The 53103-nt window shown below is 45.0% G+C and overlaps 1 protein-coding gene across 1 annotated transcript; it reads right to left on the bottom strand.

Moving 5' to 3' along the window:
- Window positions 1-4671: 4671 nt before the first annotated feature.
- Window positions 4672-33030, bottom strand: CNGA3 (cyclic nucleotide gated channel subunit alpha 3). The gene is made up of 7 exons (XM_016142999.2): window positions 32819-33030; window positions 25184-25314; window positions 18566-18676; window positions 16272-16454; window positions 10007-10111; window positions 8586-8692; window positions 4672-7022 (listed from the first exon to the last, which is right to left on the bottom strand). Exons 2-7 carry the CDS (start codon window positions 25282-25284, stop codon window positions 5623-5625), a joined length of 2007 nt encoding a protein of 668 aa, XP_015998485.2. The 5' UTR covers window positions 25285-25314; window positions 32819-33030; the 3' UTR covers window positions 4672-5622.
- Window positions 33031-53103: the final 20073 nt, after the last annotated feature.

Below are 53103 nucleotides of genomic sequence, written 5' to 3'. Positions count from 1 at the left end.
GCCCCAGCACCTCTATCCACGGAGTGGGTGAGGATTCAGAAGGCCAAAAGCTCTAGGGCAATGCAGGCAACAGCATCTTTTCACTCTTCAAATTGAACTTAATTTCATACCACTTCAGTTTCCAGCACTGAGCTAGCCCCTCAGGACTAAGGAGGACTAAGGTACAAACAGGTCCAGAAATGCATTGGAATGTGGGGTCCTGAGTCTCAGTGTGGAATGGCTCTAGGCTCTTATCAAGTGTGGAGGAAACAGTAAAGGTGGCAGAGGGACACAGAGGATGTCTTCTCTCTCCATGGCTGTTGGGGATATGCTGGTGCGTACTTCTGAATTCAGGGAACAAACTGAGAAAGTTGGTAACTCAGCCGGGGAACTGAAGACAAATGCAAATCCCCAGATTGCAGTAAAAGTAGGATGATACATTCATTTAAGACTGTATAAACTGCTCCTGGGTACACTGAAAAATGGACCTCTGCACAGATGTCAATGTTTCCTCTGGTTAATGGGGAAGAAAAAGGGAGTCATTCTTTGTAGCCCCCTTATTTGTTACTGCCAAAACAAAAATCAATCCTGCAAAAGGAATTGCTGAAAATGTTGTTTGCAAAGTTGTCTAAAATTGGGGTTGTTTGTTTTTTGTTTGTTTGTTTTTTCAGAGAATCGATGTTACAAATGGGGACAAAGTGTCCAGAGAGCCTGTAGATTTCTATTTAACTGATATTATAACAATGTTTCTATTAGAAAATAAAATCAGAATTCTATCAGGCTAGCAAAAATCTTTCTTTTTGCTTTCCTCCTCCCCGTCCCCACCCTGCCCATCACCCATTTGTCAGAAAGATAGGCACCCGCAGACTGGTAATGGCTGGGGTGCCGTTAGAGGTGTGTTAGGAGGACACAGAGCAAAGCTTGGCTTGGGCAGGGTCAAGGGGATAAGGAGGGGGGCCAGACAAGCTATGGGGGCTCCCTCCTTTCTTCTCACACTCCCCTGAACCTGTGGATTTGCCTTTTGCCTCCCCTCAAAGTGAGCCTTGATCCAAGGGTGAGTAATTTTTCTAAATAATGAGCTTTTAGTTGAAAATGGTTTAACTTTTAAATATATTTGATCTGAATTATTGAGTGGCTTATAGAAAACAAAAGTAAATTACAAGGACAGAACTCTGTATTCTACAATATATGTCTAATCTAAAATACAGTATGAATAGAACTTTCTGCCAAAAAAGAATTTTTAAAAAGCCAAATTAATTTCTAAAATTAGAATAAATTTCAGCACCTCCTAAGGGGCACTGGGAAGTTAGTAGAAAGGGTGCTGGCTTGTCAAGGTGACTGCGGGTGCTAAGGGCATTGGAGGAGAGGGGCAGATCCCAATATCCCCAGTATGCTGCTTCTAATACAAAGAAGACCTGCCCTACCCCAGACAACTGCAAAACCCATGCCAGTGATAAGAGCCAAACACTTACAGTTCCTGCATCCTCACCGAATCAATTTTAATTGCCAGGACATTAGTCAAGGGACAAGTGGCCACCAGAGTTACAAAACATAAGGGTCACAGTCCTTATCCCTCCTCCCGGTTGGATCAGAGGAGGGCAGAGCTAGAGGAGCCCTGGAAACTGGCTGACCCCATGCCCCCCTGTTCTTGTCCTAGGGGCAGAGATGCAGGAGCAATGATATCACCCTGCTGGCAGCAACACTAACCCACACAGTGGCCCCAGAGCCCTGAACCCAGTGCCCTTTGCCAACGAAACATTGAGAAACATAGTGGAGTTGCGCCGTTGGCTCATTTTAACTTCTGCAAATGCAACTGTCTAAGTTTGGGGCAGAATGGGAGGGAGGGAAGCAATCTGACAGGCTGCCCCTCCTTCCCTGCTGAAGGGAACCAGGATGCCAAGGGCATCTGAGTGTGGGAGGCTCACCACACTGACATTCAACATGGGGCGACTCTATTAGAACAAGACCCTCTCCTGCCAGGACCAGGCAAACTTTTTTTTTAGTTCATGGATTTTTTTAGCACTCAATATGAATAATTATAACAAATTTAAAGCCATTTTTAAAAAATTGTGTGAACCAAATTATCAAAGATAAAATAGAAACTTTGAACCATTAGGAACCCAAACTCACTAAGATGTATTGATTTGTTATGAAATAGGTACACATGCTTTCATGGAAATGAAATTCTTTGACTGTTTTAATGTCATGTGTCCCATTATTGCTTTCCTATAGAAATGATCACAGCATTTGCCAGTTTTTCTTGAAAATCTTGAGAAGCTTCATTCTCCAGAGGCAGTTGATATTGGCTAACTAGTTTTGTATTTACATATATATGAAAGCACTCAGAAATGAATCATTGCTACAAGCATGCCGTGACACTCTAGTGGGGGTCAAAAACTGGCTTGATTAAAAACCTGTGTCTCCATAGTTACGTGAGAGGGAAAGACACACAGCAGCCCTATCTGGACAAGACTCTCTACCGTCCCCTGTGGAAGGACTGTCACACTGGGTTGACTCTATTAGAAGAAGACCATTTCCTGCCATCTGCTGGAGAATGGACATAATAAATACTAACACTGATGGTAACGAATGCAGGGTGTTTTTGGAAGGGACCCTTTGGGGCAGAGCAACCATATGTGACAGCCTTAGACATAGTTACTAACAACAACAACAACAAAAGCCAATTCTTTCCTTTGGTTCCCAGCCAAAGAATGAGCAGTCTGCTCCACTGGCTCCACTACACCCCACAGACCATTCTGGGCTGGAAGTAGAGGCAATGCAGAGAGTTCTTGGGGCAATTCTGAATAGTTAATTTTCTCCTTACCCAACCTTTATGTAAGGGGCAACCCTGTCTCTCTGGCATTTTTAGTCAGCAGAAAATAGAACTGACATGGACAACTCACAGAAAATAAAATTCAAATGACTGATAAACAAATGGGAGAAATAGTAAAATCACCTTTGAAAAAATAAATACAAATGAAACAACACCGTCAGTCAAGTTCTCACTTTTCTAGAACTATCTACAAGAAAAACAGAAAAGAAGTTGGGAGGGAAGAAGGGACTTTCCTATCTGCCTACTGTCCTAACTATGTTGTTCAAGCAACAGCAGGTCATCCTGGCAAGGACAGTTAGTCCCATACTACTTTGGGGGATTTTAGGGAGGACTCCCAGGACCGATCTCACCATGCAATGCTTCTCTTCAGATTATGTCTGAAGTCTCGTCTTTGCCAAACTCTTCTGAGTTCCTAAATTACCAGTAACAGCCAGCAAGAGCCATTCCTCAGAGGTCTGAGGTCCAGCTCTGAGGGGGTCCTCCAAGCACCGTTACCCTTTGTCTCTCCAGCTCAAGGGGCAGTAGCTGCTCCCTACAGTTCCTCTCTCCAGACAACCTCAGTGCCCCCTTCTACACTTCCAGCCCTCCACTGCCTATGTGCTTAATTCCCTCTAACATATTATATATTTTCCCTAATTTGTTCTTCTGATATTTAGACTATTTTTTTCTATTAAAAATCATGCTGACATGAACATTGGTATCTGGCTCTTGGTTCACAGAGGTGATAACTATCCTATAACGTGGAGCCAGAAGGAGGGTTGCTAGGTAACAGGTATGAACATCTTCATATTTATTAGTTGAAATCCCTTTCTGCAATTTAGAAAAGCATTCTTTGTCTGCCTGACTTTCCAGAGCTCACATTCTAACCCACAACCCAGACTCCTTGGGCATAAGAAGTGGAGAAAGCTGGGGATATGTTTACCCAGGGTTCCCCAGCTTCCTGTCTGTTCATGGCTCCTCAAACTGTGTGAACAAATGGTGCCGGAAAATTTAACATCTCACCCAGGATGCCTTCTCTCTGACAAACGTTGCAGCTTTGGTGGCATGCTCTTAAGCCTACTCCTGGCTGTGTATGCCCCCTCACACGGAGTGTGTGCTGTCCTCTGCTCACCAGCACCTGTTCCTTCTGCAGAAGCCAGACCATTGCCCTAAAACCATGCTCGAGGACGGCATCTTCCCTTGTGACGAAATATGAAGTGAGAGTCATTCCGCATTTTTAAATCCAGGTCTTTATTTTTCCCGTACAAGTATGAATGTAGGCATAACTAATAGTTAAGGCTTTTAAAATATATGCATTTTGAAACTACATTGCTAGTTACGTTTTGCTGATATGAGCTCGGATCACACTTCTCTTTAATAGACATTTTACATTCACTTTTAAAAAGTTAAAATGGTCAAATGAGCCATAATAAAAACCAGAAGAGGCCCATAAAAATCCAAAATACATACTTGGAAATCCAGCACCTTTTGCATGATCTATATCCACGCCGAGTTATATAGCATGTTATATCATAACACTAGACGACTAGGCTTTGAAGTGGTCAAAGCAAAATGGGGCATTTTGTCTGAAGAGAAAGAGAAGCAGAAAAAGGAAGAGGGAAGAAAGGAAAGAAGGGAGGAAGGGAGGGAGAAAAAGAGAGATTTAAGAGAAAAAAGAGAATCAAACCCTCCAATATGGCTTGTCTGCAACAGGAGGAGGGGAACTTACAATGCTTATCTAAACAGAGAATGGATCATTGAGGTTGTAATTCGCAATCATAGAACCCAAATATATAAATATCTTATAAAATATTAATGGAATTCTATTTACTGAATTTTTTCAAAAGCCAGATTCCACACTCCACATGCTTATTGTTGGCTAAGAGCTTTGCCTCTGGTGCAATTCCAAGAGGGAGTGAGGCTGAGTCTCCTGGATAAAGAGGCAGTTAGCAAAGATGTGGCCTAAGTGTCACATCATCTCAAAGTCCCTATTGTCAGCTTTGTTTGGCTGAGGACTTCACTCCTACCTCCAACCTGAAAGGCCCTCTTCTGAACAAGACTGTCCCCCTCCAGTCAGAAGAGGCTGGCCCAGAGCCCCCAGTCAAGCACAAGTGGGCTGTCTCTGAGTTCTTTTGAGAATTAGAAGGGAGGTCTCCTATACCGAGATGCTTTTTCCACGGAACAGAGTCCTATGTCACAGGGGCTGGATGGCAGGGTGACAAGATTTGTGCTGCACACTCGAAGTGACTTCAAATGGGGTGACCTTGCTTTATCCTGTGCTTGTCACAGCAACCAATAAAGGCTCAGGTTTCTAGGGTCCCAAAGAGCCTGTGAAGAGAGACTAGGTTCAGAAATCTGCCCCAAACTGCTTGTGTGAGGCTGCTTCGAGCTTGTTACCACATTGTACTTTTTTAGCCTCTGTGACATCTCCCTTAGCAGTTGGTGGCGGGAGTGAGGGAATGGGTGGGGGACTAAGTAACATTCCACTTACAGTGAAAAGTTCAGAAGTTTAAAAATTCCTTATGGATAAAAAAATAAGGGTTCTGTGCCTAGTCTTTCATAGCTTGCACCAGGGACACCTTGCACATTACAAAGTCCTGCCCTATATAGTGTTTCGTGGAAATCTCGTAATAACCCGCCACTCACTGGGGGCTGATATAGCAAGTCTCATTTTCTAGATGAGGAAACCAGGCTCTCTCTTGAGGCTACACAGCTTGCAAAGGGCAAGGGCAGCTGGAATGCCACCCCGCCAAGTCCCTTGCCATGTAGCCACGGTCACAGCATCACAGTGGCAGCTGGCTCTGGGAAGCAGGGGACAGACCTCTGCATTTTCACTGTTGTTTGGTCTCTGATTCTGGGGCGTCCCCATCAGGTAGAGGGCTGCTCCCACCGACCTTCACCTGGCTTTCCAGGTGGCTGAGACGCTGCTTCACCTTCATCTGGGTGGCATTGTACTCGGCTAGGAGCCGTGAGAACCTGGTCTGCAGGGCGTCCAGGGAGAACTCCAGGTACTCTACCTTCTCCTCGAGGTCCTTGGGGTCTGGTCCGGCCTTGGCCAGGTCCTCATCAATCAGGTTGTCCTTCATAAGAATCTGCCTCCCCTTCTCCTCCAGGGCCTTTTTGGCATCAGGGTATTCAGTGAGTGCCTCCATTAGGTCATCCTTGGAAAGACAAAACAGGTCTGAGTAGCCAAGGCTCCGGATACTGGCTGTCCGACGGTTCCCTGACTTGCTGCCCTTGATGTTCAGGATGCTGATCTCCCCAAAGTAGCTCCCATCGCTGAGCACCACGAACTGAGTGACCCCGTCATCGGCTACCACGGCCAGCTTGCCCTCCTTAATGATGTACATCTCCCTCCCGATGTCCCCCTTCTTGCAGATGTAGTCCCCAGGGCTGAACACCGCAGGCCGCAGCTTCAGCACGAGCTCCACCAGCAGCCCTGCCTCACAGTCCTGGAAGATGCGGACCTTCTTCAGGGTGTCCAGGTGCACGTTGATGGCAATTTCGGCCTTCAGCTTGTCTGGGAGGCTCTTGAGCACTTCCTTCTCATCCACCGTCTTCTTGTTGGCCCATAGGTAGTCAAACCACCGGATGACCCGTGTCTCCAAATCCTTGGTCACCTTGCGGAACTGCATGTACTGCTTGATGGAGTCAATCTTGGCCTGGAACTCAGCCCGTGAGGCGTTCATGTTCGAGATCATGGAGCCCACATTCCCCACGATGGTGGCAAAAATCAAGACACCCACCAGGAAGTCTACGACCACAAAGAGGTACTCCCCATCTCTCACAGGAGGAGGCGTTTCACCAATAGTGGTCAGGGTCAAGGTGGACCAGTAGAGGCTATAAATGTACTTCCTGGAGAGGCGCCCATACTCTGGGTTTGAGATGTTTGGGTACACCCAGGAATCTGTCCCAAAACCGATGAACTTGGAAATGGCGAAGTAGATGCAGGCATTCCAGTGGATGATGACGAGGATGTACAAGACCAGGTTCCCAATCCTGAACACATTGGGATAATTGGTCCTTGTCTCTGTGCGGTCGAAGAACTCAAAGAGCCGGGTCAACTTCAGTAGGCGGTTGAACCTCAGTTCTGGGTAGTTTACACCCAGCTTCAAATAAGCCAGGTCTGTGGGGACCAAGGCCAACATGTCCAGCTTGAAGTACAAGGTCTTCATGTAATGCTGCCACAGTCTCTTGCCATCCCTCACCATCAAGCCTTGCTCGAGGAAGCCTAAAGAAGAGGACGGAAGTCACCTGTACATCAAAGGGGTTGCTCATTTTTGACCATGACCCACAGCAAGATATTCCTCAACATGATGACAGAAGACACAGTTATATACATATGATAGAAACTGCTTCCAAAACCATGCTTACCGATTATTACTGAAAATGCACTCTGATATTTTCTAGTCTATGATGTTCGAACCTATTTTATTCAGTTAAAAAATACAGAAAAATTAGGTACATTTAAATATAGGTTGGGAATTAGACAATAGCAAAGAATGATTGTTAAATCTTAAAAGACAGGTGGAAATCATGCTTTAAAAAATAGGCCTTTTAAAGTTAGACATATATGCTAAAGAAGTTATTGTCTGAGATTTGCTTCAGAATACTCCAGCCAAGAAAAGGGGGTGGGGATGGGGAATGAATCAAAATTAGTGAATTGTTGGTAACTGTTGCAGCAGATGGATGAGGGCATGGGTGAGGGCATGTGGGGATTCATAACACCACTCACTCTGAATTTGTATATGTTTAAAAATACTTATAAAAAATTTAAGAGCACAGGCCATGGCCTACCCAATTGATTCATCAGTCACTCTTGGGGCATGACCTGCCTAGCAAAGCAGTAATTCTCCTTCCTGGCTACTGTTGAAAATATATGGAGCCTCTAGTCGTGTAGGTGAGGTCCTGTAGGTTAAGATGCTATGCACCGATGTGGAAGCAGGTGGGGTATCAGTCTGGCCTGCTGGGTAGTAACCATGGACTTTGAACCAGACACTCAACATCTCTGGGCCTGTTTCTAGATCAGCCACATGAAGAGAGTCGTGACTGCACTAGTGTCTCGTACAGCAGCTCCCCTGAGGAAACAAGACACACTGAAACACTCTGCACACCACCAAGCCAGCCTCACCAAGGCTTGTTCCTGTGAGCCGGTGTTGTTTGTATTCATAACAATGGTGTGTTTTTTAGTTCAAGGGACATGCAGGGCCTCCACTAGCTTATGACACGCCTTCGTGCAAATTAGAAAAGGGTGCACCAAGGATACATGGCTCAGAGTCTATGGCGGGGATGGTGTGGGGGTTAGCCCTCACTTGCAACCAGAGGCCACTGAAGGAAGGCCCTTTCAGGTTTTACTTCTCCGTATTTAAGGTCCTCTAAAACCACTGAGCAGCACATCCTGGTCCTCTGGCTGTCCAAGGATGACTGAGCTATCTCCCACTTCCTACAGTGTTGAGGGCAGGGCCTGGAGTGCTCTGAGGTGATGGCTTGGCTTTCTTCGACCGCACGGAGACAAGGACCAATTACCCCAATGTGTTCACGAACAAAGCCCAGAGCAACAGCTCAACTTGCACAAGATCACATGGTTGGGATAGCAGGGACCAGAACCCAGGCATCCCAAGCCCAGGGGTCACTGTAGAGGGAGCTCAAGGCGGCATCATCCCCTCACGCTGAAGTTCCTCAGAACTGCCTGGCCTCTGGTGGTCAGAGGGAGGTGATGTCCACCCTAATGGCCTGTGGTCCCCAGACACCCCTGGCCTGGCCCAGAGGGTTCCTGGGCCCAGGGCGCACGCACCTGTCCGGGCTCGCACCAACATATCCAAGCCATAGAGGACATCCGCCGAGTAGTCCAGGACCAGCCACAGCATCAGGTGTTCAGATTGCAGCTCATCAAAACAGGCCCTAAACCAGCAACAAGGAGCAAGTGTCCGGGGCAGAGTCCCAGGCAGGCACCAGCTCAGGGCTGCAGACACTGGACTGGGTCATTGGTAGCAGCCCTGCCACAGGGTTTGCACCCCAGCATCACCAGACCAGGCCCTGCGGAGGATACTAGGCTCTGAGAAGGCTTTCTGTCCCAAGGTCACAGAGCTCCTAACAAGAGCTGGCATTGATCCCAAAGACTGAGTCCTGTTGCTTCTAAACAGGAAGCTCTGAGCCCCAGAAGGGGCGGTTTCTCTCGGCTTCACTGCCAGAGTCAATTGAAAGGGTGGAGGACTTGCTCTCTCTGGGTCAAAGGCCAACAAAAAGATTAGAATTTCTGAGAGATTAACAACTGAAGAAGCCAGTAAAATTTTCTACTTTCTAGATCTTTTTATGCTCACTATTTCTCATACGGTCAATACCTCCAAATATCTTTCCTAGACCCCATAGAGCAACAGCTCGCCCCCCTGCACCTGCCTTAGGTCGTGCCTTTGCCTCTGTCCTGCAGCTTGCTCATGTCCTCCATTAGAAGAGCAGCTGGTCTCCCCCGAAGCCCTGGAACTCCCAGCTCACACTTGAGAGCAGAGTGTGTCTCCGCACCCAGTTGGCGGCGTAATCAGGTAGCTCCAAACCCACCAGGAGCACAGGACTCAACCTGCCTCCTTGCTTCAGTCTGACCCAAAAAGTCCCAGAGCCCCCATTACCCCATGCCTCCCACCTGCTCTCAGCAGAGTGGCAGACCACCCTGGATCCTTGTCCCACAGGCCTGCTAGGAAAAGCCCCTTACCCTTTGCTTACTCACTTCTTAGTCTGTCCTGAAGTTTGCTTAGAAAAGCCCAAAGCCTCTTATGCACTCCAGAAGAGCAACAGCTGTGTCCCCAGGTGCCTGCACAGGAACTTCCCAGAGCCCACTGGTCACTCTCAGAAATGCAGCCTCTTGTCCCTGCATCTTGCCCTATACTTTGTTCAGAAATACCTTTCCAACCCTCACCTGCCCCATTAGAGGACAAACAACAGACCAACATCCCTTTCCTGCAGACTTTCTGCTTGCCCACAGGGAGCAGCCACTCACCTGCATCTGTCCTGCAACTTGCTCAGGAAGGACACAGCCCCCGCTTGTTCCCGCCAGTGCTTCAGAGCACCCTGATTATGCCTTCTAGAACCACCTTGTGGATGGTGAAACTGAGGCACACGAAGCTGGATGGTGGCCACGAGGGGACCAGAGGCCAGGCCTCTGAGACTCAGAGCTCTGTCACAGGGCCTGGCTGCCCTCATGTGCTCCCTGCCCTCTCCTACCTGCAGACCAGCAGACACCAGTTGTAGAAGACAGGCAGGGCGATGACAGTCAGCCAGTGGTAGTATGCGTTGCTGGCAGGGTCTACCACAATGGTGTCCTTCTTTCTGGAAACAGACGCGTATGAACACAGTGCAGTGCATCAGAAGACCACAGCTTTGGAGGGTCTCAGAGACCTGGCCTAGTTTAGGGGGACCCCAGGGCAATTATAAGCAGAAGCTTAAGAGGGAGCTGTCCCAGACAGCATCTTCTCAGTCTTGGGGGGCACATGGGTGGCACTGCATGGGAAGATAGTCTTGGAGGCAGGGCAGACTCTAGGGGTCCTTCCAGCTCAGCTCAGATCCCCAGGGAGCCAAGGTGGACTATAAAATTATGGTGGCCACATTCCCATGTGCCTGAGTTATCCTCCTTGGCCTCAGGACACTGGGAATGAAAATGCAGCACAGTGATGTCTCCAAGGGCTGCAAAGGGAGTGTCAGAACCATCCGGGGGAGCCTTGTGAAAATGCAGATCCCTAGGCCCACCCAGACCCCCTCCAGGGCTGGGGCCTGGCAATGTGCATTCACATGTTGCCCATTGGTTCTGAGGCAGCTCTCCTCGGAACTGAATCTGGGAGTCTGGGGCAGTCCCTTGGGGACATACCCTGCTTGCGCATGTCATTTGCACAGACATTCTAAAGGATCATCTCTAAATAGCTAGACCCTGCCTTTCCATCAGAAACACCAAAACCACGAACTTGGGCGCCACCTGGACAATGTGGGCCAGATCTGAGTGAAGAGATGGTTTAGGGTGCTTTCTGTTTTTATGTTCAGGTTTTCTGAGGATCAGAGCTTACAGGCAGTATTGAGAATTCTTTTTCTTTGGGTTCATGTGTCTCTACCCCACCCTGAACACCTCATGGACTGCAGAGCTGTCTCTATGCCCCCAAGGAGACCAGGAGGCTTCCCCCTGTGGGGTCCGAGCTAGGAAGCACTCTCGCTGCAGAACGGGCCCTCGCAGGACCTCAGAAGCCTGGCCCTGCCTGTGACCAAGTCCTTCCTGAGCCCTCAGCAGCCCCTGCTCCAGAGCTGCACTGAGGCCCACCGCATCACTCTCAGACTCAGGTCCCAGCCCAGGAAGGTTGGCCTGTTACCAGCAGACCCTGTGGAGGCGGCTGCTCCCAGTACTCACTCCTCTTGCTTGGGGCAGTTTTCCTTTCCCTCTTCTTCCTTTTTCTCTTTTTCCTCCTTTTTCGCCTGGTCACTGGGTGATATGGGGTGATATTTAGCAGTTTTCATATACTACAGACACTATCACATGGGGAGGGAAGGCTGGAGTGACAAGGAAGAGAGGGCACGGGGTAGAAAGTGAGTATTTATAGCATATTGGGGTGAGATGAGGTTTAATTATTTTATTATTGTTGTTATTATTTGTTCCTGAAGCGTGAGGTGAACCACCCAAAGAAGCGTCTGTAGTGGACAGTGTTTCAGCCTTGCACTGAGCAATTTATGACCCATTTTTACGAGCTCCTAGCAAAGCACGAATGGCTGAGACTGCAGACATTTTGCGGCAACTGGCAATAAACCCAAACCCACACGCGTAGGGTGGAAAAGTCACTGAGACTCTTGGATGTGGGTGTAGCATGCAGGTTGTTCTCAAAACCTATCACCACACCAAATGAACACCTGGCTGTGATGAGAAAGCGAGGATGGGGAGAGAAGGCGGGAAGGAGGGAAGCAAACTCCACATGGGTGAAAGCAGGTTTGCCATGTCGTGCCTCATCTTTGAGTAGTCTGCAGTCTAGGGGTGGAAGAGCTCCCTTTCAGCTTTACTCAGCTTTACTCTGGGCTGTCATCTCTGGGGGTGTATGTTCATGGATGTTTTCCTGGGTTTGGAAAGTTTTTGACAATGCATATACACATAAATTGAGTAAGAATAAACACTTATTAAACTTGTTACATGAAAAGAGCAAGGACAGTAATCCATCCTCTGACTCCTTGAGTCTACTATAATCTGTCTCCTGGTCTGACACTAACATCTTAACTTCAAGGCACCAGCAGAGGGCGCTGGTCACAAACGTATTGTCACACTTAGCCTGGCTGGGAGTTCAATTGCACGGTGCTCAGGTTTTCTTCTGTGGGATCTGTGACCCCTGGTACACCTAGGTCTTGACCTATCCTCTGGCTACCAACTTGCTAAGGGCCTTGGAAAGACCCAGCACCATTCAGCTGTATCCCCAAATCCACCCAGCACTGCCTCCAAAAGACCTACACAGAGCTATAAAACAATACTGCTTTCTGACTGGGAAGAATTTGATCAGGGAGATTCAGGACACAAGACTAAGCGGAAATGCCAGAAGTACAGAGGAAAGATGGGAGTGGGTGTCCATAAGAATTATTTCTGTATCTGTGTCCCATCTTGGGAGTCTCCAATTTTGTCTCGGTCGCTGGCTGCAGTGTGGACCCATGATATAAGCCCATCTGAAAAGGTTTATGGAAGCCCAATGCAGCCGACACTGTTCATCTCCACCTTCACGCACATCCCATTCCCAGGACAGAAGACCCCAGGACCTCTTTCCATGATTCCCAGGGCCCCAAGCCTCTCCCTGATTGTGGGACTCAATATCAGGATTGGCTTTCAACCAAGTACATATTGCAATTGTGAATGTTTTACAAATGAAATAATTGCATTTTTCTTGACTGCTGGTATAATGATGGTTTTTCCCTAACGTCTGAGACACCCTCCCCTACATACTCCCACTGTATTCCATGAAGAAGGTGGGAGAATGGTGCACACACACCAACACACATTTATGATCAAACACACGCACGCACACACTCCATCCCTGAGCTCTTGGACAATACTTGCCAGAATCACATATCACACTAATCTGCCGGCTCAGCATCTGGTGACAGAAAGTAATTCCAGCAGGCCACTGTTTCCAGAGGCTGTGCCCTAGAAATATTGAAATTCTCTGTTTCTACTTCCCCAATTCCACCTTCTAAATTAGCCCAAATCTACCTTTAAGACAAGGGCACTTCTCTAGCATACAGGTACGTGAAGTTATAGAATGGAAAACGTATTCTTATCCCAAAGGAGAATGTCCTTGGCTCTGTTAAGCTACTTCAGATTTATGCTGTCAAACATATGGCAATATAAGATGAGAGCACTTAAAATGTTAACCCCGTTCAACTCTTTTGTTTTATAGATTAAAAAAAAAAATGAGACAATAAGATAAAATGACCAGCCTCAAGGAGTCAGACAGACCAGGTTCCCTCCCCATTTGTCCATAGGGATGGAACTCCAATGAAAGGAACAGGATTCTAGAAGGGTCTAGTGGTGTTTGGAGAGGATGGGAAGTAGGAGCACTCAAGGGGAAAGGCAGAGCTGGGGCGTCTGCAGGGAGCACAAGTACTCACTATTCCTCTGAGCTGTTGCAGGTGTTGCCGTTCTCCCTGGCCAGAGGCCAGCCACTGCAGGAGGCAGAAACGATGCAGCATGGGAACCTAAGCTCAGCTCCCATTCCTGGGGACTACTTGCCCCCCAGGTGGCTATTCTAGTATCTGAATCTCATCTGCCTGGGCCTTGCCACACAGCTTGAAGGACAGACAGTGTTGCTCTTTGTCAGGAGCTAAGGTGTCTTGTGACAGGTTTGCTATGGTCAAAGCCTTAGGGAAAGAGGTGAACGCTTGGCTAAATGGAGATTTCTGAATAAATGGGGAGTAACTATGTGCATCTGGCTCAGATTCCGCTCAATTTCAGTCAGTTTAGCCATGTGCCAGGTGGCATGAGGGGCACAGACCCAGACCCGATGTGACACCTGCCCTTCAGGTGCTCTCAGGTGAAGCAGTCAAGCACCTTCTGCACCAGATGGACGGACACATCAGCAGTGGTGACAACTTGCTACCCTTGTCTACACGAGCCTGGCTCGCAAAGGTGCCTACCCTAGAAAATCTAGCCACAGCAGCCGCTTCCAATTTGCAAACAAACGAAGACCAAGACAGTAGGCAGAACTGTCCAAGGGTTTAATCTCTCCTCCCCCGTCCCCTGCCCTCTCATTCATCTTAAAACTTCTGAGCCTGCCACTCCTGATCTCTGTGAGAACCTGGTAGGGGGCAGAGCTGGTTTTGTACCCAACTGGATGTTTACTTAAATTTGAATTGCTCAGCACCTCATGGTGAACCAGTGGCCATCTCCAAGTGGCCAAGTGCCAGGACATGGCTGGTGTAAGGAAGCCAGCTTGGCCTCACAGAGCTCGAGGGTGGCTTGCCTGTCCATGGTCACTGCAGACACTCACAGGAGACCTGGAGACCAAAGCCAGGGGTCAGTGATGCTCTAACCTGACCCGCAGGGCACCTCTTCTACGATGCTGACCATCTAGCCAAATGCCATCCCAGAACTTCTGCCCACCCTACCAAACCTCCCACTCCTCACCCAGGGCGCTGCTCTAACTGCTTATTGGGAATTGGCTCCAACCATCGGAAAATCCCCCAAGGAAGCAAAACTCCCCCGTGAGACTGTACTGGAGGGAAAGCTTAGCTGCATGGGGCACAGTGGCCCGTGCTCACCACACCTCTGTGCTGGTAATGCCACAGAGCTCAGACCCATCTCTGCATACTCTCTGCTTTGCCAACGGGACTTTACCTCAAAAACACAGTCTCTCTTCCAGGAAGCCTCCCTGATTGATTGGCTGCCATCCTAGAGCATTGACATTATCTCCCCACCCTGAACCTTCCCAAGAGTGACCAGGCCTCTGTGGTACAGTTGGGCCTGGCCGTGATGGGGTCCTAGCTCAATCCTCTGCTCATCTGGTGACACTGGGAAATGGACAAGGAGCCTCATGTTCACATCTAAGGCTGTGGAGAAAGTAATTTGATCAGTTAAGCTAAGAAGTCTTTGCTTGCCCAAAAGGAACTGAACCAGTCTGGCCAGTTTGCTAGCAAACCTCTTTTTCCTCCCTCTTTCCTTCTCTGTCTCCTCTTCCCCCACCTTCTCCCTCCCCTTGACTACTACCTCTGTCTTTCCGGCTCAGCGGCAAATAGCAGGCAGGCCTTGCAGGCAGGGTCTGGATTGCCTGTCCCTGGGGACCTGGGATGTCCCTGCATGTGTGCTGCCTGTATTCAAGCCCTCCACGGTCCCCACCCCACAGCCCAGGGAGCCCAGGGGTTTGCACCCACGCTCATGGGAAGATGTGAGCCCCAGCATGCACTCCAGGGGGCCCCCACATCCAAGTCAGCAATCCTCACAGGTCTCCCCAGCAATAAGGTCTCCTACAGTGGTCTAACAAGAAATCACCTCAAACTCACAGATTTTATCTTAAACATGAGTGTACATTTTGCAATCTACTGCACATCTGTAGTAAAAATACTCCCCCTACCCACATACACAAACATGAGAGTAAAACAAAAGCTTCAGGAAGATCCAGCTTCATGATCTCCACCTGCCCCTTGGGGCCTAGGGACCCTCTGCTACTCAGTGACCACTGAGTTAACTGGTGGTGGCCCAGTGGTCTCTCTGCCGACCACAGGCTGGGAAGCTGTCTCAAGGACAAGAAAGGAGGGAGGCAAGGCTGCATGGGGTGTGGGGTAGGGAAGCCAGTCCAGCACCTGCAGGTCTGTCCACACAGCTGTGCCACATAGCCCCTGCCACACACTCCCAGCTGGGCAGTGTGTCCGGAGAGAGGCCCAGATTCCTTGCTCCTCAGACCCTTTTACTGAAGAGCAAACATCTGCCCAGCCCTAGCCCCGCCTCCTGCCCCACCCCTCAGGGTTCCTAAACAGATCCCGGACACCGGTGGCTCCCCTCAAAAATTCTGACCCCCTTGCAGACCTTCTTCACAGAAGAATGTGTGCACACCTATGCACAACCCTCTGGGCACCATATGGGTTCTCTTCGAGGCTTGCGCTGTAAGAACCCCTGTTTTTGTCCAGGTGGGTCACAGTGCAGCCCAAGGCCAGGGCCCTCTGATAGAAAGAGGTGAGTGAGACAAGCAACCTCATGGGTATTTCTGACAGCACCAATTCCAGGAGACACTGGCGGAGCTCTGGAAAGGATTGGGGCAGGGGTCGCCTGAGGCTGGGGACTCTGGTTAAAGAATTTCTCTCCTGCAGGGCTTCTTGGACTCTGGGGTGGGTGATGGGGGACACTTAGAGCACGTGGAGCTCCCCCAGGACCAACACCTTCAAGGAGAAGGAGCAAGCGCTGCCTCCCGCCCGCCCGCCCGCCCTCCTGCCCTCCTGCCAGACACCCCTGTCTGGTGCAGGCAGCTGCCTCTCTTTGGCTTCATACCTCCTCCCTCTGTCTGGCTCTTGGCCGCTCACGTCGCACTGGGCATTGCTTCCTCTGCTGGACACCTCCTTGAGCTCAGCTCCTTGGAAACGCTCCAGGAAAGAGTCGGGTCTCCGTCTCCGGTCCTGAGAGTGTAAGTGCCTGGTGGCCCACACGCGAAGCGAGACAATGTGGCTCCACAACCTGGAAGGGGACAGACCTGCAGCAGCGCACAGAGGAGGGAGAGGAGTGCCCGTCCCCTCCGGCCTGGCTCAGGTTGCACCTCACCATCCCAGGGACTTTATTCCTGTCTCCTCTTCCCGCTACACCGCTACACCGGGGACAGAGCTTCCTCTGAAAGGGACCGTTGTCTTCGGTATGGCTCTGTCTTTCTACAGCCTCAACCCTACAGAAAAGCATGAGCCTTCAAACAGGCACCGGCAAGCTCACCATCGTTTTTGCCCTGCGTGGAGCTCTGTGTTAGGACTGGTAAGCAGAGGAACAATAAAAAACACTTTCCAGATGGTGAAAAATTTAGAGCAAGGTTTAAAGGAACAAGCCCCTAGATATAATTTAGAGTCTTGCCCTAACCTTTGTCTGATTGATGGTTCTTATACTCTCCTTTTCTCCCTAGGCTTGCACGTCAATTCTGTTGTAACTTGACCTGACCTTTCTCCTGAGGCCTCCACAGGGGCCTCAAGCACCAAGATAGGCAGTCCCCATCCCCAGAGCTGGCTTTAGCTCCAGTTTTCCAGGGGAAACCTTCTAGCCTCCTGCTGCCCCATCTCTGCTGGAGGGAACCAGGAAGAGAGGCTCCGCTCTGCATCTCAATGTCTGGTTTGCCCGATCTGTCATCTACAGTGCATGCCACTGTACCCCCCAAAATCAGTTCTGAGCAATTTGGAATGAAGTCATGAATTGTCATATACTTGACTTTAATTGCATGCTTGTGACCTTAGCCCAAGGGAATGGATTGAAGCAAGAAAGCATCTCAGGAACAGATGCTTACAGCTGCTGCTGCAGGGTCCTTCGAGGTGCCCACCAGCCCCACATGTGTGCTCCGGATACTTCCCCTTCCTCATCCTCCCTCTACTGAGAAGGCTGAATTGGGGCCATATCTCGCCCTCCAGCCTCAGCCGTGGCTGACCCACAGCAAGTCATTCAAGCCTCTGAACTGAAGAGCCACTTCAAGATAGGATAGAGTATTTCAACCCGATATTACACAGCAAAGGTCATATTCAGCCTATGCCTGCTAATGTATGAGCAGAGAGAGAGAGAGAAACAGAACAGACATGCAGAAAAAAGCACCAAGACCTTCTGAAACTCCATAAGAAAATGAGAGAAAGAAGGCACTGTTTCCCCTGTTTGACCCACAAGCCCTGGCTTGTTTCCTGAGGTGGCCTGAATCTCACCTGCCACCAGCGCCCTGTTCCAGCCCTGCCCCACACCTTTTAATTAGAGCTGGTTTGGAGGTGTTCTTTTCCTTGTATTCAATGAGCCTTAAGACAGTACTTAATTAACAAGACAAAGACACTGTAAGTCACTTAAATATCTGGCAGCAGAGCCTGAGTGATGTGAATAATGGCAGCAGCATCCTCCCCAATGAAAATGAGGAATAAATAAAATTTTTGCAATCAACCTAAGCAAAACTGTAGAACACAGGACTATAAAATAACTATGGCATTGTTTTTTTTAAAAAAAAAAGAAAAAAAGCTTTGGTGGAAGAAGATGATGAGACCAGATTTTTGGACCTCTGTTTTGAGCCCGCTACTATGGGGCTGGAGTGGTTAGATGCATTTCTATGTGAGACCTGAAAGGGTACAACTCCCTCCAGGTGGCATGGCTAGCCCGAGTGCAGCTGTCATCAGAAGGGAGACAGAGCCTGGTTAATCTCGGAAATGCTTTCACAAGGACAGACATGCACTGGCGATTACTTCGAAAGCACCACTGCTGTGTGTATGCCATGGTGGCCCGCTCAATGGTCTCCCATGGCTGGCTGGGATTTTTTCTGAACGTTTTTCTGAAACTTCCCTGGTTGGCTTTTTTCCTGAATTCTTTCATAATTGGGCAAGTCCTTCAATATCACTTTTTATTAAAGCAATGTCAGATAGGGGCAGTTTTTCTTAGACTTTTCTGAGCTCGGAACACCTGGCCCAAGAGGAAATTACCCACCGATGGATTTCTGACTGCTCTGTTCCTGTCTCTTCTCCAAATTGTCAGCACACCCCCACCCGCTGCTTCTTTCTGAGGTATATCTACTTTCTTTCTGCCTCAATTTCTCCCTTCCCAGGTGAGGGCTGAGACCAATCATTTACCTGGCAGGCCCCAGGCCGGTGAAGGAGCCTCGCCCAGATCCAGCCCGTCCACTGGTCTCCATGGCGATCCCTTGCTGCAGTTCTGATGTCTCTTCACATGGCAAGTGGGTCCTAGGAAATCCAATATGCAGCAGGCTAAATTGATTTCAAGCTCATCCACCTCCTGGACGTACTCAGGAATGAGATGGCCAGATGCCCTGCTTAATGAGGACAGCTGGCGTCACAAGTCCTCAACCCAGGGGCTCCCCACTTCAGGTAACTCCATGCAGATCTTGGCTCTTAGGATAAATGCGGCCTATCCTTTATAGCAAGACAGACCAAGGAGAGAAACTCAAGTCCAGCTGCCGCCATGGGCTTGGTGAGGGGGAGTGAGCCAGCCGCAAAGGGGCACCGTCAGAGCACTGGGAGGGAGAGGTTCTAGTGCCACCATCTTAAGCCATAGCAGCTGCTTCCACACTATGCCCCTGGAACAAGGATTTTAGTTCAAACTCACCTCTGCCTACCGAAATCCCATCTTCTAAGGCTAGACCAAGTAGCACCTCCTTCAGGAAGCCCTCCCTAGCCTCCTCTCCCACATCTGCAGTGCTTTCAAGTGATAATCCACACCCATTGTGCCCTTTTCACCAGGCCCTACTCTCTATCCCCTGTAATGCGAGAGTAACTGGGGCAGTGAGCTCACTGGGTAATTAAGGGGGAAGTGCGCACATTCCCAGGCCAGGTGCCCACAATACAGTAGGAGCACCAGTCACGTCAGCAGAGCCTGGTGTTCGTGGAGTTGCCTAGAATAAGACCCATGTGTCTGAGAATATTTTCTTTTCAAACCTCCTGGTGCTGAAGTCTGATCAGCTTGATTTAAAAGCCATCCAGGCCTGGGCCTCTCGGGATCTGAACTTTATTCTCCAAGTCTTAAAGAGCCAGGCAAAACAAATTAATTCTATCACATGACCTGTTCCAACCTAATCAGCCTTCTTAATAAGGTGGTAGCACAGCTGAAGAGGAGGCAGAATTCCTGTCTGGGGCAAGGCTCTCTTTCTGCCCAGTGAGTGAGGGGAGGGCACTCCTGCAGCTCAGCCACCAGTGTGCTGCCTCCTTCTGACAGCATCTTCGCTGTCTCCAGGCCATCTTTGCACAGCCCAGACTGCTAGCAGTTCCCCTCCCTCAGCTTCCCCATGTCAGGCTGCTGGAACCACACAGTCAGGCAACTCCACCTCCCCCATGGCTGCCTTCTGAGATGGGTCTGTTCTCATACCTTGCTGTTTTTCTAGGCTAAACCCTAGCCCACCCAGCCATTCCTCATCAGTTCGAGTCCCCAGGCTCTCCCGGGAGCAGGTTCCTGTGATCTCACCTGCCTGGGCAAGGATATTGAGACCATTTTGTTGTTCTTGGAGCCCAAGCCAGGGCTCTTTGTGGGTTCACTTGCATGTATGTGGTGCCCCCATCACCGACTGCCACCAGCCAAACCCTACAACATAGGCTGCTGCTAACACCAGAAGGCCCTGTCTTGTGCATATACAATTTATTTTTTGGAGGTAAGTGTTAGACCTTCCCAATTATCTGAGTCACTTAATGTTTTAAGGGATCCTTGGTATGCAGTGGCATCATATTAGCCTTTCCTCCTAACTCCATCTCATTCACAAATGCAATACAAAAATCACATACCATTTATGGACTGCTTACATTTTATCATTTAATCTATATAACAACTCTGTAATAGGTAAAATTAAGATTCAGAGACATTAAGTAACTTCCCCAAGGGCTACACAGCCAAGTGGCGAAGCTGAGATTTGAATGTCATTCAATCCCACTTCAAAACCTACTCTCATCCACTCCATGAAGCTGCCCTCTACATTTTCATATATGATACCGATTAAAGCAAAAGTTGAAAAGGATATGGCTGAGGACTGAGCCCTGTGGCATGCCACTAGAGACATGATTCTGGTTCCCTGACTGTACTGTATGGGTGTAGCTCTTTATTTCCTGTCAGGCCCTGCCACAGTTAGAAAGCTTCCATTCCTTTGCCCTCCTTATATTTGCTGTACTACAAAGGTGAAATCCACATTCCAAGGCATCTAGGTCAGTTACAGAAGGAAGAGGCAGGGGTCAAGCAAATCTGTCCCTCTAGCTCCTGGATCCTAGCAGCTGGCATGTTGTGGGAGAAGGTTGACAGGCGGAGGGAGGGCGAGTGGCAGCAATTGACAGCCAGGCTGGAGCTCTGTCATGGCCAGAAGATCTGGAGGCAATCCCAAGGACAGAGGGATTTTTCCTCACCAGTAGCTCCTCAGGGAGCTCTAGGCACCAAGCAGTCAGCGCAGCATTTCTGCCAGGTCTGGTTTCTGTTAATTACGTGGGGGCCCATCCTGAGACCAGATTCGGTTGCGTTTATAGCAAAGGAGTCAATGCCTATGACAGTAGTGTTCGTGGGCTGGTGAAGGGAGCAGAATCCTCCCCAATTTCAAAGCAGGCCTGCTGCTGGCAGCAGTGGGAATGGACCTGTGGGACTGGCAGCAGTGGGAATGGACCTGTGTCACCCACCTGAGGGGAGGCAGCAAAGTGAGGAGCCTGGGTCAAAGCCCTAACCCCCAGCACCCATTCCAGGTGTTCTGTGGGCTGGTCACTCGCTCTCCCTGAGTTTGTTTCCTGGTCTTCAAAAAGGAAAGGAAAGAAAAATCAGTGATTCTATATTGACTTAAGTATTGTTCATACACTCAAGACCAGAAGGGCACATTCAGCCGTGAAGAAGTGGGGTGCCTTGTATGACCTAAGTGCAGGGGACCCGAGGGGGCCTTTCTTCCCCAAGCATCTTCCCATTTGGTTCCTGATGCTTGAATTTCTACCACAATGTCTTCTAGTCTAGAGTCTCCACTTTGTTAAATGCTGGGGTATTAACCAGTAAACCCACCTAGTTACTCCTCAGAAGAACTGATCCTACCACCAGATGGGAGGGGGATGGGATGAGAGGGGAGAAGCCAAGTGTCTGAGGTGACATTTTTGAGTCCCCAAGGACACACAGGAAAGGGAGAAATATTTGGAGCTTCCCAGGGAAATACGGTGGCAGGAAAGGCAGGGAGCTGAGCATCTCCTGCCTGGAGGGGCCTGGGGCAGGGGCTTGTGGGGACCTCAGTCTCTCCCAAGCAAACAGATCATGTCAGGACAGAGTCTCGTCAGAGTGGGAACTGGTAATTAACTTTGCCCTCTGTAGGGCACCTGGTGCCGTTTCTGGTGACTTCGGAGACGTGAGAACGTCCCCAAATGGCCTTCTAGAACCAGAATGGAGAACACAGTGGCTCATGTCTTTCCTCCTCTCCCCAAGCCCTGAGGAACTTGAATGACTGGCATATGCTGCCACCAGCATATGCTGCCATCGGCATATGACCAGAGTGCTAAAGTCAGTGAATTCTTGCCTCCCATCCTGGGAAGCAGCTGGAAATGGCTTTCTTTGGCGATAACTTCTTTGGTCTCTGCTCAGGAGGCAGCACAGAGAAAGCTTCCTTTCCACAGGGGAAAAAACCCCACTGCCCCAAAACACACCTAACATCGCTATAGCAGGAGATAGGGCTGGGACTGGAGGTGCCCTTGTGCCTAGCTGCACTTTTCTGTAGTACCTTCTGGAGTCTTTCCCTATTGCTTTATCTTCTAAAATGTGCCAAACAGCTCTTAAATAATTGCGTCAACAAAACAGGTTTACACAGAAAAAAAATTCAAGACTTTTTATTTCTGGTATTTTCAGGGCCTAAATTTAATTTTTTTGGTTAAAATAAAATGTTTTCAGTTTTCCTTATGACTCTTCACCAGGAAAATGACCCCAATGGTTTAAAAAGAGAAACAGAAATCTGGGTCTCCACTTTGGTGAAAGACCTGGGGACAGTGTTAGGGGGTGGGGACATAATGTCTCCTCCCTCTTGGGGGCACTCAGCAGAGGACCACCTGACACACAGGTTTCCAGCATAGTTTCTTGATGTCATTGATGAGAAAGAGTAATTAATATTTAAGGACACACATTCACAATTATTTTTCCCAAATCTTTCTAAAAGGATTTGAATTTCAAGGCAAAGCTCTTTGGTTTGTTCAAATACCATTTCCTCCTCTAAAACAGAGATTTAAAACTTTAAAATGTCTTTCTGTATGTGTCAGAGTCCTTTGTTCAAATAAATCTTCCAGGGGAAACTAGATGCTGGGCTGTGCTGGAAAGTGGGGGAGGGGCCTGGATGCTGCTGCTCCAGCCCCAGCCTGAACACGGTTCTCAATCCTTGGTGATGCCAGGGAATTCATTCTGGAAACTTTGTCTGTTAACACACTCCTGCCTCCTTGAGATAAAGTATCTCTCTCTCTCATGAAAGAAGCATCGTTTTGCTCTCCTCTTTTGAAATCTATGTAGAGTTTCCATGGGATTCTGCATTAATCTGTCAACAACCTTTTCCCATGGGAGCTGTTGGGCCAGGCCCCAAGGGGAGCTCAGCAAGACTTGGCTAGTGATCAGGCTGAAAAAGCAAGACTTGGACACAGGCAGGAGAGGGCCAGCTCCAGGTGCTGGAATGGCAGGGCTCTCAGGTCTGAGGTGGAGAAGGCTTCCAGCAGAGACACCAGAGGCAGCACGTTAGAGTGGAGGGCTCTTCTCCAAGGCCGACAGTGACTACAGGAGCACTCACTGAAGACAGGGATGGAACCCAGAGCTGCAGCCTGTCTGAACCCCACAGCCTCTCACTGTGCGGGGCTTGCGCAGTTGAACACCTTTTCAGAGCTGGCCTGTTACAGAGCCATCATTCAGGTAAGCAGTCTGACCCTGAGCCTGTGCTGTTAGCCGCCATGCTAGGCAGGGGGTAGGGACACAGGGGAGTTGGGAGGGCACTTCCTCACCCATAAAAGTGGCAAATAGCATTGATTCAGAGCCCCAACCACGTGGCTGACTGGTCTTCTGAGAGGATAAATGACCCCAGCTGAGCCGCAGTGTCCCTTAGATGCCAGAGCCCCATTACTGGGTATGAGTGTGGCCCGATGAGCTGGCCATTCAGTTTGCAAAGGCTCGTCTTCCAGGAGACCTTGTGAGCCCTCTTGGACAGCCTGAGGTTAGGCCCGTAGGCCACTGGCTGAGGAAGAGCCAGGACAAGTCAGGCAGAGTCGGACTACTATGGGGCCTGTTCTCTCTTAAGAATCTCACTGGAAGGAGGCAGACTGAATCCCCGCTGTTGCCATCTCAGCCCCAGGGAGTCTGCAAGCTCTGTGAGATGCTCTGCTTGTGCCCCATTGAAGTAAAAGGGAGCATTGGGGGATGAGTTCCATTTCGCTTCAAACCTCCCTGATTTCTACAGTTTCTATCTTTATTCCATTGGGCCCATGATCCCAGGAGCCTGATGCTGCCCAGGGACCCTGACTTTTTTTTTCTGTTAAATAAGGAGCAATGCCTTAATCCAAAGGAATAAGCCCCCAGTGGTGGGACACAGGTGTTGACAGTAGGCCAGTTGGGATGAAGCAGCTTGAGGATGGTGGGGATTTCTGATGCCCCTGGGTCACATCGAATTTCCTGGGCCCCAGCACCATGTTAAAACGGTTGGACAGAATAAATCTCTGCTGGGATGTTTTGAGGTTTTCCTCCCTTTGTCTAGACCCCGGAAAGTGGGATCTAAAGGCTACATAAGTTTTCAATAATAGAGACTCAATCTCTTTGCAAATTGTTGTCTATCACTTATTAACAGAATTTGCTAAGGAACTGGAATCAAGAATCCAGATAGAGAAGAAACAACAGTGCTTCTGAAAGAGGAAGCGATTTATGTCCGTAAGTGGATACAGGCAAGTGATGGATGGCGGCCCAGTGCCAGGGAATGAGGGACTGTCAGTGCATTATTTGGCCATCAAGTAATAGGCAGTCGTCATGAGATTGAGACGTTTTCAATGTTATGTATTTAAGACAATAAAACAAGCATTGGAAATTAAGTTTCTCATGGTTCCACTCAATCAACACATTGGAAACTTAAGAAATAAAAATGTCAGTCTACTTGCCCCACGTGGGTAGTCTCCTAATTCCTCACCAGGTGCTTGAAAAAGAATGCTGCTCCCTTTTTCAGTTGAAGAAACTGAGGCATGAAGAGGCTAAGTGAATTTTCCCAAGTCTACTAGTAAGTCAGGGACAGAGCTAGGTGTCGAACTCCAGACCCTAGGTTTTCCTTATGGCTGCCTGTGTTGGGGTGTCATAAATGGGCTAATGGTTTCGCCAGCAAGTCATGGACCCTCCAACAGGCCTGTGACCATAGTGTGAATCCTGACTTGCCCTGGACATGAAAACAGGGCCTCTGATTTGTGAGCACCCCCCCCAACAGAGTCCCACATGTCTAAGGTATACATGAGGAAGTGTGCCAGCTTGGAGAAGTTTCTACAGTAGAACTTTAAAATCTAGAAGTTATGTAACTTTTTGAGCCTCATTTTCCCACATCTAAAATGAGTCTAAAAACTATGAAAATGTGGGCTGTGAGGATTCGGTGAGATGAAAAAGGTAAAAGGATCTCAGCAAACATCCCTCACCCTCCAACCTGTGGCTGGCCACAGGTGAAAGTGTTCTTTCCCCTGCAGTCTAGATCAGCTATGGGAATAACTGTTTCCAGGCATAAAATTAAAAGCCCATCTTACCTGCTGAGGCCATTTTCAATGTGACCTAGCTCTCCGTCTGTGGTCCTCACCGCAGGGTGGGTCGTGTTGGGGTGGGAATACTGTGTAATAACCTTGGCCATTTTGCATCACATTCGGCTCCAGGATGGCTGCTGAAACATGAACACGGAGCAGACAGCATCAGGACTAGGGGGTTAACTGCAGGCCCAGCTCCTCATGTATGAGGCTGCTTCCCCAGGTAAGCCCTCCTCCACTTTCCCTCACAGTTCCTGCCTCACTGTGTTTCGGTTGGGCATCTCTGGGTTCTCCTAACCCACCTGAAGCATAAACACAGTCTTTCACTCCTCTGCACATGCTGCCGCACCGGAGAGCTGCTCAAAGTGCCCATCCAGCAGACGAACAAATTACTGGCCAAGTTGGTGTCTGGTATAAGAAAGCTGAAACCCTCATGATTCTCTGGGGTGATACTATGTACCACCTAACTCCGGTTTTCTCATTTACTTTTTATACTATTGCTTGTGTTTTAGTAGCTCCCACAAATCCTGTTTTAAAATAAAGCATTAAAAAACAAACAATACCTGTCATCCACAAAACCTTTATGATGTGATGTTAAATACATTTTATCTCATTTAATCCTCACAATAACCTGCTTGTATATTTATGATTTTTTATCCCCATGTAAAGATGACTAAACTGAGACTCGAAGATGTTTAAGCAGCTTGTCCAAGCAGAGAAATAGATAGAACCTGTTAACAGCATGATCCCAGTGTTAGAAATCAGATCATGAACACCCTTCCATCAGCAAACACCAGCAGGTGTGGGTGCAGGGCTGGTGCAGGGCTGGTGTGAAGAACACAAAGACTGGCCAATTCCATGATTTCTGATCAGAACCTTCCAGGTGGAAGGAGTTTCTGAGGATGGTTACTTTGGAACAGACGAGGCACTGGCTCTCTTGAGCAGCCACAAGGCTAAGTGTGTCAGATGGCAGTCGAGACCACTCCAGAAGATGGTGATCTCTAGAAATAGCCCCATGGCTCACTTCAGGACAAAATTAATTCCATACCCAAAGAAAGGTCAGTGCAAGGAGCCAGAGCACCATGCCAAAGTGGCCAACGTGAGCACCGCCCCATGTCACCAAGGTCAATTTCCTATGAGTTCCTTGGGGGCAGTTCCTGGTGCAGCTCTAATATTTGACAGTGAAGTCTGTGATGTTGAATTTTATAATTTTCTTAATGTTTTGATTTTTAAGAATTATATTCATTTATATAACAGTTAGTGAGTTTCTGGCTGACCACAGGAGATACAAAGAAAGACAAAATGAAGACTATTCTCCAGGATCTTCTAGTCAAATGGAGCAGACAATGGGCCCCAGAGGGGCCTACAGGTTGTGTCAAGGAGCTTGGGCCTTCCCCTGAGCCCCGCAGGGATTGGTCACATATGTAGAGGTCACTCCGGCTGCACTGGGGAGACCACACTCAGGGAACAAGAGTGGGGGCGAGATTGCTGCAGTTGTCAGGGGAGAGAGAACAGTTGCCTAAACTAAGTTTGTGATAGTGAATCAGATAAATTAAAAAGCTACCAAGTGGATAGAACATCTGGGACATGGGAACTGATCAGGTACAAGGGGTAAGGAGGCCTCTCAGGTGAGGGGCAGCCACATATCCACTTAACATTATTCAGCATTTACCATGCCTTAGCCATTGTGCCAGGTACCTTTCAGGATCTGATTGTGACTTTTGTGCTCTAGTGCAATCTTTAATTTTCTCCCTCATTCTTGGCCAGGAATCTAATACCACTCACCAGCATTCCAGTTATTCTTGTACTTTTCTCATTCTTTTATTAACTCCAAAAGCCTCAAAGGCAAGAACTATTCCCTTTTACTTAAAAAATATTTTTTCTCCAAACATCCAGCATATATATATGATGGGCAATATAAAGTGAGTGGTATAAATGGAGCAAAAATAGGTGAGTAATTGTAATGTGACACTGATGATAATGACAGTATATTTACTGAGCATTTTCTCTTTGCCTGGTACTGTTTTAATAACTTTAAATGTGTGTTCATTCATTTAATCCTCACAACACTGCTGTGAATGAGTCACACTGAACACTTCTATCCCATTGAAAAACAGTTGGAAACTGATGGGAGAGAGAGCAGGTAAGCAACAAAGATGCTCAAAATATACAAAGCCCTTTCTTCTAAACCAGATTGGAAAAGAATAAGTAAAACGATTTCTATTTGTACATGACGTGATGTGATTATAGAGATCCTAAGGAATCCATTAAAGAACTATTAGAACTAATGAATGAGTTTAGTAGTGTGGTAACATACAAGATCAACATACAAAAATCAATTGTATTTCTATACACCAGACATGAATAAGAAAGCAAAAGTTAAAAAACAATCTTATTTTTAATAGCCACAAAAGAATAAAATACCTAGAAATAAAACCAAGGAAATGAAAGATTTGTACACTGACTGTAACAATAATGATGATGATCTTTGTGAGGGCTCACACTACATCAGGCACTGCTCTACCTATATCAACTCATTTTATCCCCACAGTAACCTCATGAGGTAAGCACTGTTACTACTCCTATTTTATCGATGAGCAAACTGAGGTACACAGCTCAGCCAGGACTGCGGCAGACAATCTAACTATGGAGCCTGCAAACTTAATCCCCTCCCCTCCATAAACAAGGCCAATTCCTGGGACAAGTAAATATCGAAGCTTCCTCCACGTGCCCAAGAAAAGTCCAAAAAAAGGCAGCTCAGGTTTTAGACCAGGAGGGTGTGTCCAGTTGTGTTCAGGGGTGACCTTCTAGGTAATGGGGAATGAAAGGCAAAGTCCCTCTTTTCCCTTTCTTGTGAACTGCAGTAGAGGTGACCCCGGGGAACATCCCCACACCAAAACAGAGGAGTCTGAGTGAGGAGCTCTGGAGTCTTGTTTCTCAAGGAAACCTCTGAATGGCTGTGAGCTGCAGTTCTCCCTCCTGAACTCTACATGTTTTTATTACACAAGCAAAAAGAAGCTTGCAGATGTCAGCTGCAGGTTTTCAAGTCCTGCCTTGGAGGAAAAATTAACATCAGTCCAAGAACAGGAAGAGATCTGGGGTGAAAGAGAATGCACTGAAACTGTAACAAGGTAATCAATCATGTTATTCAACCACCAGATAGAGGCCTGTCTCAGGCCTGGAAAGTGTCTTGGTCTCTGCAGAGATGACTCAGGACAAACAGGACTCTGGCTTCCTTGGCTCTAAGTGTGCTCAGCTTCAAAATGACTGCTTTGCAATAAGAGTCAGCTGCTCAGGTTGAGAGTCCAAGATGAAACTGCTTTCCAGATGTTGCTGGAGCTGGAAAACCCAGATCTCGGTAGCCAGTTCTACAGATGCTTTCCCTAGAAGTCCGTCTGCTCCCTGCACCAACACACAAGACCTCCCTTTCTTCCCCAAGGACCTCTTTCACCAAGCCTAGCTGCAGGCCCAGGAGGTAAAGCAGTTTTTGTTTGTTCATTTATTTAACTTTGAGGATATGATTATAAAAGGAATCTACTATCATTATAATAAATAAGATGGTCATATTTAACTTTGAGCACTTGGTATGTCAAGCACTGAGCAAAAGAACTCACTCCAAATGCTTCATTTACATCTCCCAACAACCCAATGAGGTAGGTATTATAACTATCACTTCCAATTTACACATGGAGAAACAGACTCTGAATGATTAAAAAACTTGTTCAAAGTCCCCCAGTAGCAGAACTGGGAACAACACTGCATTATTGTAATACAAGGTGGACTGTGAAAGTCCTACAAAAGGAGGAGAAAAGAGGCCTCCTCGGGTTTTGCTCCCACTTTTGTACAGAACCTTGCTCCCCTCCCTGGGATTGTCCACCAAACAATTCCCCCTCCCTGACACTAGAGTCTTTCTCAAAGGTAGTTTCAATCATGTCACTCAAAAACTTTCAGAGGTTGCCTACTTTCTCCAGAATACAGTCTTAACCTGACACTGAAGATTTTTTGTAATTGGGACCATATTGGCCTATACAGGCTGCTCCATTTAAACAAAATTACTCATGTTTTCTTCAAAATTACTTCAAAATCTTCAAAATTACTCATGTTCCCATTCCACCTATTGGCACAAGCTGTTCACCAAAGTGCACCTTGTACTTCCTGTATTCGTTTTTTCCTTCCAGATCAAGATGTCTTCCTACATACTTCCAGCTGAGTGACAAGCTCCAGCCAGCAGATTCATCCCATGATTCAGGGTTCCCCAATGCCTCACATAATGTAATGCCAATGGGAATCCCCACCTTGGGGTGAGGTGAAGGAAGAGACATTTTTCATTGCAAATAGGTCAACTGTGACACAACATGGCTATGGAACAACATGGCCACAAGACAGCCCTGCTCCACTCTTGCCTGGTCCAGTCGAGTCCAATCCACTCAGGTACATGAAGACAAGAAGGCTCCACACCCACAAGATGTCTTCCTACATACTTTTAGCTCCAGGTTCCCTACAACATCCACTGGAAAGGGAAACTATGCTTCAGAGACATAAGGGAACTGACTTAGGTAGAGAGTAGTTTCCACCCCTGGTCCTTATTTGGTCCATCCTCATGCAAATTAAGACACCAAATCCTCACAGTTTGATTGGTCCAAAAAGCACTGTTCTGATTGGTTGGAATGGAGCTGCTCTGATTGGTTAGTGAAAATGCTAAATATAGATACAGCTGCACAGCTCCAATTGATGGGAAAGTTTCAGTCTTATTGATTGAAATAGGATTCCAGGAACTCCTTTATGAGGGTTTGCTCAAATGGCAGAAGCACAGTGCAGGAGGCAGGTAGTTTAGTCCAGGCTTCTCCCTAAAGTGCAGCTTAAAGAAGAGGCCTTTGTTTAGAAATGGCTGCTAGATGTTTTGTTGTTGTTGTTGTTGTTGTTTGTTTGTTTGTTTGTATTAATTCTCGGCCTGCTCAGCCACCAGGAGCTCATTTTCATAGGTATTTTCTTTTTTGGGATCTGCACTCATAATGTTGCATAAGTAATGGGCCAAGCCACTAAGACGTTCCTAGTCTATCTGCTCCTGACTAATCCACATGTCTTTGCCCCTGGTAGTTTCTCTGGCTAGAGAGAGATTTCCGCTCTTGCTCACCAGTTGAAATTCCTTTCATCCTTCAAGTTTCGACTTCAGTATGACCTCTCCTGGAGGCCTTCCCTGACCAGGAGACAGTCTCTTTCATGTCTCTCCACTGCCAGGGCACTGTAATCACCTCTATTTCAGCCCAGAGTAGAGGTGGTCTAGCCTATGGTGAAAGGGCTTGTCTCCCACACTATAGCACGACATGCAGAAGGCAGGGACTGTGTCTGTTTAATCATTTCTCCCACCAGATTTAACCTTGTAATTTGTACTCAGGTGTAGTCAGTGTGCAGTTGACATGAATTAGGTCAGAAGGAAGACCATTTACCCCTGACTCAGTTTATGAAATTGGGGGATAAAGAAAAAAGCTCAATCCATTTCAACCCCCTTGGGGTGGTTGGTAGGGATTAGAGGGTGTTTCAGGTGAGTAGGCTGCTGGGGAATGAGGGTGGCATGGGAGCGGGTTCGCAGAGCCTTGTCCTGGCCATTCCTCCTCCAGTCTTGCAGGCTCCATCTGGGGGAGCTAATGAAGAGCTTCTGCAGCTTCCAATTGTTTACCTCCTGGGTACCATGGCAACGGGAGACTGTTTGCTATGGCAACCTCATTGTTAACAGAGGCAGGACTGCTGGCAGATAGTAAATGAGAACAGAGAAGGCACAAAAAGCAGTGCCTCAAAGGCAAAGGGCACATGCAGCTAGCCAAAGTCCCAGCTAAATTGATTGAGCTCTTCCTCCCACCAGTCACCCAGAGCTGCCTTTACCTTCTCCAGCATCAGGCTCCTAACGGGGACCCCATTTGTGGCCAAACAGAGGCTGAAGAGCGAAAACGTGTGTGTGGGCATTCGCGTGAAGGGGCGTGTATGTCTTCCCTGCTCCATTCTTGCCCAAGGGGCTCCTACTGGCTCAATGAAACCCCAGCTGGGGTCCCGGACTTGGCAGAATTCTCAAGAACTCGAGACTTTGGTTTAGAGACCTGGTTTGGAGAGTGGCAGCAATAGCGGTCACCTCCCTTCTCTCTGCCCAACTCTCCACGGTCCCTTCCAATGATTTCTCACTTAGGAAGTATGTGACCCCAGGTCCAGACAGCAATATTGTTGCTCGTTCTTTTTGTATGAATGGAGTGGGAGGGGCTGGCAGATGGTTCAGAGACAATTAAGGATCTGGGCTGCCCACTCTGGGATGGAACCTAAACCCAGATGGGGTGTCCATAAGTTTGGGGTGCAAAGGACCTTTCTGACGCCCAGCTTTACACTGTGGAACATCTGGGAGTGTGGTCCACCATCTGGCTGTCTACTTTCTGGGCCAGAGTTTGCGCCCATGGAGTTGCCAGCAGGTAGGGCTCTGAGCAAGTGGACTGAAGTTTCGAGGGCCCTAGGTCACCTCCACAGAGGCCAGGCTGCATGCTCCAGGTCCCCTCTACTCTCTCCCCTTCCATCCTCAGCCACTAGCTGTGTGTGTCTAGCTGGAGATATCAGCTTCAGAGTGACAAAGTTTAAAATCTCAACAGCAGCATAAGGTATAGCAGCTGTGAATTAGGGAATTAAAACGAGATGGAATGAAACTATACCTCTACCTACTCCCCACCCCCAGTCACCAGCCCCAGCCCGGGGAGCTGAGCGTGCTTTGCAGGTCCTCCTCCGGGGGTGGGGGGAGTAGGGTTAGAGCCTGAGCTGGGAGAAAAGCCAGAGGACAGGGAGCCCGTGGGATCATCTGGTTAGGGGATTGCAGAGGATCAGAGGGCCCCCATCTCCTGACTCCCAAGCGCTAGAGCCAAGACCGCGGATTACAATTTTATCATTAAAAAAGAAATGACTGCTGAGTCTCCCAAATTATTTTAAATCTTCGCCTCTTCCTCAGCCCACCTATCTCGTTAGATTCCTAAGGATGAGTAGAATCTGGCGGAGGCAGTCCTCGATCCTGTTCGCTGGTCCCTTAGACTCCCGCTGCTTCTGAGCCATGGACAAATCTCCCCACGCTAGACGGGGAGTCCTGGACCTGGAGAGGGGAGCCAGGCAGCTGGGGCCCTCCTTCCAGAATGTGAGAATTTGGAAGTGGAGCGCGTGGCCTCTAGGTACAGGGTGTCTTGGAGCAGTGTCCTCGGGCCTGTGTAGCGGCTGGACACCTTTTCTGTCCCCAGCGGGAGCCAGCCCAGCTCCTTCTGCCTCCTGCCCCGACGTTTCAGACCCGCTTGGCCCAGCACAGCGGCGGGACGTGAGTAAAAGGCGGTGCGAATGACTTGGGGGACACAGGAGACGGTTTCTTGTCGTGTGACCCCGGCTTGAGGGGTTTGTGTGCGCCGGGAGTGGAAACAGCGACCAAGCTGGCCTTTGCTTTCTGCCCCTTTCTCCTCCCGGAGTCGCATTCCGTTTCAGCACCGAGGACTGCGGACAGTGCCGCGCCCGCCTGTGCTCTGCACCCCGCTTCCCCGTGAGGACTTGAATCCTCCTCCTGGCAGAATCTGTGTCCCAGGCACACCTGCCAGCACCCAGCACTCCCAGCTCAAGAGCCCTGAAAATCCTTACCCCACCAAAGTTTGAGCTCCCGTGGCGCGCCTCCGTCAGGCTGAGCGTGTCCTTCTCGCTCCCTCTGGGTCTGGACAGCGCTCTGGCCCCACGACGCTTCTCTGCTGACGGCGGAAGCAGCTGTTGCCGCCCTCTCTCTGGGAATGTCAGAGAGAGGCTCTGGAACCTCAAAGGCGGTCCCGGAAGAGGTCATGTCACCATCCCCTCCCAGAGAAGAGGGGGCAAACCAGGAACAAGAAAGCAGCAAAGTCCGTCTATCAACTCTGGACTTCTCTCCTAACCGTGAGCAGCCACTTGGGACTCTGTCCTGGGATCCTGGGGTGTTTTACCAATAGTGTCATTCATCCACACTGGGTGCGGACCCAGTGCAGATCTGGGAGTTTGAAGTTTAAAAATGGGAATATATATCCCCTTAAACTTGTTTATAGTCTTAGGGAGGAATTAGATACTTATCACTTAAAGGGATATTGAGTGTTCTCCTTGCAGAGCTTTTGTTAGTTTCTATCACACCAGACAACACCAGATTCCCTGAACTAAAAATCAAAACCAGGTAGTATTCATTGCTCTCAATGGAAACCAAAGGAACTTAAATCTTTTTGGAGAAAATAACTTTATTGGACAAAGCCTCCAAACTCACTTTTACCATAGAAGGTATATGTCCAAGGATACTCGTCTCCATCCAGGATGAAGATGGAATCTCACCTCCCCCTCACTCTGGTTCTGGCAGGAGCAGGTCCCAGGAAGAATCCAGCCTTCTTTTCTGGGACAAGGTCTGAAAGCCTGTTGGGTTCCAGGTTCCCATGACTGACAGATGCCCTTATGGGAAGAAACACTGCAGGAGCAGATCTCACGGCAGCATGAAATCCAGAGGTTTTTCTGAGGACTTGGGGCACATAACATTTCCTGGACATACCCATCTAATTGTCTTTTCATGGAGCAGATTGCCTTGAGAAGGCTTTTCAAGTTTATGCAACACTTGAAGGGAGGGATAAGTGTATACTATTCACTGAAGAAATAAAAAAAATTGGGGTGGCGTGTGCGCACGCGCGTGCGTGCGCGGACACACACACACACACACGCACACACACATCTTAAAGAAGAGAAGCAAAACCTAGAAAAAAAATTCTCCAAAGTCAAGGTAGGCTTAATTGTTCAGTAAAGTAGTAGGAAAATAAACAAACAAAAAAAAAAGTGGTGAATCAATGAAACAAAGTTGAAGGCACAGAAATTGGAGGAGAGGAGAGTTCTTGCTTTCTCTCTTGGGTTTCTGGAAGAGACCTGGAGTGAGTTTAACACATGAGGCAACATACTCATGAGACCGTGTGTCATTGAAGCCCTTAATATCCTTAATCCGGAGAACCTCCAACATACATCAGTTGCCCTGTGCATTGTTTTTTACAGCCATCATCAGGAAATGCTTTATTTCTTCTAATCCCTGTAATTTCTGACATGAATTAAAGCTGTTTCTCATTGGATTGTCCTTGGGGAAGACTGAAAACAAATGGTTATTTTCTGTTGTCCAGAAATATTTTAGAGCTGATTTTAGAGAAAGTAGTAGTTTCAATGAGACCATTTAAAGGCATAATCCTAAAAATGAAAAATCCCTTTTGATGTTGTTTTTGAAGTGCAGACCATTTCTAAGATCTGAAGGGAGAAAACAAAACCTTACAAAACTAAAACTAACCGTGAAATGGAGATGAGCACTGAGTCTGATGGATTGATGCAGAAGTACCCAGGGCAGGGTTAGGCACATCACTGGCCCTTGGGAAAAGATGTGTGTGCCAGTAATCATCATAGGAGCATTTTTGGTACCTGAAAGGTGAAAATAGATGAACTGAGACTGCAAATGAGAGGCAATAGCCTGGAGGGGATATCTCTGAATTTGCCTGCAAAAGGCAACCAGCAGCAAGATCCTGGGTACCAAGAGAGAGGGCCCAGATTTCGCCAAAGACTCACTGAGTGGGGTAGCTCTGGGGACGTGTCCTATTGCTCAAGTTTCATCTGAGGTACAACCAGCAGTGTACGGCACAGAGTGAAAGGCACAGAAATACTTTGTCAAGATGCAGGATACCTTTGTCAAGGTCCCCAGCAGAGTTAGTGGGATGTCCTAACAGGTGCATGGCACCAAGAGCCCTAGGAGAGGGATCCCCAGAAACTCAAAGCCCGTGCCAGAACTGGGGGACCACTGTGAGAAGGGAGCTATGGTACAGGCACCACTTCCTTGCTCAGATGGGGCGGGTGAGACTGGGGGCAGGGGGCTCTGTGAAATCCCAGGTGCCTTCAGCCTTAGGACTTGCTAAGGAAACATGGGGTATGTGGGGAAAGGGTGGTGAGCAGCCATCAGGAGCCAAGGGAACCTGGACCCAGGGAAACTGCTGAGTCCAGTTCTGCTTGCCAGTGATTTCAGTGCCAGAGAGATAAAAGGATAAATACTAGCCATGCTCAGAGGAATTGAGTGTAAGCATGAGAGTGCACACATGTGGCTTATGTCATTTTGTTTTTAAAATTTTAAATTTAGAAAACGTGATTATGATCTACATAGTTCTCGGGGATTTGCTTTTATTTTCAATCGATGTTAAGAATTCAGTGGTTGTGGATTATAGCTATAGTTCTTTCAGTTTTGTATATAAATATATGATTTGTTATTCTTGGTCTAGAGTATACCTTTTAATTTAAAAAATTGAGAAAAACTAAATTTTTGCTATTCTAATTACATAAAATTTTCCTAGTCCAAAAAATTTCAGATATACTTGGATCTGACTTTTATAGGTTTGGGTTAAAAGGCACATACATTGTGCCACAGGTGGGCAACAAGACAGTCACTCGGCTGGGGGACCATATGGTATGCAGTGTGTTAAAGAACACATAATCTGATAAAGAGATAAGCCGGACTAGCAGATGATAAGCAGAAATTTAAAGAGATAAGCCCAGTTATTAGTAAGGGGATGGAGCATGGGTCTGCTCCTGCAGGTGGTCTAGGTCCTTGGAAAACAATAAGGCAATCTGTAGGGATGTCTTTTGGGAAATAAAATATTTATGCAGAGGTAGGCAAGGTTCACGTGAGCAGCAATGATGCATCAATTTCCCCAGTAGGAATTCTCCATCAGTGCAAAGTTGTCTGGGAGTAAAGGGCCCAAAGATGGAAAAAGCAGTTGTTTTCAGTTATCAAGACCCACTTTGTCTGCTTCCTTCTCACATAGCAAAGATGATGGTATCTTTCCCTCACCTATCTGGCAGTTGAAAGAATAGAGGAGAATAACATTAAATTAATGAGATGTGAAGTGTTGTAAATTCTATCCAAATATCATTAAGAGCCTGAGAAGGACTGTGGTCCAATGGGATCTAATCTGCCTTGTCCCTGGGAAGTCCCACCTTCAGGCCAGCCTTGCAGATTGTGGACAGGTAGGGGCTGTCTATCAAGCCCAATGCCAGCCTGCCCACCTCACCCAGATCTCTTCCATCTGACTGTCAATGCCTGAAAGTCCACCCTCCCTCCATTTCCAACCTTCGATTTCTTTTACAATGCAGATAACTCCAGGACATAGAGTGTAAAAACCCCAAACGAGTCTGGTAAGAAAGACTGGAAAGAGCATTTGATGACCCTGGAGACCATTGAGGGGTGGTACGGTATGGATGCTGTGGCAGGGGCACAGGTGGTATCAGAGGGGACAAGGGCCCAAGTGACGGCTCTGAACACTGAGAGCAAACTTGCTCCCTGTCACAGCTGAGCCTGGTCTTGGTCTAGGAAAACCACCTGAGCTTTCCTCTAAGCCTGAAGCCTTCACTTTTCACCCACAAAAGAATAATTTGCTAACTGTTGAATCTGGCCAGTGTGTACTGGATTCAAGACTATTTTAGTGGATTGTAAGGTCAATGTCATCAAAGGTACTCCGTAATAAATATGACATGTTCTGGAGCTCAGGACTGCTCAGGCCAACATTTTCATCAAGGCCACGGAAAAACACATGGAGTCTCCTGTGTATTTTAAGGTGGACAGAATGTACAATTAACATGCACTCCGGAAATATGGCAAATAAAGGGTGTAAATCATGATCCAAAAAAAGTCTTGAGAGATGATGGGCTGAATATTTAGGCCAAGATAAAAATGTAACAGGAACAAAGGTAAGATTCTGCACTAGGGTCTACAAAATTCAGCTACCCACATACAGGAAGAGGGGACGTGGCCTAGCAGGCCTCATTCAAAATGATGTGACACCTTAAGATGACATGTCTCCACAAAAATTGGCAAAAAGCTAAGGAGAAATGATGCTGACTTAATAGACCTATATCTAGAAAAGAGGCCTCAGCTCTTCTCTCATCAACACATTTGTATTATTTTCATTTTAGTAGCCACATTTTTAAAAACTTATTTTAATTAGTTTCAAGTATATAGTACATTCATTCGGCATCTATATAGTTCATAAAACAATTCCAATTGCTCCCTCCCTCCCCTGACCCTCCACCTAGCAATCATATTAATGCTAACTGCATTCCCTATGCCATTCTCCCCATCCCCATGACTATCAGCTACGAATTTATACTTCTTTAACCCTTCACCCTATTGTCCCCTCTTTCCGACCCCGCCCCCCTTCCCTCTGTTGGTCACCAAATTGTCCACTATATTTGTGGGTCTGTTTTTGATTAGTTTATTTGATTAGTTTATTCCTTAGATTCTGCATATAAGTGAAATCATGTAGTGTTTATCTTTCTCTGTCTGACTTAAATACCTTCTAGATCCATCAAACCAATATCTTTTTCCATCACCTTTTAGACTGTGTGTGTCTTTTAATTAAAGTGAATCTCTTACAGGTAACATGTATGCGTCTTGTTTTCCTTTCCATTCATCCACTCTATCTTTTAGTTGAAGCACTTAATTCTTTTCCATTTGAGGTACTTATTGATAGGAATGTAGTTGTTACCATCCTTTATTCCTGTTTTTTGATATATGTTTTTTCTTCTTAAAGAAGTCCCTCCAACTTTTCCTGTAATACTGGCTTGGTAGTGATAAATTCCTTTAGCTTATTTTTGTCTGGGAAGCTTTTTATTTGTCCTTCAACTCTAAATGATAGCTTTGCTGGATAAATTATCCTTGGTTGTAGATCCTGGGTCTTCATCACATCGAATATTTTATGCCAAACCCTTCTGTCCTATATAGTTTCTTTTGAGAAATCAGCTGCAAGTCTTATGGATGTTCCCTTGTAGGTCTCTATCTGCTTTCCTCTTGCCACTTTTAATATTTTCATTGTATTTTGGCATTTTAATTATGATGTGTCTTGGTATAGGCTTCTTTGGATCCTTGTTTTTTGGAATTCTCTGAGCTTCCTGGGGTTTTATGTCCATTTCTTTCACCAGGTTAAGGAAGTTTTGCATCATTATTTCTTCAAACAGCTGTTCACCATCTTGTTTTCCTTCAGGTACACCAATCAGACAGATGTTTGGACCCTTATTAGTGTCCCATATGCTCCTTAAATTATCTAATCTCTTGACATTTTGATTGAGTGTCCTTGGCTTTCCCATCTTCTAATAGGGCATTTAATCATTTTCTTTATTCACTTTGTTTATTCCTTTGTTTATTCCATTTAATATACTTCTTATCTCAGATAATGTGTTCTTCATTTCAGACTGATTCCCTTTTATAATTTCCATTTCAATTTTTATGTTTTTTTTCTCTTTGTTGAAGTTCTCACTGAATGAATTTATCTACATTTCCAAAAAGTTCATTGAGCATCTTTATAACCAGTATTTTGAACTCTGTATCTCTTAGATTACTTGATTTCATTATCTCTGAATCTCTGTTCTCTTCTCTCATATGGTTTCTGCTTGTCTTCCCATTATGGCTGCCTTTCTGTGTTTATTTCTCTGTACAAAGCAAAGCTCCTAAATCTCCCGGTCTTATTAGTGTGGATTTGTGGAGTAGGTGTCCAGTGGCACAGTCCTGAGAGGGGTTTAGCTGATGGCCAAATTCAGCCCATATCTCTACCCCTCTGGGACCACCTGTTAAGATTCAACAAGCAATCCACATATGCTGTGTTTATAGTTGCCTCAAAAGGCCACACCAGAAACTGAGGCCAGCTGCCTCCAGTGTAAATCTAGGCACTGCTCAGCAAGGAGCACCTGACTCACTGAGGATATACTTGGGTGTAGCTTGGGTGGGGCCTTGAGTTGGGAAAGGAGTGGTTTCAGGGAATCCTCTGGGTGGAGTGACCTCTGTTATTCAGTTTGATGACATCTCCGTTATGGCGGTGCTGTGTCAGCACATTGGGAGGGGGGAAGGCTCAACAGGGAACAATGGATACTTCCTGCACTTCTTTCCAGAGCAAGTCTCTCCTCGGCCCTCACTCCCAACAATGTCTCCCTATAGGTCCCTGGTGCCCTCTGCACGCAGCCGAATTGGCACTGATGCTCAGAGCAAGCAGATTCGTCACTGCAAAAATCTACTCCCGGGCATGGCCCCTTTAAGAGGAGGCTGCTACAGCCTCTGTCTCACTCAGCTGCTGGAGACCAGGGATCCCCGTGTCCTCGCCCCATCCTACCTTCTGCCATTGCAGGGTGATTTCTTGGATTTCTCCCTAGTTGTATGGCTTGTTCATCTAGATCCCAGGTAATTTTTCCTTGCAGCTGCTCCTTGTTTCCATCATAACTTTGATTTGGTCACCAGAGGGATGAACAGAGCCTCTATTATCTATGCTGTTTTTTCCCCTCCCTGTAGCTACATTAAAAAAAAAAGTGTTGCATAAGCAATATTCTATTAATAATAAACTTTAAAAATCAATTTAACAAATCAATTCTTTATTTTATATTACTTTCTGGTTTTTCCTCTCATACCCATATCATTCTCTTTCACATGTAAATATACTTTTTTTATTCTGCTTTTCATTAGATGGAATGTCTTGAGAAATAACCTATCTCGATGCATTAGTTTCAAAGGATTTTTGGCTATGGCCAAGTCATTTATCACTGGCCCTGATCATAGTGAGATGAATTACATAATTAATAGAATAACTTGCACTATTATGGACCCTTTAATGTACATTTAAAGTATTTCCCATTTTTCAATACTTTAAATGACTGCCATAAGCACATGCATTGAACCTTTTCCTTCTTTTTAAATAATATTTCCTTAGGTTATATTCCCAGAAGTAAGATTATTCCTGGGATGTGAACATCTGAATTCCAGAGAATTTTTAGCAATTTCTATTGTCATCAATCACTTATCAGTCCCACCATCTTTTTTTTTTTTACCAGCTATTTTATTTTATTTTTCAAATTTCATGCATAAACTCTACACCATTACAGTTTTAATTTGCGTCTTAGTAAGCGATAGTAAAGTTAAACATTTTATGTCTGTTTTGCTACTTGTGTTTGCAGATCATCTACTCATGCTCTTTACCCATGTACATCAAAGTTGATATTTTTCTTTTTGTTCTCATGAGTTTTTGTGCAGTACCGAAAGAGACTTTTCCCTGGTATATTTGATAAAAATATTTCCCTCAGTATGCTTGCTTTTTTATTTCAGTTATGATAATATTTATTATAGAGACATGCAAGCATTTCCCATTGAGATTCGTTCAATTCACTGAAAGCCTAGGATGCATAATTCCATTGCATATATGATGTCTACTCTTTTCTTGATTGTTTTTATTCTTACTATTAACTCTTCAATACAATTGGGCTTATTTGACATAAGGTCTAGACTGTTTTACTTAAACATCTCTGTCACTTTGAGCAATTAATTTAATGTGGGGCTCTCAGGTTCCTCACCTACTAAAAAAAAAGGTACCTACTTCTTACTTTTATTCCAGGATCCCCTACTAGAATATTGGTTAGGTGAAATCCTGGGTACCCCATTCTCCAATCACGCTATGTCAGCTATCAACTCATTGCCTCTCAGCTCCAAATTTTAATACCTGCACTGTAGAATTACTCTAAGCATTTCTTCATTATAGTGAGCAAAATATTAAGATTTCCAAGTAGAGAATACTGGAAAAACATGGAAGCAGGGACTCACCTGCTATTTCTAGTGGCTGTACCACTGGTCAGCAATGAGAGTGTGAGAATGTTCAGTGGTGCTCTGCCCCAGCCACATGCCTAGAATACACAGTCCCTTGACAACATCCCAGCCCCAGCTGGACCAGGTGGTTACCTTCATGTGGCTTCCCTCTTGCCTGTACTAGTGCTCCAGCTCCCTCTGCTTCCCTATGCCCCTGTCCCCAGGTTTGTCTCTTATGATGACCTGGTGGCACAACCCTTCTGACACAAGCACCACAGCTCCTAGTCTCCTACTCACACTAGTGAATTTAATAAGATTGCAGGACACAAAGTAAATATACAAAACTCAATTCTACTTTGATATGTTCTAGCAACAAACAATAGAAAATAAAATTTTAAAAAATCATATACATAATTACTTAAGCATAAATCTAACACTATGTACAAGACTTATATCGTTAAGAAAAGTTGATGAACATCTAAATAAATATCTAGATATACCATGAAAAGGTATATATTTTTGAAATCTCAATAATTTTACTAATTTTACTTTTAAAATTCATCTATAGACTCCATGCAATCCCAATCAAAATCCCAACAGGCTTTTTTGGTTAAGAAACTTGATTCTAAAATTTTATATAAATGTAAATGATCTAGATTAGAAAAAATAAATCTTGGAAAAAGACAAGGTTGGAGGATTTCTACTATCTGACCTCAAAACTTACGATAAAGCTACAATAATCAAAACTGTGGTATTTACAAAGTAACAGGCTAGTGAAACAAAATAGAAATTCCAGAAAAAAACTCCATGTGTCTGTGGTCAATTGGTTTTTGATAAAGATGTCAAGGATGATCAGTGGGAAATTTATTTTTAAGAAATGGTGGACAGACAAAAGGGATATGTATGAATAAAAACAAAACTCCCACCTCACTCTACACAGATAATTTGCTTTGAGATGGATCATAGGCGGACAAAAATATAAAAGCTACAATCATAATACATAGAAATAAACAAACAAAAACCAATATTTTCACAATTTGGGGTAGGCAAAATTTTCTTAGGACCGAAGGCACTAGCTGTAAAAACCCCAATAACCTGTACTTTATCAAAATAAGAATTTCTCCTCATCAAAAGATACCTATCATTAGAGAAATAAGATAGCCTACAAAACAAACAGTTATGTGCTCTCCAAAACTGTCAAGATCATGAAAGACAATAAACACATAATATATAGACAGGCAGACTGAAGAACTGTTCCAGAGTAAGGAAGATGAAAGATAAATGACAACTAAATGCAGCGTGACTTTGGTTTGCATCCTTGACTCTAGATATTTTTTTTCTTTTGCTGAAAAGGACATGTGAGACAACTGTCATGATCTCAAATGTGTGCGTATGTATGTGTGGTGGGAGAGGAGGAGAGGGAGGCTGATAAAGTCAACGCAGGAAATAATAAAATGTTAACAATTTTAGATTCTGGGTGAAAGATATAATGAAAATTCTTTGGAATATTTTGTACTGCTTTTCTATAAGTCTTAAATAAATCTTTTAAAAAAGAAATGCATAATGAATCTCAGAGAGAAAATAGTCACAATATGTATATCTGACAAAGGACTTATTTCCAAAGGATATAAATAATATATATAAGACAATAATAAAGAGACAACCCAATTAACAATATCTGTTTAAACAGACATTTCACCCAAGAAGATAGATGAATGGCAAATATATACATGGAAGTATTCAATGCCGTTAATAATCATATTACAAATAAACATGCAAATTAAAACCACAATGAAATACTACTACACACCCACCAGGATGACTAATGTTAAAAAGACTGACAGCCCTAAATTTGGAGAGGATGTGGAGCAATACCTACATAGATTGTGGGAGTGTTGTGGAAAACAATTTGACACTTTCTCATGAAGTTAAACATACACTTACTTCATGACTTTGCATTTCCACTGTTAATAATTTTGCAAGAGAAATGGAAACAGATGTCAAAATGGTTTGTAAACAAATGTTCATAGTAGTTTTATCTATAATAGCTCCCTACTGGAACTAACCCAAATATTCACCAAAAGATGAAGGATAAGCAGATTGTGATTTATTCAGGCATGAAATGCTCCACAGCAATGAGAAAGAAGGGCTTACTGACACATGCGACAATATAGACACTTTCTCAAAAACATGATGTTGAGAAAATGGTTCAGACACAGAGTACACAAAATATGATTCTGTTTACATGTAGCCCTAGAATGGGCTAGACTGGTCTATGGTCAGGAAAATGAGAACACTGGTCCTGGGGGGCAGTGTGGGGTTGACTACAACTGAGCATGAAGATACTTCCAATATCTGGTTTGGGGTGATGTTGCCCTGGCATTTACAGTTGCCAAAACTCACTGAACTGAGTACTTAAGATCTATGCATTTTATTATATGTAAATTATACCTCATTAAACAAATCATATGAAATATATATATTTTTTAAATCAGTGACCACTAAAACAGGAATAGAATGAGATGAGAAGGTGATGTGTATGGTGCCAATGGGCAAAGGGTAGGAATGTGTCCCCCAGAGTCTGGTTCCTGCCTTCCCCTCTTCCATGACTCACTTCTTGGCAGTATTAATATTCAAAAAGACTCAGGGCCTTCTTCTCCAGTCTGAGTTATATTCCTAAAGATCTCACTAAGGTAACATCAACCTTCAAGTAGCTCAGGCCCAACACTTTAGAGTCACCTTTGCCTCCTCTGTTTTATAGCTCACATCCACTCCCATAGCAAATCTCACCCATTCTGTCTTCAAAAGAAATCTGACCTGATTACCTCTCACCACTTCCAGTGTTACCCTTTCTGTCATGTCTAGCCTGGAGTACGCAATCACCCCCTAATTGGTCCCACTGCTTCCACCCTTGCCCCTTCCCTAGCTTCCTTGTTACTCCTCAGACAGCCCGGCACCCTTCTGCCTCAGAGCCTTTGCACCTACTCTTCCTGCTGTCTGGTACAGTCATCCATGTGGCTGCCTCCTTCACTTCCTTCATGTCTTTGCTTCTAATGTCATTTCCTCAACAAGGAATTACCTGAATATCCCATTCAAAAGTTCAAGACCCATTCCCATCCCCTAATACACTCGACCTTTCCTTCTTGCTTTCTTTTTCTCTATAGTGCTTATTTCCATCTGGCATACTATATATTTTACTTGTTTTCTATCATGCCCATAGCCCGTAAATACTACAAGGACAACTCAACGAGGATCTGCTAAATGTGTGACTCCTGGCTTTGGGTGCCAATCTCCAGGATTGCAACTGGGGGGGAGGAGTTCTTCCCTGAAACATAGATAATGGGGGATAATATAAGTTAAAATGCCATGAAAAGGTAAGGCGACGCTCATACTTCCAGTGAAGGCCATCATTTCCCCTACTCATCCATAGCTGCTTACTTGTTTCTCACCTGGCTGGTGCTGATTATCCTGCCTCTTTCAAGGCTGTACATTAAAATCCCCTGGGGCTCAGGTGGCAGATCTAACTTATTTGTATGGTGATGAGGTGGCTCTATGCACCAGGGTGTTTGAGAGCTGCTGATGAAGGGATATGGTTTGTTTTGACCCCTATGTCATTGGTAATGAGACAGTACAAGAAGTCTTAGATGAGGAAGACTTTCCAGGGGAAGTGATTCAAGCCCTCTGGGATAGCTTCACCCAGTTCATTATTCACAAGATCTGAGTGACATTTAAAGCATGCACATGTACCCTGTTTATCTGTGAGTGGGCACAGCACACACATCTGCAGTGACACAGGAAAAAGAATAACATATTTTAGAGGAGATAGGGTATTTTACATTCTTTGTGCAGCATGTGTGGCTTTTGAATTTTTCTTCTCTATTGAATTCTGATTTCTTTCTAGGTGGATATACACAGGAATTTATCTTTTTTCCTTCTGCCTCTCCCTCCCGCCTTCCTTCTTCCATTCCTCTCATTTTTTCTTTCAGTATTCCTTCTTTCTCTCCCTCCTTTTCTCTCTCTTCTCTGTTCTACCCTCTTTGTACCCCAGCTTCCCTTTGGGATTAGGGTGTCATCGCCATTTTCTCCTGCCTTGTGTGAGCTCACTTCCTCTGTATGCTCTGTGGCCCATGATTACTCTGATGCTTTGTTCTGGCTGTGGAAGAAGAATGGGGAGTGGGACCAGAGGAGGCAGACCAGGAGGGTCTTGGGGTTACAGAACAGTGTGGATCCTCCCACCCCCCGCGGGGGTCTGGCCACATTTCTCAAACCTGCCCACTGCACAGACGAGAAAAGCTGCAGCCTAGAGTGGGGAGTGACCAGCTTGAGCTTAAATGCCCAGTTGATTTTGCTATTCACCAATGACCACCTTTTGTGATCAGGTCCTGACTTTTTAGCCAGGTCTTCTGCCCCAGATGTCCTCAAGTTCCCACAATGTCATGATGAGGCATGTACTCAATAGATTCTGGTGATGCCTCCAGTCTATTAAAAAGAAAGCATGACATTTTTCAGAACTATCAAACAAACCAATAGCTTCATGACCTTGGAGAGCTAAGGCTTGCTCTTTTCTTAGGAGAGACTGTCACGTTCCTACAGGGATGAAGCCTGCATGTTATTTAGAGAGAGATGCTGAGAAAACTTGAGCCCTGGTGATAACAACAGTCAACATGTTCACAGTATTTACGCTGTGTCACACACTGTGCAAAGCACTTGCCAACTAATTTATTTAATTTTCACAAAAAACAGAGCGGGAAACTGAGGCATGGGAGAGAGGCCCACTACCATAAGGCTAGATAGGCACCAGAGGTATGTTCTTCAGCATGCATTTAAACTGTGTCTCTGTGGTCGCTGTTGCATCAGGAAGCTGGCCCCAGCCCATTCTAGGACTCAGAATCTTCCCAGCAGACACCCAGCAGAGAGTGTGAACTCTCAGGCCATAAAAAAGGTTGTTGATGTGTCTGTGAAGCTCTCAGTCCATGCAAACCCAACCGTTGAGTCGTGGGGAAGGTGAACCAGCTGGGAGAAGTAAGGTGTGATCACTCTGACTTCCTGAAAGGCTAGCTTCCAGGGTTCACTACTGAGCATTTGATAGATGCTCATCTCCCCACGACCAGTGATATCATGGGTCCCCACCTGCTCTCATTGTTTGCCCCAAAGCACAATCAGCCATGAACTGTAGGCATCTTCATTTTTGGTCCAGGAGATCATGCCCAATGATAGGCACATTGGTAAAAGAGTTCCCTGGTCAGACCCTCCAAGAAAGAGGTCTCCCATTTTATTACTGATTGTACCATCTGGCCCATCCATGATTGTCCTATTCACCAGAGGATACAAGGCATATGATAAAAAATACCATCAAGTAGGGACCAAACAGCTTGTGGCCACAGGTCCTATAAGGGGACAGGTACGGCCATGCTATACTACATGTGCCTCTTTACAGAGGCCCACTCAGAAAGGACAAGGTAGGGCCTTCCTGCATGTGCTCTCAGTCATGCAGAGATCCTCCCCACTCCACATGTCCCAGAGCAGTTGCCTGGGGAGCACCAGCTGACCCACGGTGGCCACTGCCAGGCCCAGAGTGAGTGATTTCTCTTAAGTGCATATACTGCGTCAGGGGCAAGGTTGGCTAAACTAAATTGAGCACATACTGTATGCTTGGCTTACTCATCAAACTGAAAAAGATTTGTACCCAGTGTGAATGGGATTGGCAGATCATACAAGATACAGCCATGCACTCCCTGGAATAACGATTGACGAGCTTCTGAAGGATTGCTTTGGGAACACCAGGAGGGGTGTTAAGGCTCAACAGGGTCACTGGTGTCTTGGGCGAGGGGGTGGGGTACTGGGGAGATTCATAGCATTTTGACTCCAAAGGGCACTTGGTGAGGACTTCCACCAGCCCTTCGATATGGGGGAGGAGGGAGCTGGATCAGAGTGAGATCATGCACGTCTGAGATGACAGTGGAAGGAGAGTTTGGGAGTTCCAGTGGCACACAGGAAGGACACAGTAGTGGAGAGGGCAGTGGGTTACTAACTCCTCCATGGAGGATGGCTTGCTGCTGGGTAGGGGCCAGGGGCTGCTGCTGTAGAAGGCAAGTGCCCTGGGAAAGTCTCCCAATGTGAGGAGGACAATGACAGGAGTTGGGTGCCGATACTGAATTCATGGTTATCTTTGTTCTGCGGCTCCTGGCTACTCTGAGTGGAGGCGCGAGGGTGGGGCTTTCTCATTTAATTTCACCGTGGTTCAAGAACATATTCTGTATGATTGTAATTCTTTTAAATTTGTTGAGACTTATGACCAAGCATATGGGCTATCTTGGTGAAAGTACCGAGCAGGCTGGAAAAGACTGCCTTCCAGGATTTGGAGTACAAAGTGGTTGAGAAAATACATGTCCTTTTAGTTTGTTTGTTTGCTTTTGTCTTCTTAAGTGCTGAGAGAAAAAGTTAAAATTCACAACTATATAAAGTGCTGAAAACTTGTGACCATATACATGGATCCATTTATTACTTTATCGGTTTCTTGCCTTTTATGCCAGAGTTCCCATATGTATTGTATGCACATGTATATCAAGAAAATTAAGAAGAAAACAGTTTAAAAACTATTTCCTAGGTACTTACCACTTCAGATACTGTTCATTCTGTCCTTAAGATCTGATTTTCTATGTAGTATCTTTTTTATTCAGCCTGAGAATTTCCTTTAGCATTTCTTAGAGTACAATCTTCTGATGTTAACTTCTTTTGGTTTATCTGAAAATATATTTTGCTTTCATTTTCTGAAGGATATTTCACTTGATAAAGAATTTTGTGTTGAGAGATTTTGTTTTCTTTCAACAATTTAACAATGTTGTTCAACTGCCTTCCAGTTTCTATAGATCCTGATGAGGAGTCAGTGATTTCTAATTATTGTTCCTCTTTATGTGATGTGTCATTTTATTCTAGAAGCTTTCAAGATTTCCAGTTTATGTTTGGTTTTCAACACTATAACTATGGTGGAATGATTTTCTTATTTATCTTGTTTGGAATTCACTGAACTACTTGATTCTATATTCGTCTTTCAATAAATTTAGGATTTTTTTTTCAGCCATTGTTTCTCTAGAATCCACCCCCTCATCCCATCTTCTCTCATTTTAAAACTCTATTTACAAACTATATTAGATTTTTTGGTATCACCCCACAGTTCCCTGATGTCTTCTTCACATTAAAAATTTTTTAATCTCTTTTTCAGACTCGATAATTTCTATTAATCAATCTCAAATCCATAGAATCTTTCCTCTATTCTGCTTGTATCCCAGTGTTGTTTTTTTTTTTAACTTAAGATATTGTGACTTTTAGTTCTAGAATTTCCATTTTTTTATAGTTTCTCTACTTGATTTCCTGTGTATTCATTTATTATGAGCATATTTTCCTTTACCTTAATGGATATAGTTATAATATTTGCTTTAAAGTCCTCATCAGATAATCCAACATTGGGTCATATCAGGATTGGTTTGTTTATTGTCATTTATCTTGAAACTGGGTCACATTTTCATGTCAAATAATTTAAAGTTGTATCCCAGATCTTTGTGCATATTAAGTTGCAGAGACTCAGAGTTCTGTAACATCCCTCAAAAGCCTCGATATTTTTGCTTTAGTAGACATTAACTTTGTTGAACTTGAATGGAAATCTCTGCCTCTTGGGTGACAGCTCAAATTTCTGTATAATTATTTTAGCCTTGGACATTAATCTTGTAACCTACCTGTGCATCTGTGGTTAAGGTCTTAGTCAGGGTTTTGAGCAGAGTTTATATACACAAAATTTTTGGCTCCCTGTCTCAGGCTCTCTCCATGTTGTGATTCTATATGCACTTTCCAGAAGTTATAGTTTCTCCAAACTCAGTTTTTTGGTTTGTCAAGCCAGAAAGACTACATGTTTTCAGAGATTAAACCTCCCTATGTGACACTAACCATGTCCTGCCTCAGGCTGCCCTCAAACTAAAATATGTAATAACAGAAAACTTGCCACATCAGGACCTATCTTTGGTCACTCTCAAAAATCTCTGCATAGTTAGTTCTATTTCATCCAGAGTTTATAGTTATCTATCAGAGGGTTCTGTGTTAAGAGTGTAAAATTCAAACATACTGGAAGTGGAAGTCTTCTCATCTTCATTTTAGAATGCTACTTCAACTGAATATGCAATTCTTTTTACAGGTTTTTGTTATTTTTCCCTTTCTGCATTTTGCCATTTCAATGTCTTCTGGTCTCCATAGTTTTGGCTGATAACTCATCAGTACCATGTCAGGTTTCCTGGAAAGTAATGTATTGTTCTTCTCTGCCTTGTCGTCATCATCTTTTAGCAGTTTGACTATGATGTACCTTGGAGTGGTTTTCTTTGTATTTATAATGCTTAGGATCAAACTTCTTGGATCTATTGTTTTCCACCAAATTTTGGAAATTTCCATTGTTTCAGATATATATTTTTTCTCTCTGTCTCCTCTTCTAGGATTCCAATTTTACATATTTTGAAATGCTTGAAATTATTCTACAAGTCTCTGAGGTTCTTTTTAATTTTTCTTCAATCTTTTTTTCTGTTTTTTGAATTGGGTAATTTTTATTAATTTTTCTTTAAGTTCAGTGATTCTTCTGGTCTCTCTTCCTGCTGTTCAGTCCAGTTAGTAAATGTTTTATTGTTCTTTTTAGTTGTAGAGTTTTTCTTTTGCATTTTTAATACCTTCATTTTTCTATTGAGGTTCCCTATTCATTTCTTCATTGATACTATATTTTCCTTTAAATATATATATCTTATAAATTATATATTTATAATAGTTGTTTTGAAGTCTGTCGAATACAATATCTGGACTCAATCAAAGTTTCTATTGACTGTCTTTTATCCATTAAAATAGAATACACATTTTTCTGTATCTTTGCATGTCTAAGTTTCTTGATTCAAAACGCTTTAGGCAATATGTTCTAGTGAAATATTCTATTGTGTTCTTCAATGTTTTCTTGTTTGTTTTTGCTTGATTTTTTTTCTATTCTAGTAGGAAATTAACTTTCCTGTACTCAAACTGCAAACATTTTTCTCCTATAGTATGAAGCAGTTCACATTTCTATTCCATTCTTATGGCTTCTCACTGCTGCTTTTTTATCTTGGCACCTTGGGTATTTCCCCTATGCCTACATAATTTGGTACAGGATTTGGGAATATTTTGGAGTTCACTCTTTCAGTGATTTCCTTGCTTAAATATTCAATTGCTCTTCCAGCCACAGACTGCCCCCTGACAATGTAACCCAAAGGGACTAGATTACTGCTGCCCAAGCTGTACATGATTTGGAAATGCATTTCAGGTCACAAGCAGCAAATACACAGACATAGCTCCATGCAGCTCCTTCTCCTAAGAGAGTCTTCTTTGTTTTCTGCCTTTTTTTTTTTTTTTTTAAATAAGACTCTCGGGTTCTTCCCTGTGCATGAATAATTTAGAATCAGCCAAGAACTACAACAGAGTTTATACTTAGATTTTATGACTTGTTCTTACTGTGGCTTCTTGCTGCCAGGATTTATTCTTTAAAATTCCATTGGTTTTCCAGCCTTGAACTCTTATCTCTGGCACCTTGAGCCTGTCAGCTGCATTTTTCTGTTTCCTTGGCCAAGAAAGCTGGAAAGTGCCCTTAGGCCAGAGTATCACAATCTCACAATTCTTACTTCTTCCAGTTACAGTTTTTGGAGAATAAACTCTCCACGTTTTGTATGTTTTTAAACATTTTGTAATGCCTTTAAATACTTGCTGATTTAAAAAATATTTTACCCAGGTTGTTATTTGTAAAAGGATTTGTGTTATCCCTTCACATTGCAACATTACTGGAAGTTCTCTAAGTGTATTTTTAATTTGTTTATCTTATCGTGAGTGAAGTTAAACATCTTTTCATATTTTAAGTCTGTTCTTATATATTTGTGGATATCTCATGTTTTTTGCCTATTTTTCTGTCAAGTTTTTGGTTATTTTTCCCCTGAATTTTTAAGAGTTCTTTATATTTTTAGGGACACCAGCCATTTACGTCACATTTACACTTAATTTCTGTATGTATTTGAGTCTGTTTCTGGACTCTATTCATTCCTTTGGTCTGCTTGCCTTCCCTTGTGTTGGCACCACGCTATTTTAAGTATAAAGATATTACAGTGTTTTACATGTTAGCTTACTTTATAAATCTTCCCTAAGGCTTTCCTTTTTCAGAATTTTCTAGTTACTCTCACATGTTTATTTTTCCATATGAACTTTACTCAAGCCTCATAAAATATTTGCTAGTATTTTGGGATTGTGATACATTAATGAATAAACTCAGGGAGAATTAACACCATGCTGTTGAGCCATCCTATCTAAAAATAAGAAATGTTTAAGTCTACTTTTGTGCCTTTCAGGAATGTTTTGATGTTTTTCTTATATTGTTTGTACACATTTCTTGTTAAGTTTATTCTAGGAAGAGTTGCTCCTCATTTTTCATGGATTGCATATTTATGAATTCACCTAAACAACTAAAATTTATTTATAACTCCAAAATCAATACTCAAGGCATTTTGCAGTTATATGTTTGGAGTGGTGAAACTTTGACTCCCATTTGTCTTTTTCTTTCAGCTGTTTTGTCTTTTTCTTTCATCTCTTCTAAAAAAAAATTTTCTTGTGGCATATTTAGTGTCGTGTTTTTCACATTTTTTGTGCTTAATGTTGATTTTACTGTTTAAATGGCCCCCAATTGTTGTGAAGTGCCATCCAGTGTTCCTAAATGCAAGGAGGCTATGATGTGTCTTACAAAGAAAATGTGTGTTAGACAAGTGTCATTGAGGAGTAATAGTATTGTTAGCCATGAGTTCTGTTAACAAATCATCAATAGATATTAAACGAGGTGTCTTTAACAGAAACACACATAAAAGAAGGTTATATATTGATTTGGTTGGTAAAAACAATGTGACCGGAGGCTTGCAGGAACCTAACTCTGTCTTTCCCTAGGAACGATGATAGCTACCTTCAGTGTTAGAGACTTTATAGAACATGACTGTCACAAATAATGAGAATTGACTATATTTTATCCTCTTTGTTGGTATTGTAAATGAGGTTTTCTCTATCAAAATACCTTATAATTGATCTTTATTCGTGAACATGAAAGCTTGATTTTTGTATATGATATTTCTATCCTGCCACCTCATCATGTTATTTTTATTGTTGAATTAGTGCTGCGATGGATTTCTCAGATTTTTCAGGTATATCCTTTTACCGTGCACAAATATAATTTTACTTCTTTTTCAATTCTATTTCCCTAATTAATTTCTCTTGTCTAATTAGGTTGGCTACATCCACCCGATCCCCCAACCCCACACTTGTTATAAGGATAGCTTTTCATACATGTGGAACTGCTCTGAGTTGGTAATGAACTATGTCATTAATCCCTGGACTCCAGAGTTGAAAGGAATTTAGAAGCAATGTTGGTGACTCTGTCACTTGAGGCATGGGTCTTTTTTATGTCACTCAAGAGGTCATTCAGTCTCTTCTTGAATATCCATTCCCTTTCTTCTGGTAAGAGCTTATCTCCATACCCATTCCTCACAGTTCTGTGCAGCTGTCAATCACTCCATCCTGATGCCCTCCCCCTGCCCTTGGCTTATGATCCAGGCCAATTACACAGGGCAGCCATAAAATCTGGATGTATAGCTGTTTATTACTATTGTTGTTATTGTTATTTTTAACAGATTGAACCCCTTTTATTATTTCTGGCATATGGAGAATGTGTAGGTTTATTCAGTAACAAACTGAATTGTCACACAAATTACCTAAGGTAATATATGAGTGCATGTGCTGCAGTGTGGAAGCTATCTCACCTTGCTTGTTTCTCAGAGATCACTGCTTATGCCTGATGTTTTGGAAACTGTTGTTACATATATTATATCAGGCGGTTTAGTTGTTTCAGGTGGGGGAGGGGGATCCAGTTCTGTTATTCCATACTGGCTTAAAGTGCAAATACACTGTTGTTATTGCAGTTTTCTCCAGTACATGGAACTAGGCATTATCACTGATACACTAAACATATCACTCAATGTCACCAATCATATTATGCATTGTAACACAGTATCAATAAACTGTTATTATGTGTCTTTTGTCCTACAGTCCCTTCATCCCTGAACCCCTGTGGAGGGGTGAATAGAGAAAAACGGTAACTACCTTTCAAAATCTGACAGTCTCTCTGGAGCCCGTCAGCAGTCAATCGCCTGCTGAACAACTGAACGCATGCGTATATGAGTGAATGAATGAATGACCCCACTGGATGAATGGT

Source organism: Rousettus aegyptiacus, unplaced genomic scaffold, assembly GCF_014176215.1.
Source record: "Rousettus aegyptiacus isolate mRouAeg1 unplaced genomic scaffold, mRouAeg1.p scaffold_m13_p_7, whole genome shotgun sequence".
NCBI lineage: Eukaryota > Metazoa > Chordata > Mammalia > Chiroptera > Pteropodidae > Rousettus > Rousettus aegyptiacus.
Note: the sequence above shows the minus strand (reverse complement) of the source record. Positions and strands in the feature narration are given on the sequence as shown.

Bases quoted from the DNA above. Each gene is read 5' to 3' on its own strand.
- CNGA3 (XM_016142999.2), bottom strand. From the start codon at position 25,284: ATGGCCAAGGTTATTACACAGTATTCCCACCCCAACACGACCCACCCT. The intron at 18,677-25,183 runs GTAAGATGGGCT...TGGATTTCCTAG, and splicing joins ATTGAAAATGGCCTCAGCAG to GACCCACTTGCCATGTGAAG. The intron at 8,693-10,006 runs GTAGGAGAGGGC...TTGCTGGTTTAG, and splicing joins TGGTGTCTGCTGGTCTGCAG to GGCCTGTTTTGATGAGCTGC.